The sequence below is a fragment of the Lactuca virosa genome, chromosome 8 (genome assembly GCF_052849685.1).
Source record: "Lactuca virosa cultivar CGN04683 chromosome 8, Lactuca_virosa_CGN04683_v6, whole genome shotgun sequence".
Lineage (NCBI taxonomy): Eukaryota > Viridiplantae > Streptophyta > Magnoliopsida > Asterales > Asteraceae > Lactuca > Lactuca virosa.
This window is the reverse complement of record NC_136433.1, coordinates 223,795,107-223,867,195: the sequence shown is the minus strand read 5'-3', so window position 1 is coordinate 223,867,195 and position 72,089 is coordinate 223,795,107. Positions and strand designations below refer to the sequence as shown.

Sequence of the window (72,089 nt, the reverse complement as noted above, 5' to 3'; positions counted from 1 at the left end):
GGACCAATAATTCATGCATGGGTGATCTATAACCTTCAAGCTCCGATTTTTATGACTTAATAATCTCAAAAATTGCTGAAAAATGATGCTCAAGGGTTGTGGAGTAGTTCATACTCACAAGCTCCAAAGGCATGGGACCAAAACATATGCCAAATCTAGATCTAAACTAAGGAGCCATAAAGTTTAGAGCTTTATACCTCCAAGAGATGCTAGATGAAAAAACAAGTCTAGATCCACAAGCTCCAAGCTTCCCAACACCTATCCTATGGAATCCTTCTTATTTAATATGCACCAAAACACACAACGAATCACTCTAAGAGCCAAGAACCTCACAAGGTGGCTAGGGTTTCGAATGACTGGAAAAGGGAGAGTGGAGGTTGGTTATGAAGAGGCCTTAAGGGTCTTAAGGTGTTTAAATAGGGTCCAAACCCTAAAAATTAGGGTTTGGGACCTGCATGAGTACGACCTGCGTACCTATCATGTATGCCCTGCTTACTCGAAGGAATCCATGATCCACATTAAATGACATATGCCCGACGTACTCATCAAGTACTCCCCGCTTAGGGACTAATTTTCCAAATAAAAAATGTAATTTAAGCCTTTATGAAAATATACCTGGAACACGAGCGTTATAATTCTCCCCCACTTGAATCAGACTTTGTCCTCGAAGTCCGCCGCCACAAACAACTCAGGGTAATGCTCCCGCATCTCCTCTTCAGGCTCCCACGTCCACTCAGAGCCCTTCCGGTGCGGCCACTGCACCTTTACCAAACCCACTTCCTTGTTTCTCATAGTCTTTGTCTTCTTATCTAGGATCATAACTGGTCTCTCTATGTAGTTCAAATTCTCGTCCACCTGAAAATCTTCCAATGGAACCACTGTGGAATCATCAACCCAATACTTCCGTAACTGAGAGATGTGAAAAGTTCTATGAATCTGACTGAGCTCATCGGGTAAATCTAAACGATAAGAAACCTTTTTCACCCGGGAAATAACCCTAATAGGACCAATATATCTGGGGCCCAGCTTGCCCCGCTTCCTAAACCGGATGATATACCTTTCCAAGGTGACACCTTCTAGAGTGCCATGTCCCCAAACTGAAACTCCAAATTTGATCGGTGCCTATCAGTATAACTCTTCTTCCAGCTCAACGGGGTCTGCAACATCCACTCACCTGCTGGATAAACTCGGTAGTCCGGAGCACCACCTTCGTGCTACCCATGACCTGCTGACCGACCTCGCCCTAGTAAATTCGGATCTGACACTTCCTCCCGTAGAGCATCTTAAAAGGAGGTCGATCAATACTAGCATGGTAGCTGTTGTTGTAAGAAAACTTAGCCAATGGGAGATACGTATCCCAGCTACTACCAAAATCCAACACACATACCTGAATCATATCCTCCAAGGTCTGAATAATCCACTCACTATCTTCGTCAGTCTGCAGATGAAAAGTCGTGCTGAAAAGTGGATGAGTACCCAAATCCTCATGGAATCTCTTACAGAACCTGGAAGTAAACCGAAAATCCTGATCCGAAACCACCAACACTGGAACCTCATGCCGTGTCACAACCTCTGGAATATAAACATCCTCCAACTTCTCTGCAGAGATGCGCTCTTGAATAGGAATTAAATGCGCGCTCTTGGTCAATCGATCCCTGATGACCCAAATCAAATCCACCCCTCGCGCAGTCCGCAGTATCTTCATGATAAAGTCCATCGTAATCTCTTCCCATTTCCAAATGGGAACACCCAACAGTTCCATCTTGTCTTGAGGTCGCTGATGCTCGGCCATGACTTTCCTACAAGTTAAGCGCCTCTCCACATACCAGGCCATATGCCGCTTCATGTAGGGCTACCAATAATCAAGACAGAGGTCTCTATATGTCTTCGTCGCATCCGTATGAATAGAAAACTTCGACTTATGTGCCTCCTCCATCACAATCTGTTGCGTACCCCCGGAACATGGAACCCAAATTCTCCGATGAAGGGTCAATAATACCCGATTATCATAACAAAAAGAGGACACCTGACCCATTATATACTCACTCTTCCGGTGTTCCTCTTTCATAGCCTCAACCTGAGCCTCTCGGATCTGCTCCAAGAGTGGAGTAATCATTGTCATCCTCAAACATACATCCCTGTTAGGAGTGCTTGCCGCCTTGCGGCTAAGAGCATCAACCACCATGTTGTCCTTCATAGGGTGATAAAGAATCTCACAATCATAATCCTTGACCACATCGAGCCACCTACGTGCCTCATATTTAGATTTGGCTGATCCATCAAATACCTCAAATTCTTGTGGTCCATATAGATGATATAATGAACCCTATATATGATTCAAATCTACCTTATCCTTATGTAGAGATATCTCACAACCGTCTATATGAAGCTCTCTAGGAGCTTTTGCAATATTCCAATTAATCTCATTAATTATCTAATATTCAAGCCATTTAATTAATTAAAACTTTTTAATTAATTCCCAAAATAACTTGTAATTAATTTATTAATTTCTTAATAAATTAACAACTTATTTATCTCCATTTTCTTATGCTATTTGGCTCATGAGACTAACCTAAAATAACCCTGTTATTATCAGAAATATTATCAAAATAATTTCTAATTAATTAATATACACATACATTTTGTTAAAGGGCCTTAGGGATATATACAACAAATACAAAATATGAATGGGAACATATATATATATATATATATATATATATATATATATATATATATATATATATGTGCCCATTCATATTTTGTATTTGTTGTATATATCCCTGAGAACATTTAGGGGTTTGCGAACAATTGAGAACAAATATCAGTGATAGGAAAACAAACACATTACTTTTAATGAAGCAAGTATGTATATGTAATTTTCTTATAGTTATTACATTTCTATAACAAGCCACATAGAGGAGATAACGTACAGAAGCAACTATGCATCAAATTGAAGATGTCGATCTTCACCACTTCTCCAATCGCCATATCTACGATTTCCAATGCTACCTGAATTTCACGAAACTCCGGTACATTGATTCATCCGCCACCAGTCAAGTCTTTAATTCTGCAAACTTACTGCTCAAAAACTCTTCATATTGAGCTTGTTGGAGATGGAGTTAGAGTTGTTGCTTTGTTTTTTCATTCACCGGGAGAATGTCGATGAAGGAGCAAATATATGCATTGAGCTTGATAGAGAATACTGAAGAAGGAGCTTCCGTCAGCACCCTCATCCCTACCCAAACCCTATCTCTTCGTCGATCTTTTATAGAAATAAACTTATATATCATCAAATTAGAGTCAGATCAACACCACATGCCCTGGCAATCCAGCTGTTGTTTTGATGCCAATCAGTCGTCGGGGTACTTTATTGGTAAATCGTTGCATTTTTAGGGCCATCTTGCCATAATTGATCAGTATGCTTCCTTATCCTTATCCCCTGTAATTCCATTTCTAATTTTTTGTATTTGTTATCAGATTAATGGTTCTAAAACACAATTTTAGAATAAATTCATTTACAAATCTTTCATATTATAATTTAGTATTACCAATATGGTACATCTATTTGAAATTGTATTTATGGAGGAATTTGATGGAGGACAATAACCTATTTAGTTTCCATTTCCATCTTCCATGGTAAGTTAGTTGTTTTCTATAGCTATGTAATTTCACATTTTGGAACTATTATCTTCTATTTGTTCATGTTGGGAGCCTGACATTGGCTTTGGAATCAAGAAATCATCAAGCAGAAGTGGAATCTCTGAGGTTGCTTCTTGATTAATTTGTTTCATGTGATCTAGTTTTGTTAGCAATAGTAAAAAAAACGTTTTAAATTTTGAGTATATGTTATGGTGCAGAATCAAGAAAGATTAAATGGTAATTTTTACTAGAGAGTTTTGTTGCAGGGTGATATTAGTGGCCTGGTATCATAGTTACAAGAGTTGCAGAAAAGAATGTGGAACTGGATAAAGAGAACAGGAAAACTGAGCTTACAGGTTTATAACTATTTTCTTCATACATCCTAGTTCTTGAATTCTTTCTTTACTTTGCGATTAATGATGCTAACTCAACTTTTGATATTTGTGATTCAGCTTTGTTCTTATGAAGTGGAAAATGACATGCTTCAGAAGCGTGTGAATGACCTTGTATGCTTCAGAAAAAGAATACATTGTCGCGCCCAAACAATTTTAGTCCTTCCTTAAACCCATAAAAGCTATAAGCCCTATTTGATCTAACACTTTTTATTAATTAAAACTAACTCTGTTATTAAGTAAACAACAATCTTTGTTATGAAGCTTGATTGGCTTCTTTTTTTATTTGCATTTAGAAAACATGTGTACTTGTAGGGAATAAAGAATAGCTTGAGGAAGTACAGAATTTGTAAAAAAAATTATAAGGGTTGTCTACAAAAAACATGCAACATTTTTTTACCATTTAATGTGATGGCATTTTTTACCATGATATATAATGTTATTTAAAATGGTAAATATGGTAAGTTTGTTATATTTAAATGGTTAAATTTTTCATAATATCATAGAAAATTGTAATATGTTAAATTAAATGGTCAACAAATTATGGTGTGTAAGTTAGTAAAAAATGGAAGTGTTGTTTTAATAGCATGTGATTAACAATTTAAAAAAAAAACATATATCTCAATAGTTGGATTTGTCCAAATTAATCATACGTGATTAAATACATATAATCACACGTGCTTAAATACATATAATCACATATGATTTATGTGGATAAGATTCATTTTCGTTTTTCTTGTGTATTTAATCAAATATGATTATATAAATATAATCACATATGACTTATATGGACAAAAAACGAATTTTGTCGATATAAATCATATGTGATTAAATATATATATAATCACATGTGATTAAATACGCGAGACCAACTATTATATCAAACACAGCAAAATGAATATTATCCACATTAATCATATTCGATTAAATACATATAATCACATGTGATTATATGTATTTGATGACAAATGATTATGTGGACAATATTCATTTTCACATTTTTGATTAATACTTTTTTTCATGTATCCAATGACATGATTTATATAGACAAAAAAGAATATTCTCCATATAAATCATATGTGATTAGATACATATAATTACATATGATTATATATAAAGGAGCAACTATTGAATCAAGAACGCAAAATTGAATATTTTCTACATAAATCATATGTGTTTAAATACATATAATCACATGTGATTAAATACATGAGAACAACTATTGAGTCGAAAATGCGAAAATAAATATTGTACATATAAATCATATGTGATTAAATACATATAATCACATGTTATTCTATGTATCTAATCACATATGATTTGTGAGGACAATATTCATTTTCGCTTTCTCAATGCAATAGTTGTTCTCATTATTTAATCACACATGATTAGATTATATATATATATATATATATATATATATATATATATATATATATATATATATATATATATATATATATATATATATATAATCGCATATGATTTATATGGACGATATTCGTTTTATGTTTTCGATTCAATATTTGTTCTCGTGTATTTAATCATATGTGATTATATGTATCAAACCACATATGATTTATGATCGCAAGATTTGTTTTTGCATTCTTGATTAAAAAGTTGTTATTTGTCCATATTAACCATATGTGATTAAATACATATAATAACATGTGATTAAATACATGAGAAAATTATTGAATCGAAAATTAGAAAAAAAAATATTGTCTATTTAAATAAAATGTGATTATATATACTTGATCACATATGATTTATGTAGTTATATGTATTTAAATACACGAGAATAACTATCGAATTACATATGATTTATGTCGAGAAGATTCATTATCACACTCTCGATTAAATAATTGTTCTTTGTCATCTTTAATTATATGTGATTAAATACATATAATCACATGTGATTAAATACACAACTATTGTATCAAAAACGCGAAAACACAACTTCAGCCACAAAAATCATATGTGATTAAATACATACAATCAAATGTGATTATGTACACAAAAATGACTTTTGAACCAAAATCGTGAAAATAAATACTGTCCACATAAATCATATGTGATTAAATATATATAATCGCATGTGATTAAACACACGAGACCATTTATTGAATTATTAAAAGTGAAAATGAATATTGTCAATATAAATCATATAAGATTAAATACATATAATCACATGTGCTTATATGTATCTAATCACATATGATTTATGTGGACAAGATTCAATTTTACGTTCTCGATTCGATAATTGTTCTTCGTCATCTTTATTTATATGTGATTAAATATATCTAATCACATGTGATTATATTTATCTAATCACATATGATTTATATGGACAAAAAAGAATATTGTCTATATAAATCATGTGATTGGATACATATAATCATATGTGATTATATACAAGAGAACAACCATTGAATAAAAAACACGAAAACAAATCTTTGTTCATATTAATCATAAGTGATTAAATAAATATAATCAGATATGATTAATTACATCAGAAAAATTATTAAATGGAAACCTTGAAAACGAATCTTGTTTATATAAATCACATGTGATTATGTATTAATCACATGTGATTTATGTGATTAAATACATATAATCACACACAATTTATGTTATTATATACATTTAATCACATATAGTGTTGGTGGTTGTAGGTAGTTGGTGGTGGAGATGGGTAATGGTGTGTGGTAGGTTGTGGTGGTGATGGAGGTGGGGGAGGGTGGTAGGTAGTAGTGACGGGTGGTGGCGGTGGGTGGTGAGTGATGGGGGTCATGGGTGATAGTTGGTTTGTGGTGGTTATGAGTGGTGGTGGGTGGTAGTTGTGGTGGTGATAAGTGGTGGGTGGTGGTGGTGGTGAAGGGTAGTATGTGGGGGTGGGAGTGTTGGTTATGATGGGTAGTGGATGGGTTGGTGGTGGTGATGTTGATGGGTGGGTGATAGCCGGTGGTGGTGGAGATGGTAGTAGCGGGTGGTGATGGTGCTGAGGGTGGTGGTGGTGATAGTTGGTGGAGGCGGGTAGTGGTGTTGGGTGGTGGTGGTGTTGGGTGGATAGGTGGTGGTTGGTGTGTGGTGGATGGTGGATGGTGGTGGTGGTAATGGTGGTGGGGGTGATGGTGGCGGGTAGTGGTGGTGAGTAGTAGTGATGGATGGTAGTGGTGAGTGGTGGAGGTGGGTGGTGGTGATGCGTGGTGGTTGGTGGGTGGGTGATGATGGGTGGGTGATGATGGGTGGGTGGTGGTGGTGGTTTTGGTGGGTGACGGGTGGTGGCGGTGGTAGCGAGTGGCATTGTTCTAAAAATTGTCGAGTTGGCCGATTGCTCGACCGGGTACTCCCTACTCGGCCCTTACCGAGACAAGTTACAGAATCTGAATACTCCTTGATGAGCCCCTTACAGAAGCGAGCATTGTTGTAAAACTTGGCCAACTCGCGATTAATATGTATAATATACTTAATGATGTATTATTTAACACACACACATGTGACTATTACTATATATATATATATATATATATATATATATATATATATATATATATATATATATATATATCTCAAATTTTCAGTAATTATTCACGAAGTGAGACCATTGTGTTTTTTTAGCTTCTGTTTATTCACATGTATCTAATTTTATTATATATTTTAATCAACTTATGATTTTGACATATATAATTTCACTAAAAATATTTCTACATGAATTACCGAATCCGAGTACTCCTCGAGTTCTCCCGAGTACTCGCTGCTCAGCAGTCGGTCGAATAGATTCCGCGTAGCGAGTTCTACAACCTTGGCGAGTGGTGGTGGAGGTGGATGGTGGTGATGGATGGTAGTGGGTGAGTGGTGGTTGGTGGTAATAACGAGTGTTGGTAATGGTGGTAGAGGTTGGTGGTTGGTGGTGAGGGTAGTGGTGGCGGGTGGTAGTGATGGTGGTGGGTGGGTGGGTGGTGGTGGTTTTGGTAGGTGATGGGTGGGGTGGTGGTGGCGGGTGGTGGAGGCATATCGTGGAGATGGGTGGTGGTAGTGATTGGTGGGTGGTGGTGACGGTGTGTGATGGTGTTGTGCGTGGTTGTAGTGAGTTGTTGGTTGTGGTGATGGGTTGTTGGTAGTGGTGGGTGGTTGGTGGGTTATAGGTGGTGGTTGGTGGGTGGTAGGTAGTGGTCGTGGGTGGTGTTAGTTGGGTGATGAGTGATGTAGGTTAGTGAGCTTTTTAATTGTATTAACTATTTTTGATTTATATGAATATTATTTTATAGTTTTCTGATTTAATTATATATATATATATATATATATATATATATATATATATATATATATATATATATATATATTTGTTAATGGGCCTTGGGCCTATAAACAACAAATACAAAATATATATGTGGCTACATATATAATATAAGATACTAACTTCGATCTCAAAAATCCGTCATATTTATCTAACGTTATCTCTAACTTGTCGTAGGTAACTTTGTTTGTCCATTTGATTGTTGGATATATACACTAAAATCCCAATATTTTCACCGATTTGACAAGAAAATCTTAAACTTTATTTTTTTTACAGTAAAATCCTAACTACCGGCATTTTTTTGACACTTTTAACATTTTTTTTTCCGGTTAGCCGGTAATTAGGACTTTTTTTTGTCAAAATAATAAAGTTTAAGATTTTCTTGTCAAATCGTGAATTAGGACTTTACTATAAAAAAATAAAGTTTAGGACTTTTTTGTCAAATCGTTGAAAATATTTGGACTTTAGTGTATTTTCATAGCCCAAGAACTTTTAATTGTGATTTTTGTCACAACATCACTGTTTTTCTTACCATCCATCTTTACCCTGATACAATCACGATCAGGGAAACAGATGCAAAAGAGACAGCGAGAAAGGGTGAAAATACTTGTAAACTTTCTTCTTGATTCGCCGCAAAATGTTGAACTAAAAAGTGGGAAAAAATTATACAAACACAAACAAAACATACCTCGTAAAAAGGGTGTGAATCTGGAGAAGGGCTAAGAAGGACAATTTTGTTTTTTCTTGTTTCTTAGTTCTCCATTTTTAGGATTGCAAAAAGCCAACACAACCCTGGTTCTTTCTTTCTTTCATGATTATCTCCATTTTTTTCAATACCGGTTTGTTGAGATTAAAAAAACTATTTAACAAGAAACAAACATTAAGGATTTCAATAGGATCTAGCTGACTAGAGTAGATTTCAATAACTCTTATGCGTAAAGACTATCATACCATTAAATTTCTAACAAAAAAAAAGGATATATACACTAAAGTCCCAATATTTTCAACGATTTGACAAAAAGTCCTAAACTTTATTTTTTTGACAGTAAAGTCATAATTCACGATTTGACAAAAAAGTCCTAAACTTTATTATTTTGACAAAAAAGTCCTAATTACCGGCTAACCGGAAAAAAATGGTAAAAGTGTCAAAAACTGCCGGTAGTTAGAACTTTACTGTCAAAAAAATAAAGTTTAGGACATTCTTGTCAAATCGATGAAAATATTAGGATTTTAATGTATATATCCCTTTGTTCGTCCAAATCAACCTTTTACATCCTTTATTGAACATTGACAAATTTTAATTTTAGGCTAACATTACATTAGTTCGGGTATAATCATCATTATAATGGAATTAAACAAATGTCAAATCTTTAAATATTATTAAAAGAGAAACCTTATGACATCATCTAAAACAATCAGGGCCGTTGATTGTGTTTTCTTTAGATGTTGTACACCCTTAGATCAATTTGCTTATGACACCTTGATCCAACAAGAAGTCAACCCCTTTGTTTTGAAGCCTTACACGATGATTTTAATGTTTCCAAAATCAGATTCCGTTACCAATATTAATTTTCATCCGTTATATTAGGAAATTAAATGAATGAATTGAATGAGAATGATACTTGAATTCTTTCCAAACTTACAACTACAAAATTGGTTCCTTATTAATGTAAACCTTAAATTTAGGCTCTATTTTCATTCAAAAATGCTTTCTAAATATATTACATGTTGAAATCTCGGAAACTATTAATTTCAAATTTCAAAAATTCCGAATATTATTATGAACCAATACATTTTCGAGCATGATATATTATATTTTAAGTTTAATGGGATTTCAATTGATTACCTACTAATTTTCATCATATTGACTTATATATATATATATATATATATATATATATATATATATATATATATATATATATATATATATATATATACTAGTTTATAACCCGTGGTAACCACGGTTACAAATGTAATTAAACTTTTATAGTAAAAACTCAAAATTATTAATCACTTATTTTAAATAAACTATTAATTAAGAGATTTTTTTAGTTATATAAAATTATAATCATTGATTTAAATAAATATGTAAAATTATATCACTTTATAATTTGTATTAATTTTATTTTAATATTTATTCTAATGTTATTAATTTAATATAATTAGAGTGGAAAATTTAAATTTTGAAAATTAAAATGGAGAATCAATAGGTTCACAAGTAGAATATATTAATTAGGAGACATAATAGCGTGACACATGACAAAAGAAGAATAAAATATGCGTTAATTAGGAGGTCTAATATAATGACACATGTCAAAAGGAGAATAAAACTATTCTTTTATTACAATAGGGATATATATATATATATATATATATATATATATATATATATATATATATATATATATATATATATATTTCAATTCTTTTTTATAATCGATTTACACAAACATTCTCTCATAATTCATCCGCAGAAAACAAAAGCAAAAAAAACTTCAACCTTCCCATCAGTCTAATTAGTCGAATAAGTGTAAGTACTTCTCCTTAAATCCTTTTAATATGTAAGTCTGATACTGTTTTTGAATTTATATGTTTTTACTGATTCGTATGGTTTTTTGTTGAATACTTATAATTTGGATGTATAGTGTTGTTTTTGAATTTATATTTTTCTTTTCATGTTGTGTTCGTTTCTTGGTTTCATCTTTTTAATCTGTAATTATGATCCTATTTTCGAAAACAGTAAACTCAATGTTAAACTTGGATGTTATATGTAATAGAATTATGATGTTACATGTGTGTGTATACCTTTGTAAAAAATCAATAGACAAGACAAGATAGGACATGACTGTCACAACTAGGAATTCTGATACGTTGTAGGCACTTAACAAAGAATGACATTGTACCTAAAGCTAGAAAACATGTATTGTGTTAAATCAATGACAACAAAATTCCTATACAAGCATTCAAATAGTCAACAAAGATTGGAAACCCTAGAAATCCCGATTTAAGTCAATTATGGACTAGGATTTCCTTATTGGGCCTAAGGGACCAATAAGTTTTCAATTGGACTATTTTGGGCTTAGGACCCTTAAATGGACCCTAATTGGACCCACTTTCTTTTATTTTAACATTTTGGGCCATAATGGGCCTAGAATGAAATAAAATACCCTAATGAGCCATAACAAATCTAAATAGCCCTAATGGGCCATAAAACTCATTCCTTGATTTATTTTGGGCCGTGAGCCATCTCCAAAGACCAATTGGGCCGAAAATCATCTAAATGGCCCATAATATGGGCTTATGCACAAAAAGGCCCAAATTCTTTTCTTTCTTCCCTCTCTCTCGGCCCAACTACAAAAAAGAGGGGGAAAGAGTTGACTTGATGATGCCACCTCACAATTATACATGGGGTATCCATGCACTCTTCTCATATTTCCATGCATGTCAACTCAATTATCTCTCTTCTCCCTCTCCTTTCTATCCTCGGCCGAAGACACCCAACACACACACACACATTTCATCCATCTTTTTCAAACAAAACTCTCTCTAGAAAGGTTCCTTCTTCTCCACAAATTTTCGAAGATCTAAGGTAGATCAAGGAGATTTCCACCAAAAACTCACTCCTTCCTTGGTAAGTCCTTACACATCTAAGTTGTATAACTTCATCCTTGTGTTAAGATCATTCATTCTAAGCATTTTTGTGATCATACTCTTAGAAAACCTCCATAAGTTCGAAAGCAACCCTAGAAAGCTTTCTAGGGCCGAGAATAGCGTCAAACTTCTTCCATTTCTTCCTCAAATATAAAACAACAAGCAAATGTGAGTTCATACCCCTCTGTTTTTGGTTTTTACAAGTTTTATGAGGGAGAATACAAGTAAAATGTGTAGATCTATGTGTATGTGTATGCTATGTATGATTTCATGTATGTATGTGTGATTTTATGTGCTTATGTGTTGAATATGTAAACAAAAAGGAAAGAAATCTCAAGATCTATGGCATAAGAAGGAAAACAAACATGATCTAAGGTATATTACACTAAACAAGTCAAGAAAATTACCCTCTAAGATTAAAATCAACATATTGCAACATAAAACCAATTTTTGGGCTTAATTTGTCAAATAAACAAAAGTTGGGTTAAAATTGCCATTCACGGTTTTCTTAAGGATCAAAGAGTCAAAACAGTTAAAATAAATGTTTTTATGAATATTATACTCTTCAAAGGACTAGAAATGTAATTTGTAGCTTAATGGGCCAATTTTTGGGCTTTTCGGCCCATTGAGCCCAAAATTGCGAAAAATCAAATTTTCAAGGGGTTGAATGATAAATTTCACAAAACCGGAGGTAACAAGTGTAAACAAAACCAGTTCAGGGGTTAAAATGCTTTTCTTTTCCAAAAAGGATCAAAAATGTAAAGTTTTTGGAAATTGGGCCAAAGATGTAAAAGTTGCGATAAGATTGGGTTTTAACTGAAAATTTTGTATTGGAAGGGCTGAAACTGCCAAAGAGTAAATTTTGAGCTAAAAACCTTTATTTAAACAAGTCTATGGTAAAAAATGTCAAGAAAATGAGTTAAGGGCCTAAAATGTCTTTTCTTTATGTAAGGGACTAAAATTGTCATTTTTATTAAAGAAAGGGTTGAATGGGTCAAATCAATATTTTGAGTCAATTATTTTGGTTTTAAGACATTTGGGTTAAAGAGAATACCACATTACAACTTATGAAAATAGAAGGAAAAATATACATATATTCTCAGTTATCGTTATAAACAACCGACAAGTTTCGTGCTGTTGAGATTTTAACAATTTTTCAATCAAACTTCCGACCATTATATTATACCTAAAACACGTAAATACTCAAATAGTTGGACTTGAAAGATCTTAATCATGCTTAATGGGCCTTTGTGACCCATTAACGTGACTTTTGGGTTCGACGATAATAACACATGTCTATTGGGCCTCTTGTGACCTAATTACATGTTTAAGGGACCCTCAATGGCTTATATATGCTATTGGGCCTTGGTGGCCCGTTAGCATTGCTAGTAAGGTCCAAATTTAATCAAATATGAAATGGGCCAATGTGTCCTTCGTATAACCAACAGCCTTAAATAACACGCGTAATTAGCAGGACCTTGTATTCCTCTTCTCCGTGTCTGTTAGACTTATTTGAAATCAAAGTAAACAAATCCCGGTCGTTAATCAACAGTAATCAATTTTTTTGGATTAAGTGAGTAATAACGGGCGACACCTCTAAGGGTCGTTCGTAGTCTGTAGTTATAATCAAAGTCTCCTGGAAGGAGAGCGAGAGTTTGTGTATAGATCTATACGGGGGTGACTCCCCCACACCTCAGCTGTTCGCTACAGTTAGACTCGGCCAGTCTAGGGTGACAAAATCTTAAGATCAATCCCGGCATACATTAGGATGCCAAGACAGACGAACTAGTCATTATTATGCATGGTTATAACGACTCACATAATTAAATAAATCTAATACCATTCGAGTAATCAAGGAAGAGTAATCAAAAATCATTCGTTGCGGCGGTATATCAATTTGAAAACAATTATATTTTATGTTATCGGAAAACATCGGGTTTTTCGAGGAAATCAGCACCACTCGCTTGTACTTTTCTATAACTATAATACAAAACTTCCCATTTATACACGTTTTGAAATCATTCATGCATCAACTTATGGATCTTCACATTTTGGTAAACAATTGTCTTTTCAGAAAATATCGGATTTTCTGGGTTTTATAAACTACACAAATCATTTTTATCACAACCCTGCTTATGAACTCACCAACATTTCATATGTTGACGTTTTTTCAAAATAACTTGTATTCTCAGGTAACAGGTAGGGTGCAGGGTAATATCAAGTATGTTAGGAAGCTATGTTTTGAAAACTCTTAAACAATTTATGTTATGGATGTGTAATATTTAAAACAATGTACTGGATGTGAACAATATCAGTTGTAATGTATTGATTCATGGTGATGTTTATGTTATGATTCATTTATATCCATTGTGATGATATTCAATTTAAGTCACGCGAGCCCTCGGACGTTTCCGTCGTCTGGTTCGGGGGTGTGACAGGTTGGTATCAGCGCTCTGTTTATAGTGAACTGGCATATCTAACCACACATTGATATGCAACTATAAACTAAAGAGGGACTAAAACAACTCTGAACAAAACAAATAAAACACAACGACAAAACATCTTTACTTGTACGATATAGGAAAAAGAACATAATACCAAATCAAATAAGATAATACTGACATCTTGGTTAAGTCGGGACTGTTCTTAGTTGTATTAAGGGGTGGATGTAGCCTGATCAACTACATTTTTTCCGAAGTACAACTATTACATACCCCGGTGAAAACCTCGATGGACGGTAAACCTAAGAACGTACCCCTTTGTTACCAAGAAAAGAACATCAACTCAATTTGCATAATAATTAAAACATCTTAGGAATAATATTAGTACATTTATATACTCACGCAGACAGTATGGCCGACTTCCATCACCCCGGAGATCCGTATTTCCCTAATCAAGGAAATAACGGATGGCTGGAAGAGGAACCTGAAGAAGACCCTGAGGAAGGGTCTGAAGAGGAACCTGAGGCGGAAGTCGAGGGCGGACCTGCCGAGCCCGTGGAGGTCCTGGAAGAAGAAGAAGCCGAAAAGGACTTCGAGGAGGAACCTAGCGATGATAGTGATTCGGACACAGAGTCTGAAGTCATCAACCCCCCTTACCCGACTAGGGTGCCCGCTCACCGGATGGGCCCGACTGGCCCTACACCCCCCTGGGGTATCGATCTTTGGAGGTGGAGCACACAGCATGGACAGTGACCTCTGTCTGGCATGGCACGCGATATCTACGACTTGAGGGAGGGAGGACCAGCTGATCGCGCGCTTCCGGTCATGGTGAGACGACTGCGGAACACTGGCGACCTAGCTCAGAGCACCACTGATCAGATGCACCAGATGCGGACTAGAGTCGAGCGTGCAGAACAGGAGATGCGAGAGGTTATCCGAGAGTTCCACATGAGGCAGGTGAGATGGGAGACTCGCCTCCGAGACACGGAACGACAGGTGGCTCGCCTTCAGGGAGCGTCCACTTCTTCAGCACCACCCCCTGGCGCATCCCACCATGACTAAGGCTAGTCATATCTATCGTTAGTATTATGCTTATATGATCTATGCTATGTACCATCGACTCTATGTTTAAGTGATTACACTACTCATAGAGCCGTTACGCTGCCGAACTTGCACCACTTATGTATGCTCTTACGAGCAAATTTTCATGTATCAAAGTACGAATATTATTAATGGAAGATTTTATGTGTTTTATTGTGAAGTTGTGATCTGCTATGTGTTATGTATCCATGATTGTATGCTAATTTGTGAAACTACTTAAGTTCATGCAATACACTTAGTTTATAGGACCACAATCTCACAAAAATCATAGGCACTCAACATCTTTCCGTTCCATGACAGAAAGATGCCCCAACGACCAACCCGTGGAAACCCTGGACCAACCCCACCCGAAGTCAACTCAGCTGCATTCCAAGCAGCTGTATCTGCTGCGGTTACTGCAGCCATGGCGTAAATCCACCAAGGGAACAATGGTGGAGGCAATGGACAAGGGGCTGGAAGTTCGAACAACGGAACAAATCAAGGACCTACCAAGACATGCTCCTACAAGGATTTCACCAACGCCAAATCACGAACCTTTAATGGCACGGGTGGAATGATAACCCTAAAGCGATGGATGGAAAAAATGGAATCGGTATTTGAGATATGTGAATGCCCCAAAAAGGTGAAAATGAAGTTCGCCGCATGCACATTCGTTGACCAAGCTCTCACTTGGTGGAATGGACATGTAGAGGCCATGACTCTCCCCGTAGCCAATGCTATGTCGTGGGAGGAGTTGAAAGAAATGTCGATGGCCGAGTACTGCCCGCGAGGCGAAATTCAGAAAATGGAGCAAGAGTTATGGAATCTCACCGTCCGAAACTCTGACATTGATGCATACATATCAAGGTTTAGCAAACTGTCACTGTTGTGCCCTGGCATGATTACTTCAGAGGGAAAGAAAACCAAACGATTCATCTGGGGATTAACCTCCCCAATTCAAGGAAATGTGATAGCTGCAAACCCCGAAACCTTCGACAGTGCCAAGAGGTTGGCCAAGAAACAATACGATCACAACAACAAGAAGGGCGAGAAGCCAGTGGAAACTGAAGGCAAGAAGGAGAGTGACAACAAGAAAGGAAAGAACAACAAGAGAAAAGGGCGACAAGGCTCAAAGTCGTCAAAGAAGCAACAAACAGTGACAGTCAATGCTGCAACCACCCAAGTACCCTCCACACCACATGCTCCAGCTTCAGCTAATCCAAGTGCCCCTAGGCAGTATTCTGGGAATCTCCCAAAGTGCAACAAGTGCAGTCTCCATCATAATGGTGAATGCAGGGAGATGCATTGTACCAGTTGCAATCAGAAGGGTCACACGTTAAAATATTGCAGGACCTATCCTCCCCAGAACCAGCAACAAGGAAACAACAACAACCGCAACAACAACAACAACAACAACAACAACAACACCTACAATAGCGGCAATAATGCAGGATCAAGCCCCACCTGCTATGGATGTGGAAAGACTGGACATATCCGTCGAAACTGCCCCAACATCAACAACCTTGGGAATGGAGGAACAGGAAGAGTGCTAACTATGGGTCAGGGAGAAGCGGTTCAGGATCCCGCTGTTGTTACCGGTACGTTTCTCCTAAACCACACTTATATGCATCCTATTTGATACCGGGGCAGAACGAAGTTTTGTGAGTAATAAATTCAGACACTTGTTAAAACAACAACCCCAGAAGCTTAATGAAACCTTTACGGTGGAAATGGCTAATGGGAAAACAGAATCCACTGGGGAAATCTACATCGGATGTACCCTGACCTTAAATCATCACGTCTTTCAAATAAACTTAATGCCTGTTTCCATTAGGAGTTTTGATGTGATTATCGGCATGGACTGGTTAAGCCCCCACCATGCTGAAATTATGTGTCACGAGAAGGCCGTTCGCCTTCACCTCCCAAATCACAAAACCCTAATTATATACTGAGACAAACCCAACACGAACCTTCGTCTTATCTCGTGCATTAAGGCAGAAGTATCTACGAAAGAAGGACTTGACGTTTCTAGCTCATATAGTGGATAAGTCCAAAGAAGAGATCAATATTAGAAACATCCCTGTGGCTTGCGATTTCCCGGATGTCTTTCCTGAAGACCTTCCGGGGATACCCCCAGAAAGACAAGTCAAGTTCCGAATTGACCTCGTGCCAGGAGCTACACCCATCGCTAAATCACCCTACAGATTGGCTCCTGTGGAAATGCAAGAGTTGTCCAGTCAACTCAACGAGCTTTTGGACAAAGGATTCATCCGACCCAGTTTCTCACCTTGGGGAGCTCCGGTTCTCTTTGTTAAGAAGAAAGACGGTACCTTTAGGATGTGTATTAACTATAGGGAACTTAATAAGCTCACTATCAAAAATCGCTATCCACTTTCGAGAATCGACGATCTATTTGACCAACTCCAAGGAGCAAGTTACTTCTCTAAGATAGACCTGCGATCCGGATACCACCAACTCAAAGTCCGGGAGGAGGATATACCCAAAACCGCCTTCCGAACTCGTTATGGACATTATGAATTTGTCGTAATGCCCTTCGGTCTAACGAATGCCCCTGCCGCATTCATGGACCTAATGAATCGAATCTGCCGACCATTCCTTGACAAATTTGTCATCGTTTTCATCGACGATATCCTCGTCTATTCTCGAAGTGAAGAAGAATACGGACGACATCTCCGACAAATCCTGGAAACCCTGCGAACCGAAAAGTTATACGCAAAACTCTCTAAGTGCGAGTTTTGGCTCCGTAGTGTGAACTTTTTGGGTCATGTTGTGAGTCAGGAAGGGATACATGTGGATCCCTCTAAGGTCAAAGCCGTTGAAGGATGGGCGATCCGAACAACACCCACCGAAATTCGTCAATTCTTAGGTCTCGCAGGCTACTACAGGAAGTTCATTCAGAACTTCTCCAAAACAGCCAAGCCACTTACCTTGCTTACGCAAAAGGGCGTACCCTTTGAATGGACGGATAAGCACGAAGCTGCATTCCGGACTCTGAAGCAAGCACTCTGCAATGCACCGGTACTATCACTACCGGAAGGAACAGAGGACTTTGTAGTTTACTGTGATGCGTCGAATCAAGGTTTAGGTTGTGTACTCATGTAGCGTAGAAAGGTGATAGCTTATGCGTCCCGGCAACTAAAGACACATGAGGTGAATTATACCACCCATGATCTTGAATTAGGAGCTGTGGTCTTCGCCCTGAAAATTTGGAGGCACTACCTTTATGGTACCAAGTGTACCATTTTCACTGACCACAAGAGTCTCCAACACATTTTAAATCAAAAGGAGTTAAACATGAGGCAACGAAGATGGGTTGAACTGCTGAACGATTACGAGTGCGAAATCAAGTACCACCCAGGTAAAGCTAATGTAGTAGCTGATGCCTTGAGTCGAAAGGATTACTCGAATCATCGTTTGAAGACTCTCTCGATAACCATCCAATCCCACCTGACCTCGCAAATTAGAGCAGCCCAGTTGGATGCCATGAAGGCAGAAAACAAAACAAGCGAAGCGTTACGTGGGATGGAAAAGAATTTCAAAGTGAAGGAGGATGGAACATATTATTTCATGAACCGCATTTGGGTCCCTAAACTTGGAGGATTCAGAGAAGTAGTCATGAATGAAGCCCACAAGACGCGATACTCCATCCATCCGGGTTCAGATAAAATGTACCTGGATGTCAAGCAGCATTATTGGTGGCCTAACATGAAGGCAGAGATTGCCACTTACGTTAGCAAATGCCTCACATGTGCTAAAGTAAAGGTGGAATATCAGAAGCCCTCGGGATTACTACAGCAACCAGTAATTCCCGAGTGAAAATGGGAAAGGATTACTATGGAATTTGTGACCAAACTACCCAAGACGACTGATGGTTTGGATACCATATGGGTAATAGTTGATAGGTTGACAAAATCCGCTCATTTCCTGCCAATAAAAGAATCATACAAGTGTTGGATTAATGTCTAAGTCCATAACTATATTTGGTATGTACTTGACCCGACCCGGCATGGTCCATTTGGGTTGCACTTCACCGGCACAATTTATATGGATAGTCTTTTGAGAATAGTATATTTATGATTTATATTAATATATTATAAGTTCTAATATATTAATATGGAATCATATTATTTAATTAGTATTGATCAAGAATTAATTTTGAATTAATTAAGTGATGAAAAAGAACTAATTAAATATGGACTCTTATATATATGGAATGGGCCAAGTTCATTTAGGTTGGGCTAAGCTTTCATGGATGGTCCATGGAGCTTTTAACCCATGGATCCTATGTAAATGAAAGGTCATGGGTATTAGGGCTTACATGGATGTAACCCTAATCCTCCATAATATATAAAGGGGTCCTTGGCTCACAAAATTGGCACAAGTGTGTGAAAATAAGAGTGGGCCGATTTTAGTGTGCATACATATTCTCTCAAGTTCTTCCAAGGTGTTTTGGTGATTTGTGATTCCATTTGAGGCTTCCACACTATTGGGGCTAAGCTCTTAAAGCTTGAAGACATCAAGCTACATCAAAAGGTATGTCATCTAACTAGAACTTTGTAATATAGGTGCTTCATAATATGCTAGTTAGGATGAAACCTTTGAATAGTTAATATTTGCATGTATAATAGAGAAAACAGAGATCCAAGGTTTATAGGGTTACATGTACACCATAAGAGTGTTAGAATGCTCAAAACCCAACAGTGGTATCAGAGCCATGGGTTGTTTTCTGTTATATTGATGCAAATGTTTTATTTTCAAGTTGGAAAAAAAATGAAAAAAAACATGACGTTTGTCAAATTTTAAGATAATTACTTGTTTTGTGAAAAACGAATTATTTGTAAAATTTGAATCATTTGTTATATGAGTTGAATTAGGTCAAATTTAGTAAAAGATAAAATGATATGATTATTTTATTAGTTTTAAAAGTTTGATCTAAATGTTTTAAGGAGTTACAAATTTTCTCAAAAAATTTTGGAGCTCAAAAGTTTTTTTTAAAGTTGTGATCATAAGGGTTTTTGAAACTTCCATAAGTTATGGATATGAAAGTTTTTTTTAAAAAAAAAAATTTTGATTCAAAGTTTTTATGGAGTTACAAAATTTGGTGTTAATGTTTTAAAGAATTCCATAACTTGTTCTTAAGTTATGGAACATGGAAAGTTTCATCATAAAACACCATTAATTCCATAAGTTATGGAATCAAAAGGTTTTCAAGAATTACAAAACTTGCCCTCAAGTTTTGGAATTTGAGAAAAGTTTTTTATGAAAAAAAGAATTGAATTCTAAAACTCTTGGGGTTCATAACTTAAACAATTAATTAAATGGTTTTAATTTTGAGTTTAATAATTGGAATTATGATGTTTTGTTGAATAGTTCAAATTAACTCTTATGGACTTTATTAATAGTTAATTAAAGCGTTTAATTAAAAGAGTATTATTAAATCCATAAATATATGGTTTGAGTTTAATTAAATTAAAAGTCTAGTTTAATTAATAGATTAAACCATCAAGTATTTTAAATGTCTAAAATACACTCTTATACTATTAATATATTATATGTATAAGAGCAAGTCGTCTTACCATTAGTAGACCTCATTCACGAAGCCGGTCTATAAGGGGGGTATAAGGTTGTTGCCTATAAAATGACAGCTTAATGGGTGTCCACTCTCACCCACCGCTTCCTTGACTGGTGGAGGGTCGTTAGCCGAACAGGTAGGACAAGGACTATAATTCTCCCTTCATTAAAAGTATTAATGATAAATACTAAGTAACTAAACCTTTTATTAATTCCCAATCTTAGTTACTTAGGAAAATGTGAATAAGGTGCTAATCCATGAAATTACACTTTGCACTTTGTTTAAACCGTTAGTGGAGCGTGTGTGGTTAACCGACACACTAACCTGGATTTAACAAAGTAGGCAAAGGGTAACTTAATATTTATCATAGTATCAGTGGAGCTCGTGTGGTTAACCGGCACATCGATTGAGGGGTAAATATTAAGAGTACCAAGTATATTTGCATGGTTACTTCACACCTTGTTTTGTGATCCTCGGCATCCCAGTCACAAAACCTGAAGGGCACACTCGAGATTGAAACATGACATTGAAAAGTTCAATGAATCTCAAAAGATCTAGGAGTTTCAAATCCAAGTAAAAACCTAATTAAATCATTTCGTTTATCTTGGTGGAAATTGGTGAATCGTCATTCACCTACCTTCAAATATTTTATAGCTTGGATTACGGCATCCCTCTTCCAAGTTATAAAATAGTTTGTTGGGTCCTAGCCTTAATGTATCATATTGGGTGTTATATTAAGGACTTAAATCAACTTTACGTGAATTTCTCCCATTGTTGATGTCTGGTTTAGACAACAATGATCTTCCCAAACCAAGCTTTCCTAATGAATATGAATTCCCGAGTTTGGCTCATGGAAGTCATACTTCTCTTCCTCCACCTCCTCCAATTATTCTCCCTAACCCACAAGTTCAAGGTCACTCAAGCCCTAACGGCAAGCAAGGTCTATGTGTGATCACATCTTAGAGATGACGTCACATATTGACAAGCCGGGAGAGTTGGGTGTCAAAGTCTTGAGAAAGGTGGATGTTCAATCACTTTCTAAGTCACATAGTGAGTTCCTTTGGGACTACTATGAAACAGACTATGACATGAACCTTAATGATCATATCTATTTGCTTGGTGCTGCTGAATCAGCAATGATTTGGAACGATAGTAAAGCAAATTTGATTAGAAGATCAACTTCCCAAAAACTTTATGGACAGTGACAATGGTGACACTGGAAATCCAGAAAAAGCATTCTCTTCCCAATGGAAAGGGATTGGCCATAGTCAACCTGGTTGACCAAATGGTAAAGAGAAAGGCTAAGTCTGAGATAGTCCCATTACCAAAGGGTCCATATGCTTATTTTGCCAAAGGAAGGGGCATTGATTGCAAAGCTGCCAAATTTACCTAAGGATGTTAAAGTCAATAAGTTTGACTCTACATCAGGTAGAGCCCATTATCTAACTCTGTTAAGTTCTATTCTGAGATCCTCATTACATGATGTGACTGGGTCACATGTTGATGTTTTAAGAATCAAAGAATAGAGAGAAATCTTAAAGGAAGTATATGATGATTCTGATCGCGAAGGTGGATTTCGATCGCATCAGAATTTTGAACAGTTGCTTAAGAAGTTATGATATATTGCTAAGGAATAGATAACAACAATTTTCCATGTGGATTGTAAGGATAAGTTTTTCCGCAAAGTTTTAAAATAAAAGAAAATTGTTTAATTTTATTTATTTGAAGTATCCTTACAATGACATTTGTGGTAAATTGTTGCTTATATGATTCCACTGACAGCAATATTGGAATATGGATTTGATTCTTTCATTTGTGGTAGTGTCTAAATTTACCAAATCAGGAAAGTTCCTCATCACCCAAGTTTTAATTGGACCGAAACTTGGAATCATGCAAGTTGAATAGTATGATGAATGAGAATTTTCAAGCATTGGAAAATCAAGACTGATTACTTGTTCATATGGATGTGTGAGTCAAGTGAAGGACTAAAGGGATCGAGTACACATTCTTGTGCACTGGTCATGTCCACCACAAAGCTCGTTAAGACTATTTGATTTACTAAAGTTTAGTAAATAGGGTTATACTTATAAGTTTAAGTATTATTCTGAAACATTGGAAAAGTCTCAATGTATGGCAGAACGAATGGGAAGAATCAAATTAGGCAGAAAGATAAAAGTTTCTCAAATCTGAAAAGATGGGAGAGTACTTTAGTATCATGTTTGTGATCATCTTAATGATTTAGAAATCATATCACAATTAGTCCTCTAAAGGTCATCTTAGTGCATTATTATGACTAAGAAGAGGAGTCATGAATTGTTGAAATGGTTAGATCAGGAAGATGAGTCATACTTCGTTCCAAAACAATTCTTAGAGTCATACTCCAAGATTGTAACTTGAGTGACATATCTTAAAGAAAGTTTTAAAACACTTGTCAAATGTAAGAGTAAAAGTGTCCTACTCTTGTACATTTGAAATTGGTAAGTTGTGATGTTTTGGATAAAACAAAGACCAACTAAGGCCAATTGTGTGAAGTGTTTGTCTTGATAAAGAATCCGCACTATCTCTTGAATATTTGGCAAGATAGTCTTATATGTCAAGAGGATAGTAGGAGTCTTAAAGATCCTAAAAAGAATTTCAAGAACTAATCAAGAATAAAACCTGAGGTTCTTCACTAGCACACGACTTGAGGTTTATAACCTATCGTGTTGACATATTCTGTGCCCATTCCAGTTAAAGTTAGCTTTGCATAGGAGTTATGAAAGTTCTCAATTGGTTGCATAACAACTTGGAAGCAATGGCAGGCCCTGTACTGCCAGGTGGCAAGAAGTTAAGATTGCATAAGTTCAGTCCATATGAGTTTGGATTTGTCATTATCCTTGTCTTGTGACTATGGTTTTGACGATTCACATGGATAAGAACACATACACCATAAAATCTAAGGGTCATAAGGTTTCTCTCCGATTCATGAAAATGATGGTGAGGAAACACTTCCACCAAGTAGATTTGAAGCAGATGGCAAAAGGTCTAAACAATTGAGACTATGATTACGGCATCCCTTTTCATAGTTCTGAAATTGTTTAGACACACATGCATGCTATCTAAGGAAAGGTGTATGATTTTGATAAAGTTTTATCAAAGCATGTCGTATCAGAAATCTGAACTTTGGTAAGAAAGTCAGTAAAGTATTGATTTCTAGAAGTCCATCTGATTTCTGAGTACATGTCAAAGCTAGTGGGAGCATAAGTGTTATGCTAATAATCATCATGTTAGTGGGAGCATGATAATTATTGTTAGTGTTGCAAGTTAGCAATGTTAATTATAGAAAACAAAAGTTTCAATTCGTGAGGCTGCAGGGATTGAAAAAGTTGTTTTGCTATAATTAAGGGAGAGGATATACTTCATTTCAGTTCTAAAGGCTTAGATTGAGACCTTAATCATCTTTAGTCAAGAATATATATATGAATTTCATGTTGTATTGGTTCAACTTAAGGAAATTCTATATATTGCGTTCTCAAAATTCGATTATGATTACGACATCCCTCTTCATAGTCAGATTTTGAAAACATGGAAAATAAAAATATTGTAGCAAAAGACTGGTCTAGAATCATGTCTTTATGTGAGACATCATGAATCGTGTACCATTTGCTTTGGGTACAGGATCGATTGCATGTGCTATAATATTTGTCATTTCTAAATTTTTCCAAATGCCCAGAGGCATTAAGAAGGGAAAAGGTCTAGAATTGGATATGACTAAAATGATTAAGCAATTGTCGAGGACAATTTGAGGTTTACCAAAGATTGGTTGCTCGGGGACAGTTGGAAGTATAGTGCTAATTTTGGAAGGACCATATTGACATATTCTGAAAAGGGGCATCTCTTGTTCAGAAGTGATAGTCAAAATGAGAATATGGAGTTGTCTCCATAGGTGGAAGTTATCTGTGTAAGATTAGAAAACTTAATGCAAGAAGCATGTCCAAAGCAATGTACTTTGAATATGAGACTTAGTTTCCATGGAGTTGATCTCCATTGGAATACCTTATAATGACTGTTGACAAGTCTTTGTGACTTTGTACATATTCATTACAGGAGGGTCAGTGCATATAAGTTTAAAATCTAAATAGATTTCGATAAATGATAGGAATTTGAAATTCTCACATTTTTCGATAAGGATTTGGGAGTGTGAAATTAGAATCATTGAAATTATGTTCAATTGGTTTATTTCACAAAGTAAGGATCATAGACAAACATAGAGTGCATACTTGGTGTATGGCAAAGCTATTGTTTAAGAAAAACATAGTGTACATGCTTGGAGCGTGGGACAACTAGTGTTTTTAATTCAAGTATAAAGTTGATAAAACCGAAACAATGAATAATGAGTAATCGGTATGGTGATAAATAAAAGTGTTTATTTATATTCATAGGGTTTGATACCATATTTGATTCATTTATTCTTGTGTTTCACTTTGCATGTTTTGACTTCCAGAATAACTAAGTTGCTCTTCCTGAATGATTAAGTTATTCAAACCATCCACATTTGGTCATATGTTGGAAGTAGATATGAATCAAGACTGTCATGGGTTGGTTTGTAGAGGTCCAAGTTGGTGGACAAAGTGGTGCTACAACACTCATGAATGCTCATAAGTTCTGAGTATTGGATTCAACCCACGCTCATTTGAATCACTTCATGGATTTTATCATGAGTGATCATGAGACGATAATATCTTATATTCTTAAAACCTAGAGATATGAGTTGTTACTATGAGTTGGTTATACATTGATTGCACGAAAACGCATTGGTAACTCGATGTTATAAAACGTGCCTTTGTGTATGATTCAACAAGTAGTAGAACAAGCCATATGAGTCGAAGTTTATCCATTCCTTTTACCTTCGGGATAAAAGCGATATATGTGGGCCCCTCGATGATTTAGCGATGACACATGTGAGTGCTTGGCCAAGCCAGGACTGATTTGATTTGTTCAATCAGTTAGTCATCATAAATTGAAAATCGGGAAACAACAAATGGACAGAGAGAATGATTATAATCCATGTCTCAGTCCATATGATATCTAGAATGGAGGAATATATGATCCCTTATCTAATGGACAAGTCATTGACAAGGTCAGAGTTCGACAGCGGCTTTAAGAGCTACGATTGCCAGTTAGGTTTTGAAGTCATACTCAATAATAGTTTTAGACTTATCCAAGTGGGATACTGTTGGATTAATGTCTAAGTCCATAACTATATTTGGTATGTACTTGACCCAACCCGGCATGGTCCATTTGGGTTGCACTTCACCGGCACAATTTATATGGATAGTCTTTTGAGAATAGTATATTTATGATTTATATTAATATATTATAAGTTCTAATATATTAATATGGAATCATATTATTTAATTAGTATTGATCAAGAATTAATTTTGAATTAATTAAGTGATGAAAAAGAACTAATTAAATATGGACTCTTATATATATGGAATGGGCCAAGTTCATTTAGGTTGGGCTAAGCTTTCATGGATGGTCCATGGAGCTTTTAACCCATGGATCCTATGTAAATGAAAGGTCATGGGTATTAGGGTTTACATGGATGTAACCCTAATCCTCCATAATATATAAAGGGGTCCTTGGCTCACAAAATTGGCACAAGTGTGTGAAAATAAGAGTGGGCCGATTTTAGTGTGCATACATATTCTCTCAAGTTCTTCCAAGGTATTTTGGTGATTTGTGATTCCATTTGAGGCTTCCACACTATTGGGGCTAAGCTCTTAAAGCTTGAAGACATCAAGCTACATCAAAAGGTATGTAATCTAACTAGAACTTTGTAGTATAGGTGCTTCATAATATGCTAGTTAGGATGAAACCTTGGAATAGTTAATATTTGCATGTATAATAGAGAAAACAGAGATCGAAGGTTTATAGGGTTGCATGTACACCATAAGAGTGTTAGAATGCTCAAAACCCAACAACAAGATGGAACGTTTGACAAGGATCTATATCAAGGAAATCGTGAGACTCCACGGAGTGCCCATATCTATCATCTCAGATAGAGATAGTAGGTTTACTTCACGCTTTTGGCAATCAATTCAGAAAGCTATGGGAACACGGCTCGACATGAGCACTGCCTACCACCCGCAAACGGATGGCCAAAGCGAGCGAACCATTCAAACGCTAGAAGACATGCTTCGCGCATGTGTGATAGACTTTGGAAGGTCATGGGATACCCACTTGCCTTTGATCGAATTCTCATACAACAATAGTTATCACTAAAGCATCAAAGTCGCTCCTTTCGAGGCATTGTACGGGCCTAAATGTAGATCACCGTTGTGTTGGGCTGAGGTAGGAGACACTCAGCTAGCAAGAGGACAAACACCAGACAATGCATTAACAGGACCGGAAATCATACGCGAAACGACCGAGAAGATAATTCAGATCAGGGCCCGACTGCAATCATCACGAGACAGACAAAAGAGCTACGCCGATAAGCGGCGAAAGCCCTTGGAATTTGAAGTCGGGGATCGGGTGTTATTAAAGGTCTCTCCTTGGAAAGGGGTGATTCGTTTTGGGAAATGGGGAAAACTAAACCCTCGATACATTGGACCCTTCGAGATTCTTGCCCGAATAGGTCCAACGGCTTATAGACTGCAGTTACCCGCTGAACTCAGCAGTGTACACCCCGTGTTCCATGTTTCCAATTTGAAAAAGTGTTTATCCGACGAAACCCTCGTCATTCCACTTAAAGAAATTGAAATCAACGAGAATCCCCTGTTCATCGAGGAACCATTCGAAATCATGGACAGGGAGGTGAAACGTACTAAGCAAAGTCGCATTCCGATTGTGAAAGTTCGATGGAACGCGAGACGTGGACCAGAATTCACATGGGAACGCGAAGACCAAATGAAGCAGAAGTACCTTCATCTATTCTCACGTTCTCAAATCTAGCTTTCAAAAGAATTTCGGGACAAAATTCCCTCTAACGGGGGGATGATGTCACAACTAGGAATTTTGATACGTTGTAGGCACTTAACAAAGAATGACATTGTACCTAAAGCTAGAAAACATGTATTGTGTTAAATCATTGACAACAAAATTCCTATACAAGCATTCAAATAGTCAACAAAGATTGGAAACCCTAGAAATCCCGGTTTAAGTCCATTATGGACTAGGATTTCCTTATTGGGCCTAATGGACCAATAAGCTTTCAATTGGACTATTTTGGGCTTAGGACCCTTAAATGGACCCTAATTGGACCCACTTTCTTTTATTTTAACATTTTGGGCCATAATGGGCCTAGAATGAAATAAAATACCCTAATGAGCCATAACAAATCTAAATAGCCCTAATGGGCCATAAAACTCATTCCTTGATTTATTTTGTGCCGTGAGCCATCTCCAAAGACCAATTGGGCCGAAAATCATCTAAATGGCCCATAATATGGGCTTACGCACAAAAAGGCCCAAATTCTTTTCTTTCTTCCCTCTCTCTCGGCCAAAAAAGGGGGGGAAAGAGTTGACTTGATGATGCCACCTCACAATTATACATGGGGTATCCATGCACTCTTCTCATATTTCCATGCATGTCAACTCAATTATCTCTCTTCTCCCTCTCCTTTCTATCCTCGGCCGAAGACACCCAACACACACACATTTCATCCATCTTTTTCAAACAAAACTCTCTCTAGAAAGGTTCCTTCTTCTCCACAAATTTTCGAAGATCTAAGGTAGATCAAGGAGATTTCTACCAAAAACTCACTCCTTCCTTGGTAAGTCCTTACACATCTAAGTTGTATAACTTCATCCTTGTGTTAAGATCATTCATTCTAAGCATTTTTGTGATCATACTCTTAGAAAACCTCCATAAGTTCGAAAGCAACCCAAGAAAGCTTTCTAGGGCCGAGAATAGCATCAAACTTCTTCCATTTCTTCCTCAAATCGAAAACAACAAGCAAAGGTGAGTTCATACCCCTCTATTTTCGGTTTTTACAAGTTTTATGAGGGAGAATACAAGTAAAATGTGTAGATCTATGTGTATGTGTATGCTATGTATGATTTCATGTATGTATGTGTGATTTTATGTGCTTATGTGTTGAATATGTAAACAAAAAGGAAAGAAATCTCGAGATCTATGGCATAAGAAGGAAAACAAACATGATCTAAGGTATATTACACTAAACAAGTCAATAAAATTACCCTCTAAGATTAAAATCAACATATTGCAACATAAAACCAATTTTTGGGCTTAATTTGTCAAATAAACAAAAGTTGGGTTAAAATTGCCATTCACAGTTTTCTTAAGGATCAAAAGAGTCAAAACAGTTAAAATAAATGTTTTTATGAATATTATACTCTTCAAAGGACTAGAAATGTAATTTGTAGCTTAATGGGCCAATTTTTGGGCTTTTCGGCCCATTGAGCCCAAAATTGCGAAAAATCAAATTTTCAAGGGGTTGAATGATAAATTTCACAAAACAGGAGGTAAAAAGTGTAAACAAAACAAATTCAAGGGTTAAAATGCTTTTCTTTTCCAAAAAGGATCAAAAATGTAAAGTTTTTGGAAATTGGGCCAAAAATGTAAAAATTGCGAAAAGATTGGGTTTTAACTGAAAATTTTGTATTGGAAGGGCTGAAACTGCCAAAGAGTAAATTTTGAGCTAAAAACCTTTATTTAAACAAGTCTATGGTAAAAAATGTCAAGAAAATGAGTTAAGGGCCTAAAATGTCTTTTCTTTATGTAAGGGACTAAAATTGTCATTTTTATTAAAGAAAGGGTTGAATGGGTCAAATCAATATTTTGAGTCAATTATTTTGGTTTTAAGACATTTGGGTTAAAGAGAATACCACATTACAACTTATGAAAATAGAAGGAAAAATATACATATATTCTCAATTATCGTTATAAACAACCGACAAGTTTCGTGCTGTTGAGATTTTAACAATTTTTCAATCAAACTTCCGACCATTATATTATACCTAAAACACGTAAATATTCAAATAGTTGGACTTGAAAGATCTTAATCATGCTTAATGGGCCTTTGTGACCCATTAACGTGACTTTTGGGTTCGACGATAATAACACATGTCTATTGGGCTTCTTGTGACCCAATTACATGTTTAAGGGACCCTCAATGGCTTATATATGCTATTGGGCCTTGGTGGCCCGTTAGCATTGCTAGTAAGGTCCAAATTTAATCAAATATGAAATGGGCCAATGTGTCCTTCGTATAACCAATAGCCTTAAAGAACACGCGTAATTAGCAGGACCTTGTATTCCTCTTCTCCGTGTCTGTTAGGCTTATTTGAAATCAAAGTAAACAAATCCCGGTCGTTAATCAACAGTAATCAATTTTTTTTGGATTAAGTGAGTAATAACGGGCGACACCTCTAAGGGTCGTTCGTAGTCTGTAGTTATAATCAAAGTCTCCTGGAAGGAGAGCGAGAGTTTCTGTATAGATATATATGGGGGTGACTCCCCCACACCTCAGCTGTTCACTACAGTTAGACTCGGCCAGTCTAGGGTGACAAAATCTTAAGATCAATCCTGACATACATTAGGATGCCAAGACAGACGAACTAGTCATTATTATGCATGGTTATAACGACTCACATAATTAAATAAATCTAATACCATCCGAGTAATCAAGGAAGAGTAATCAAAAATCATTCGTTGCGGCGGTATATCAATTTGAAAACAATTATATTTTATGTTATCGGAAAACATCGGGTTTTTCGAGGAAATCAGCACCACTCGCTTGTACTTTTCTATAACTATAATATAAAACTTCCCATTTATACACGTTTTGAAATCATTCATGCATCAACTTATGGATCTTCACATTTTGGTAAACAATTGTCTTTTCAGAAAATATCGGATTTTCTGGGTTTTATAAACTACACAAATCATTTTTATCACAACCCTGCTTATGAACTCACCAATATTTCATATGTTGACGTTTTTTCAAAATAACTTATATTCTCAGGTAACAGGTAGGGTGCAGGGTAATATCAAGTATGTTAGGAAGCTATGTTTTGAAAACTCTTAAACAATTTATGTTATGGATGTGTAATATTTAAAACAATGTACTGGATGTGAACAATATCAGTTGTAATGTATTGATGCATGGTGATGTTTATGTTATGATTCATTTATATCCATTGTGATGATATTCAATTTAAGTCACGCGAGCCCTCGGACGTTTCCGCCGTCTGGTTCGGGGGTGTGACAATGACATACTATAAAAAACGGGTTGTACAAAAGACATGAACGCCCTCATTAGAAAACTTCTATCTTTGTAAATGAATATTTTTTTTACAAATATATGATTACTTTGATTCATTATTAAACAAAGTATGTTGCTATTACGAGTCTCACACCTAACAGACATTGTAGTTCTGCCATTTGTTTGATTCATTTTTTTATGTGACATTTGTGAATATTTCACACATATTACCTCCTATTTTACTTATTGCTTGTCAATTCGACTTATCAGAGCACTTCAATTCGTATGTGCTAGATGGAGTACACTTCAACCAAGAAAAATAATGTTGCACAAGATCACCCATCCATCGTCCATTACTAAATTTTATTTACTTCATTAGTATTGTTATACAAAGGTTTGTGATGAATATGTTACATATTTTATTTTATATAGTTTCTTGTCTATATATATATTTTTTAAAAATGTTAAATCTTGATTTAATGAATGCAAGTCAGCAGGTTGTAAAGGTGCAAGAAGAGAAAACTAATAAATATGGGATGATCATGGCTATGTCAAGCCAAAATAAAATTCTAAAGTAACAAATGCTAAATAAAATTTTATTTACTCCATTAACCTTTTATGATCGTTTGGTGTTATATTCAAGTATCTTCTCAGTAGGTGATTTCCATCTTAAATTGTTTAATAGATCCCCTATTCATCCAATTGTAGGTTATCGACACCTCCATCTTTTTAACATTCTCATCAATTCGACCCCATTTTATTAATCTCTATTTGAAAATTTTAAGTTTTTGGATATGTTTAGGGTTATCCATTGAACCCATTGAGCCGGTGATGAAGGAATTCAAGCTTTTAACTGCATGCCCTGGTATGTCTCTACCTTATCACATGTTTAAGAAATAGAACCTCAATTTACCAATTTCCGTAATGGTTTTGTCCCTACTTTAATTACGGTTGGCTACTTTTGTACTAAATAGGTATATAATGAAAATCAAGTTTTTTTTTGTTCTTTTATCTGTTTAGCATCGAAGCAACAATGAAATTTGTTTTTTTAATTCATCTTGAATAACCATTTGATAACTATATGTAAAAGATACGAATACTCAGCAGTTAAGACCACAAACCTTACTCAAACGTCCGCAGATGTCTTGAAGTAAACATTCATTTTTCCATTATTTTATCATTATCATAAAATAAAAAAGACATCCACATGTGTTTAAATTATTTAATACGTCTCTTAATAACAAGTATGTTGTGTGCCAATTCTATCTTTTGACATTTTCAATGAGTCACGGGCAATATCTAAATCGAGCAAACATAAATGTTTTTATATTTATTGGTTAGAGTTTCTTTATATTTAATATTGTGGGGGTTTTATGTGGTTCATTTTGAAGGAACATAAATAAGTTGTTATTTTTTGAAATAAACAGTTCTATTTCGCAATATAACCATAAAATAATATTGTATTTTGAAAGTACATTGTCAGATGTTGGATTATACTTGCGTAGACCCATTTTTACGCATGGTCGACTATATGTAGTTGTTTCCCGTGTCACGAGTAACAAATGTTTGAAGGTACTCATATGTGACGAAGAAAGTCATTCAACTAATAAAACAAAAAATATTGTCTATAAAGAGGTCCTTCAACGACTATATATATTTACCGATTTCAATGTATTTTCTACACATTTCAATAATACCAACAACCCTGTTTTTTTATAATTATTCTACAATATCTATATAAATTTGTATTTTATTTATGTGTTCCCCACGTTTAACGCGGGTCATAATCTAGTAGTAGACTATAAGACTACATTTACAATACTTGGATCAGTAATTCAGTATCCTCGAATTATATATATATATATATATATATATATATATATATATATATATATATATATATATATATATATATATATATAAGTCACCAATGTCACATAAAAACGCCAAAACTCTTCATGTTCTTCAATTACAATTGATGATACACCATGCATAGAGATCTATCACGAATAATTAACCATGTCAAGCAAAAATATTTACACAATAGTGATTCGTATACAACACTTTTTCTCTGTATATAATAATTTAAGATTTATAGAGTTATACAATACAACATTTTAAAATATAAATTGGTGTGTATGCATAAAAAATATTGTGTATGAATCAACTCTCATTCATTAACCATAGACATGCATAATCACGTACACAAATGGTTACAACATTGCTTAGAACATTTCATAGAAATGCCAAACCCCAGGTCATTTTCATATAGTGCATTCATATAATTTTTAACTTAAGATGTAGATAATCGACTCTTTGTTTTGTGCCTCTCAAATAGATCTTTAAGTGCTTCCACATACCACATGTATACTTCTGAAACCTTTAATCAATGATTATTAAAGGAGAAAGTGCGGTAAATTCATCCCATGTGGTATGTGTCATCATGTTTTTTGAGGGTTACTTGTGGTGTTACCGTACATGTATAGTGCCACATGGCGCTAACCGTACCATACGTTTTGTCCACATCCTCAAACCTTAGATAATATGAATCTATTTTTTCTCTTTTATTTTTAGTTTTGTACACTGCTATTTTTATATAATATTTTTTACTTCATTATTTATTTAGAAAGTTACTTTTTATAGTTTTCCCTTTTTAACTTTATTTAACCCAATTTTCATTTTTTATTGAATGAAATTAAAAAAAATGATGTTTAATTTATAACAAAATGATGTGTCAAATTAAAAAAAATGATAACATAGTGTAAAAATTGGAAAAATAAATGAAAACTTAATTATCTTTTGTGACAGTTTTTTTTTTATTATTCTTTTTTCAACCCAAACAATATCAAGTAAACATGTTGCATCAACGTCTCATTCTACGTTAGCAGTGACAACCAGATAATGGAGATAATGATCAAGATTGTAAAAATTGAAAAATGCAATCTCTTAAGTGCAATAAAAAAAAAGCAATGTTGAAATCCAAATATATATATATATATATATATATATATATATATATATATATATATATATATATATATATATATATATATATATATATATATATATATATATATATATATATATATACCTTTTGTGTAATTTACCTTAATAAATATGTATGAATTATCTTTGGCCCTGATGTCTAGTCTACATACAACTAACTGTTTGCCATTAAACCAAGCGGGACAATAAATAGGAAATACAAATATGGATATATGAAGTTCAATATAAGAGGTTTAAATGTTGATATGTCCAAAGTATTTCCAGTAATTGTTTAGAATATAGAGTTTATTATTTTCCATGGTGATATAAAAACATAAAAATATACTTGGAATGCACTTATATAAATTCTATTATAATTCTTTCTAACTTATTCCTTTAAGGGCGTGTTCGGCACGGAGCGTTTGAGAGCTTCTAACTTCTAGCGTTTGACAAAACGTTCCGTTTTGAACAGAAAACTTTGTTTGGCACTACAAGCTTCTAGCGTTTAGTTTAAACAAAACTCTCCAAATCCAAAAGCTACTTCATGTAGCGTTTAACAAAACACTACAAGCTACAAGCTACCCGCTACAAGCTATCAGTAAGTTTGCCGAACACGCCCAAAATCTAAGAAGCTTTTTGTTTAATTACTTTATTAATATTGGTAATTAAATCCTTCTTATATTTAAACTTACCATTATCAAATCATCTCATGAATTGTCTAATATTTTATAAATTCAAAGACTAATATTCTACATTTCTTATATCAAACAAGAAATTTAAATAAATACGTTGGGTGGATTGCTTTAAAAAATAGTTTTTATCATTTTTGACGATAAAAGTGATCAGGAAGTTCTATTACGATTATTTCTAACGTTAATACGCTGTGTCATGTGTGGATCGCTGGATTGGCTTCAAGAGAGAGTCTTCGTCCATGTTGAAGATAAAAAGGATTTAGCTGTAAGCGTTAAAAATAAAATTCAAATGTTCCTGCCCGGGATCGAACCGGAGACCTTTAGCGTGTAAAGCTAACGTGATAACCACTACACCACAAGAACTTTGTTATTGAATCTGTAAACTATGGATATATAACTACAGTGAAATAAATGACATACTTTCCAAAACTGTGAATTTCATCAATCAGTTGTCATTCGGAATTGGTTTATGACATATTCACATCAGCGGTGAATTGCATTTAATTCCCAAAAGGATATTGTTCGTTGCTGTATATTTTGAAAGCCTCCTTTCAAGGGAAGCAATGAAGAAATCTTAGATTGGTTTTATATTATTTTTTTATTTGGATAATTTGGAAGGCTCGTAATGTTTTGGTGTTCAATGGAAAGAGATGCTCTCTTTTTAAAGCGGCGATGATGTTAGGTTGGTGGCATACAAATAAATCAAACATAAATCGTTCAATTTTATTAATTGGTTTGACCAGTGTATCCCTCTGTTTAATGTAAGTAATTTGTAATTCTGTACTTTGTTTTTGTTTTTTTTCTAGCGTCTCGTTAGTTTGTTTAATGCAACCGCCGTTAAAAAAATCAGTATCACATAATTTACGCCAAACTTTTCATGTTCTACAATTATCACCGAGGATACACCATGCATAGAGATCTATCACGACTAACCCAGTCAAACCAAACATTTACACAAAATATTCGACGCTGTTTGTTTTTTCTAAAAAAATCACTTCCATATATTGTTGCGTCGCGTTGCACACGCGCAACACTTGACCCTTCGCAGCTGTTTGTTTTTCAGAAGACTTCTAACTTAAAAACTGTTGCGCGTGTGCTGCGTGGTGCAACACTTGACCCTCTGCTTCAAACCTCTTCACACCTTATTTTAACTTATTGCAGCAGTATGTAGAGGTTAAAAAACAAACAAACTTTTTATTACATGCTGCAGCCGTTTGGTCCCCCTCTTCTGCTACAGAGGGTTGCAGAGGTGGTCCGCAGACTTCAGACATTTTCTCTTCGAAAAAACAAACGACACCTTACTCATTAACCATAACTATTGAAATTTTACTCATGATGTATCTACATAACCACGTACACAAATGGTTATATCGAGTACAAATGGTCTTAACCTACCTAAGGATACATGCACAAATCTACTCTTACCACAACATTGCTTATAACTTTTCATAACAATGGCAAACCCTGTGTCACTTTCATATACTGCATTCAGATAATTCTTAACTTAAGATGAGGATAACCGGCTCTCATTTTGTGCCTCTCAAATAGATCTTTAAGTGCTTCCACATACTGCATGTGTACTTCTGAAACCTGCAATAGCCTTTCATAATCAGATTCAAGATACGAAAAATATAGCAACCTTAGAGATCCATAGCTTGAACATGTAACCACTATGACTTTTCTCCATATTGAAACCCACATATGGTCTGATTTCAGAGCGAAGGGACTAGCATGTTTCATGATATTAAGAAAAAGGAAACAAAATTATTCTTATTTGTCAAGTTTTCAGCTTTAGTGATCATCAATAATGAACTAATGGTATAGTTTCCAAATGAAGGTTTATGAAGAAATATGAGTTAGTTGTATATTTTCAAAAGGAAAACTTCATAAAGCCCACCCAAACTTGACCATCTAGCTAGGTCCTGTTTGTATTAGAACAACACAAGACTATGTTTATGGAACAAAAATTGCAAGGTGGGATAATGACACTCTATCAACCTCTCATTTTTCAAAAGACATAAATGTTTTTCTTATCCTCATCATCCAAATAGCGCTAGGAAGGTTGTTTAGTCCACCCTTATCACGTGCAAAAAAAAAAAAACAGTCATGCCCATAACAATGAAAAAGAAAGCATTCAAAACAGGTAATTGAATGTAATACCTCTTCCATGGTAGGTGTAGTGCTTTTCTTGAAATGTATAGGTCTGCCAACCACCACATGTATTGGTTGACGGAAGGGTAAAGGAGACCTGAAACAAAATAACCATTAATTATGATGATTACGTGGTTTTTGAACTTAACAAATAATGAAATCATATGAACTTAACACACCCTAAGATACCCCAGAAAACGACCGGTGTGAACCTTATAGCCCTTGAGAATTTCAGGAACAATTCCCCACGTGGCTTCCACCACTTGTAAGCATACGACTGCAGCATGCATGGCATTTGGTTCAACAGAGTCAACAAAACAAGAAAAGAAATGCATACAAACAGCAATTGAATATAAGAATAGGTCTAATATAACAAGAAAGGTGTTGCACTATCCTTCAAAGGTGTACCCAGTTATAAGAATGAAAATTGTGATGAATTTGGATGATAGTTCTATAATTGGTAGGTTTTACATAATACAATGTTGTAATAGGAAGAAATGTAATAGCGCAGCATCAAAATTAGAAGAATTATACCTGACCGAAAGCAAAAACAGGAACCAAGGGGCAATTATTCTCCATTGCAATTCGTACAAATCCTTTCCTTGTTTTCAAAAAGACGGTCTATACAAATTACTATGTTAGACCATTCTCAAAGTTCAATGAAACCACCACATAAGAAAATACGTAAAAGATGATATTAGATGAAAATTAGAAAGAAACGATTTTGAGAGCTTATTTTGAAAAGAACAAAAAAATTCTGAACCTCGGAATCATGCTCCATGTAAAATGTCTCCTGCGTGCCACCTGGTACTATTACACAGCTATAACCAGCTTTTAGAAGAGAGGAGAAATTTGTCCTTGAAGCTTCCGTTAGCCCAAGCCATGTACATATATGCCTCATGAATGGTGTACAGAAAACCTATGTCACGACGCCATATCTGATATATAATATGTGATAGCAGAGCAACATCATAATATTTGGAACTCTTAGGCCCAGTTTATTACAAAGGACATGTACAGAACATGACAGCCTAACTAGGACTATAGAACATGACAGCCTAAGTAGGACCAAACCGATGCCAATGAGAGAATATTTCCAAATTTATTGTCTCAATAAAAAAAAAGTGAAACATGAACTCATTTGGTAGTTTAGGTTGGGGTTGTTACATGAGAATATACATGACTATAAATGCTTTTTATGGCTTATTTATTATGAGTATATTCATATCTTTTGCACAAACAAGATAACCAAAGTCGGTCTGTGTCCCACCTTATTTTAGTTTTTCTTTTGCTTGAGACGAAAGCTGTGATTTTTTGTCCCATTAACATCACGCGTAGTCCAATACACACTAAACACAGTACAACACATGTTCTGATCCGTCTAATTTTCCTATGTTACAAATGGGCTTAAAGAAGGTGGAGTAGCAAATCTTACAGCTGTACTTGCAAGGACCTTTGCTTTGGAAAGAGGCATAAAACTTGTAAGATCTGTCAGTGTGACAACTCCGATTGGCCAAACGGAATGGGGCTCATACCCAAAAACTACATGGAGCAAGGCATATAAGTTATATTAAAAACAACAGCATACGGTAATACAATAAAAGTAGAGGGGTTAAGTGCAATAGAATAGGAAAATACGATTCATTAATTTATATATTATAGCATTAAAACTTCAATTACTTCCTTTTAGAAAATTGCGCTTTTCAAAATTTACCCAATTAGGGCAATGCAATTAAATAAATGTTTGTCGTGAGAGAACCATGGCACTCAATCTTGATTGGTCTTTGGATGAAAACTATTAGTTGCCGAGATTTCAAAGCAGTTAGAAAGGTAAAAACAGTTAGCCACCAACAAATCACCGTTATCAGCAGCCGGATAAATTTTGTTTCAAGAGTTGTAATTGATTTTTATATTTCTCTCATGCAGATAAGTTTTCTAATAAACTTGACATGTATGCATCATGCATGTATGTGTGTATGTATGTATGTTTATGTTTGTGTGTGTTCACAGAAAGAGATAGTGGTGGTCAACATAGAAGGAAAAGGGAAGGCGAAAGGTGGGTTATAGGAAGCGAGGGACATGGGGGGGCATGCAGCGGTTGTGTGGTCCTAAACTTTTTTACAAAACGGCAAGATTGACTCGTGTCATATTCAAAAAACTTTAGATAGGGTCTAAAAAATTTCAAACTTGTATAAAAGGTTCAAAATCAAGATTTTCATGTGATTTTGGTCTGACAAAGTTGAAAAGACTATTATGTCCTTTTTTTAAAGAGACCAAAGACTATTATGTCCTTTTAATATCTCTTATGTAATTTTTTTTATATTTAGTCTATGCTTTATTAATTCAAAAATAAAAAAATAAAAGAGCGGGCCTCTCTCTCTCTCTCTCTCTCTCTCTCTCTCTCTCTCTCTCTCTCTCTCTCTCTCTCTCTCTCTCTCTCCTATGTATCTGATCTTGTTCTCTCCAAAACATAAATCGACTTTAAGCCACCTCTGAAATTGCACTAGGAGATCAAAAACACCACCTCTAAAATTCCTTGCATCTTCGATCCTATACCATTCCATTGTCTCAGTGATGTTTCTATTTGGGTTTAGACCCAACTTCACCTTCTTCTTCTTTTGTCCCGTTTCTTGCTACACCGGTGTAAATTTGGTTTCTTCATTGTGGGTTGGAGGATTCTACCGCCAATGTGTTTATAGGGATGAACACACACACACACATAACAAAGGGTTTATGTGGATAAACACAAAAACATCGATTTCAGATTCGATGGAGAAAAGAATGTGGGTTTGCAGGGATGAACGTACACATAAAAATCCTTTTTTTAGAAATCGTTTTCTTGAAATCATATTTCAGATGGGAGAGCTTGAGTGTTTTTCAGAGATGATGATTTATAGATGATGTCGTTGCCTCCATGTGTTGGTGTTGCCTATAGGTGTTACTTCTACCCCTCACCCTCTTTAATTTGCTTCACGTGGTTGCAAAAGAAACCAAATTTAAATTGATTTTTTTTTCTTTTGGAATCGATCAGACTAGGAACAAAAAGACAGAAAATGGTGGTGTAAGATCTATTGGAGTATATAGCTTTAGAAAAATTGAAAAATACACACTCACACAGTTAAAAAATAGAAATGGTGGTGTAGACCCAGTTGAAATTAATATCGTATTCAAAGAAGATGGAAAAATCAATGGAAACGGAGATCAAAGAAGGAGAATTCATTTAGTCTTGAATTGTCCGAGATGGAGAAATCATATTTAGGGTTAGCAAATTTGGGTTATTTTCACTGTGTGTGTTTAATTTTCCTTTTGTGTATGAAGAATTTTATGAGTGTGTATTCTTGAAGAGATGAGTTTTGAAGGTATAGAGAGAATGTTAAGTTCTTTGATGAAAATACATGATGTGTGTGTGTGTGTGTGAGAGAGAGAGAGAGAGAAAAAAAAATAGGGGGACCGGTGGAGAGGGTTGGGGTGGGGTAGGGTGAGATTTTGTTTTAATTATTTAAATACTAAAAGAAGCAAAAGAAAATAGAAAAAAGAAATGAAAATGATATAATTGACCTTTCAAATGCATCAAGGTAGGGATGAGCATTTGGACCGGGGAATCGGCCGGTAACCGGTACCGGAACCGGAACCAGAACCGTTACAATCATCTCAACCCGATGGAACCGGTCGGGCCGGGACCGGGACGATATTCTTGTGGATTTTTGGAACCGGGAATCGGTAGGAACCGAAACCGGTAGAACCGGCAAAAACCGGAACTGTATGTTACTATTTCTCGATGACCGGTTCTAACATTGAAAACACGGCAAGAACCGGGACCAGTAGAACCGGTGGTCCGGTTCGGTTCTTAATTTTGGCCGACTTCGGTTCCCGGGTCGGGTCCGGTTCGGGCCGGTTCTAGCCGGGTCGGTTCCTTTGCTCATCCCTACATCAAGGTCAACAAACAAGGAAAAACTTTGATTTTGGACCTTCTATGCAAGTGTGAAAGTTTTGGATTCCATCTAAAGTTTTTTGAATACCATAGGGACCGATCTTGCAGTTTTGTCTAAATTTTTCTAAATAATATAAATAAATAAATTTAATGAATTAAAATTGAATAAATAATTATTTAAGAGGTAAATTAATCACAAAGACCAAATTCATTAAAAACACTCTTTTGGCTGTTCAATGCAAAAAGTAATTTAATTGAAGTTTTGGAGCTTTTCTAAACATTGCTATTAGTGAATATATATATATATATATATATATATATATATATATATATATATATATATATATATATATATATATTCTTTCATTAAGATTTAAAACAAAAAAAAAAAAACACCCCTCCCTTTAAAATGAAAATTAGTCTAGGAAAAAGAATAACATTTTAAAAGGTATGAGCCATTCTATTTCTATATGAAAAACAAACTAAATTCAATTTTAAGAAACGAAAGTAGTACCGAATGAATAATTATCCAATTTATATTGTTGTAGAAGTTTCAAACTATGTCAATTCACAAACGTACCAAATTGATCAAGAACATAATGGATTAACGGGCTCACTTACCATAAGCTTGATCAGGATTGAAGGATTTATAATCCGCTACATGTAGTGTGACTGGAAAAAAGCCCATTGCATGCTTGCATATATACCTGAAATTGACAATGAGACACAAAAATATCTAGTGATTATTGTGACATAACAACATAACATTTTTCACTGTTTGACAAAAATAATTATGATTCTGATTTTAATTATTTATTACTAAAATAATTATATACTCTCCGCAATAGGATAAGGTTTACCTTTTAAAAAAAAATCATATTTAAAAAATAAGTAATCAAGTCGGATAATCACTTTCAAAATCACTTCGAGACACCCATATATATGTCATAACACAGTATCTTAATGTATCTTAATATCTTATGGTACTGAAGTTTACGAAATTATAATATTAACGGATTAACCTGCCTAAAGCTCTGCCCCATCTGCTATTCTCGTTAATCGGGATTACCATTAAGATCGCAAGCATTCCCAGAACACTGAAAAGAAAGAATTTAAATGAAAAGACGAAAAAATAAATGGAATAATAGTGACTTTTGTTTGTAAACAACAAATTCGAGAAGACTCATATTGCGTAGTGACTTACAGAAAGAATTTGTGAAGAGGAAGAAAGAAGAAAGAAGCAAGAACGATGAAAGTGTTGAGATGTACAGAGCCAAGCCAAATCATCATTGCAAATACCGTAGGAATGAGTGGTTGTCTTTTTCCGGTGAACTCCGCTGGTGTGAGTTCAGGCATGGGCGGCAGCCGGATTTCATTCGTATCCTCAGTCGTCGACATGGAGAAACAGTTTTACTAAATGCTTTGGCAGTTGTAAAAAGCGTAAGCTGAAGAGTCTAGAATGATCTTTATGTCTTATGTTCTTTCTAAATAGATATAACTATAGAAATATCTAAAAGAGACTAGGTTTCTTGATCAACACATCAAGTGTTTCAGACGTTGTCACCAAATATCATATATGAATATATAGTCCTTCTTTGTTTCATCTTGACAGAGTATAATTACTAGGGCCAACAAACTCATGACAAACAATTAATTAAAACATTTTATTTTAGTTTGTGTCACCGGTCATTTAATATAATTGGCATAAACTGATAAACACATGCAAAAGAGGAGATCTAATGCAAATTTGATGGTACAGAATGCATATTTGCATATAAGGCAAGTTTGATTTTGGACACAACTAATTGTTGGGTGTGAAGGGCACACGTCCGTTTACGGGGTACATAATTCTTTATTAGTAGATGTATTATAGATGTCACAAAAATACATAATTCTTTATTAGTAGCTCTATTAGAGATGTCATGAAATTCATATAATTCTTTATTAGTCATATAAGTCTTTATTATAGATATCATAAAAGTCACATAAGTCTTTATTAGTAGCTCTATTATATATGTTACAAAAGTAAATAATTATTTATTGGTAACTCTATTATAGATGTTACAAAATTCGTATAATTCTTTATTAGCAGCTCTATTATAGATATCAAAAAAGTCAATGACACTTTATTAGTAACTCTATTATAGATGTCACAAAAGAATGTATGCTATGAAACATTGTTGGAGCCGGGATCAAAGTAAAGAAGAGTAAAGGGTATCCCCAAATTAAAATTTTCCGAAAAAAATTACACTGCTAAAAAAATTCGAAAAAATTAACTATTAAATTTTTTTTGAAGGGCATCCGGGGCTACCTAGGAACCAACTAGCTCCGCCAATGCTAAGGACTATCTACTCTAATAAATAAATGTTTTTTTGCCACATGTCACACTCTCATTCAATTTGTCAAATGTCATTTTATGGTTATTTTGAATTAATTTCTTTTCCACATGTAAGTTTATGGGGTTTTTTTTTTCTATTTTAATAAATTTCACATAATATTTTAACGTAATAATTACAATAAATATAGTAATAAATGAATATCAATTTAATTAATGGACTTAGCTTCTTATTTCAAAATTCTCAAATTAAAGTTTATTACATTATTTAGTTTATTTATTTAAATTTAAAAGATTAAAAAAATCGATTTTAATAATTCATTATTTTTCTTATATTTTTTATAAATCAAAAGTTCTTAAATATTTAGACTTTTATATTTATTTATTTTTTAATTAACCCATGTAATACATGGGTCTTACACTACTAAACCATAATCTCAAAACTCTAAAATGACCAATCTTTTCAAATAATGAAATGATAGATTAGTTATATTTCGTTTCGATGATTATAGCAAAAGAACGCAAACCAATATAATGTCTACATACCAAACAATAATGCCTTCAATGCTCACCAAAGTGAAGATTATTGTGTGGGGGAATTAAATGGAGTAAATGTGGCTATACAGCATTTAATAACCTATAGATAAACTTCAAGTCGCATACCATGCAACTTGCCCAATTGTGGGATGTGTTTGGTAAGAGCTTGTTCACTAAAATAGTAAAAATTAATGGTTCAACACTTCAACTGTAGGATGTGTTTGGTAGGTGTGGTAAAGTTACGGACGTGTATATTGCTTCGAATAAGAACAAGAAGAGGAAGGAATTTGGTTTTATCCGTTATCTTCACGTTTAATAGATGAATTTGCAAAGACTCTTATTCTCTTAATGATATTAATTTAGATTTGTTCGTTTCATTTGTTTGTTTCTTTGGCCAGATTATAATGTCATTCTAAAATTCCAATAAGAAGGGATAGAAAAATCTAATGTGGGTCTGTTAAAGGAGAAAAATACAATCCTCATGTGGGAATTGGGCTGCATCTAACTTGTGTTAGAAGGTAAATTCTTAGTAAAGTTGTGTTTCTTTGTTGTGAGTCATTAGACCATCTATAATGCAGTGAATTCATATGAGTTTTAATAGATTGTTACGTCAAAATTTCATTTACTATATAATTTTAATTATTAAACTCAAGGCCGGTGAAGAGCAGGTGCAATATGGGCATACGCACTGGGCCCTTTTTTTGTTTATACTATGAGGCCCAACAAATGAATCCATGCTAGGTTTGTCCAAGTCCACTCGACAATTTAAGCAGATACGTGACTGGGAACGCAACACAGAAGCCAAGCCAGAAGCGATTGTAATTGTATTATGTCGATTACCGATCATTCAGCGAATCAGCAAATTGTTAATCGATGAAGCCCAACAAATTACTCTCTTTTAATCGATTAGACGATTACTAATCAGGTAAGCATTCAGTCATTCAATTTCATTCAACATTCAATCATCCATGTATCTTGTTTGCTTTTTGTTTTAGAATTCAGAATTCTTTTTGTTCCAAAATGCAAAATTCATAAATTGACTAATTTATGTTATTACAAATTGAATCTTATCACTTATCAAAAATTAAATGTATAATGTCTTTTAAGTTATTAGAAATTCTGAAATTGAATGTTGAATTTGAATAGTTTGCTTTTATGCTTGAATGAATAGATTATCAAAATCACTTTATCATATTATAGTTATTATTAGTTAGTGTTGAAATTCTGAAATCTGAATGAATGTTGAATGTTGAAAGTTGAAACTAATGAACTTGTAGTGATGAAGTCTAAATAACCATCCGGTAGTCGAAAACCTAAAAAACGAAAACTAGATGAAGAAAAGAGAAAGGTTGACATCGGTGCTCTAGATAAGTTTATCTATAAAGTTTATTGTCATTTGAAAAAAAAATAGTTTATGTAATTTAATTTGTTGCACGTTAATGCCTAATGGTCCTTTGTTTCCGCCTCGTCCTGAGCATTTGAATCCTCAGGACCAGCCCTGATTAAACTCTATGTTCCATGAAACTCAAAATAGTTCAAAATAGTTCTATGTAAAAAATAGTTCCGTCAAATCGTCTTACTGACTCGCCAAGTCCATGCAGAAACCCACAACAATCAATCTTCATCCGACTCGTCGAGTCGACCATGCAACTCGTCGAGTCTCTTCAGTCCATTTCTTATTTAGACGATTTTAAGGTATCCCAAAGAGCCAAATTGCAGATCTAACCTCCTAGGGAATGGTTTCCACGTAAAGTTGCAAACTTTACGTACATGCATGATCCTAAATGTCAAAACCAAGCTAAGGGAAAGGTTTAAACCAAGAAGAAGAACCCAAACTTCCTAAATCTGATAACTTTATGACTATAGGGACTTAGAGAAGTCCAGATCTGAAGTTACAACTTCAGATAATGCCCAATACCCGAAATAACCCACAACCAACTAGAATATGGCCCTAAACCTTTACATGAAGAGATCTAGCTAAAGATAAGTCAAGGTAATGACTTGTTACCTTCAAAATGATGCCAAGATGAAGTAGAGTCAGAACAAGCTTCTTTTTGCTCCAAGCTCCTTAGACTTCAGGCCTTCTTCACAAAATGCACCAAAAGCACTCTTTAAATCTCAAACATATTCAAGAATAAGGTCTAGACTAATTAGGGTTTCTACTGGCCATCAAGAGGTGGTAAGGGGGCTGGAGGAAAGGAATTAAGGTCCTTTAAATAGGGTGCAAACCCTAAAATTTAGGGTTTCCATGCACAGACTCTACTCGTCGAGTCGGGGTCCTCCGACTCGACGAGTAGGAATCCTAAACCGCGCGGGCCAAATAGGTTCGACACGACGAGTTGGGGCCTCCAACTCGTTGAGTTCCCTCAGCAAAATGAATATAAAGCTTTTGAAAATTATACCTGGGAGTCGGGGTGTTACACTTTTATTGTCTAGACACGTCGTGTTGGTGCCTCCAACACGCCGTGTCTAAACCCCAAGCTTGCAACCAACAAATCAATTATCATGACATGAAAGAATTAGAAGTACCTGAACGTTGGGATGTTACAATTCTCCCCCACTTGAACTAGACTTCGTACTCGAAGTCTGTTGCGACAAACAAATCCAGATAGTACTCCATCTCAGCCTCCGGCTCCCAGGTCCACTTGGAGCCCCTCCGATGCTGCCATCGTACCTTTACCAAAGGTACTTCCTTGCTACGCAAAATCTTTACCTTCCTCTCCAGAATAGCTATGGTCCTCTTGTTTGGTGGTCAAACCAACAAATAATGGGATAAAATAATAACAATAAAATGCAAATCACTGCTACTACTTACACTAAAGATAGTATAGAGTAAGCAGGGTCGGTCCATAGGAATACGAGACTTTTTATTTAGCCATATTTTCACACATCATAAAATCAATGTTAAAGTGGGGGTTATATTTGAGTTCAAATTTAACTTCATAAACAAACAAGATTAATAATAAAATTCAATAAAAGAAATACATTTCCGATTCTGATTCCTATACATGTTTTTGTGTTGTAAGGTGTAGTATGACTATGATTCATGTTCAATCTAGGTTGCTAATTTAGATATTAATAAACTCTAATATCCAAGTTGACAAAAGTGTTTCATTCAAAACATGTTCTTCAAATAAAACTTTATTTAATTGATTCAATTCAAATAAGCTCTTACGTCAAATCATTAAATGACATTAAATTCTTGCAACAATTACCAACAATGTCCAACATTCCTCATAAGTTCGGTAATATGAACATCTAATCTTTGATTACACTAATTTTGATCTAATTACAACCAATCAAGTGCATGTTACTACATGAAATCATAAAACATGTACGAATTTCAGAATTTGATTAACTAGATTGATAAGAACCATAGTTCATTGATCAAGTGTAAAGAGAACTAATCAAACACATAATTAAGATCAAATCAAAGATTACTAGATGATAAACATAAATTCAAGTGCAAATTACAATCTAACAACAAACACTTAGAAATCTAGAATCGAAAATGATAGAAAAATCAGCCACACATGTCTAAATCAAACTACTAATTCAACAAGTTTTTGATCTTCAAATTAACTTACAAAAAGCAAATTAAAGTGTTTCCAAGATGCTAGATGATGATATGATCTCCCAAAATCGCCTCTTTGAAGTTCCAAGTCGAAGTTCAGTATAAATGTGCCATGAACCATAGATAAATCGGAAATTAGAGATTCAAAATCCAATCAGATCACGTTACATGGCCGGTGTAACGTATGCCTTATCATTACACGGCCGTGTATGACTCTAATCTGCTGAAATGCTTCCAGAAGCATGGCCGTGTAACGCATTCCTTTCCAAAGCGCGGGCCGTGTAATACAGTACATAATAGTCATTTTCTGATTTTCTTCATTTCTTCATTTAGCTCCGAAAGTTCCTAAATTCACCAAGAGCTTCCCTTGACCATCCTAAGCACGCTCCAATCTTCAAATCACCCTGAAACATCCACAAAAAATGGTGAAATATTGATAGATCCTCGATAATGTCCCTAAATGCAAAATGTTAGAAAATTATACTAAAAATGCAATGCAATGCTATAAATAAACATGAAATTAACTTATGAAAAGGTGTAATTTATGTACCTAACACCTCTCCACATAGTTCAGGCGCTCATCGACTTGAACATCATCCAGGGATACAACTGCATCCTCGTCCAATACGCACTTCCGCAGCTGCAAAACATGGAAAGTGTTGCGAATCTGACTGATCTCCTTAGGAAGATCCAATCTGTAAATGACTTTGCCAACCCTGGCAGTAACTCGGAATGGCCCAATATATCGGGGACCCAATTTCCCCCTCTTCTTGGAGCGAATCACACATTTCCAAGGTGAGACCTTCAGTAACACCATGTCACCGACCTGAAACTCCAACTCGGATCAGCGCCGGTCGGCATAGCTCTTTTGCCGACTCTGAGCAGTATGCAATCTCTGCCTGATCTGTTGAATCATCTCCGTAGTCTGAAGAACCACCTCGGCCTGACCCATACCTCTGTGTCCAACCTCGCCCCAACAGACTGGGGTATGACATCTTCGCCCATACAAGAGCTCAAAGGCAGAGCACCAATGCTTGAGTAAAAACTTTTGTTGTAGGAGAACTCCGCAAGAGGTAGGTAGGAGTCCCAACTCCCACCAAAATCAATGAAATAGGATCGCAACATATCCTCAAGATTTTATATCATCCGCTCACTCTGGCCATCGGTTTGCGGATGATAAGTTGTGCTGAAGTGCAACCTTGTGCCCATTTCTTCATGGAACGTTTGCCAAAAAGAGGAGGTGAACCGAACATCACTGTCTGAAACGATTGAGACTGGAACCCCATGACGAGCAACGATCTCGCGAATATACACATCGGCCAACTTCTCGGCCGTAGAACTCTCCCGAATCGCCAGGAAGTGGGCATTCTTGGTCAATCGATCCACGATGACCCAAATCACATCAAAACCTGTTGCCGTCTTCGGAAACTTAGTGATGAAGTCCATCGAAATCTGCTCCCATTTCCACATGGGAACCTCCATGGGCTGCAGCTTGCCATGCGGCCTCTGATGCTCGGCCTTGACCATCCTGCAGGTCAATCACCTCTCCACGTACCAGGCAATCTCCCTCTTCATACATGGCCACCAGTAGCTCAATCTCAAATCCTGATACATCTTGGTGTCCCCCAGATGGATAAAAAAGCGAGACTTAAGAGCCTCCTCTAGCACAATCTGTCTGAACCCACCAGACATAGGAACCTATACCCAACCGTAACGGGTCAATAGACCGCGACTATCCGGAACAAATCTGGTGATCTCGCCCCTGATCCTCTTAATCTTCAAATTCTCTTCCCGAACACCCTCGGTCTGAGCCTCCCTAATCAATCCCACAAGCGGAGAAGAATCCACTGATATCCTCATACATGACACCCCATCAGAAGGTTCAACCGAATTACGGCTCAAGGCATCCGCCACCACATTCGCTTTACCCAGGTGGTAAAGGATCTCGCAGTCATAATCCTTGACTACGTCCAGCTACCTGCGCTACCTCATGTTCAGGTTCGGCTGATCCATAATGTGTCTCAAACTCTTATGATTCATATAGATAGTACAACAGACCCCATAAAGATAATGCCTCCAAATCTTGAGGGCAAAAACCACCAGCCCGAACTCAAGATCATGCGTGGGATATCTCATCTCATGCGACTTCAACTGCCGCGAAGCATAAGCTATCACTCGTCCTATCTGCATGAAGACCACTCCCAACCCAGTGATGGATGCATCACAGAAAACCACAAAATCCTCAATTCCCTCCGAGAGGGTCAAAACTGGGGCCTCGCATAATCTCTACCGAAGGGTCTCAAATGATGACTGCTGCTCAGGGCCCCACCGGAAATCCACCCCCCTTCCTCGTCAGACGAGTGAGGGGTACTGCAATCTTGGAGAAATCTTGAACTAATCTTCGGTAGTACCCTGCCAACCCCAAGAAACTCCTGATATTCGAGGGAGATTTCGGAACCTCCCACTGCATCACAGCCTCGATCTTGGCCGGATCGACCAATATCCCCTCCTGGTTAATGAGTGTCCAAGGAACTGAACCTCTCGCAACCAAAACTCACACTTCGAGAACTTAGCATAAAGCCATTCTCACTTCAAAGTCCCCATAAGCTCATGAAGATGCTCCTCATGCTGCTCTCTAGTCTTGGAATATACCAAAATATCATCAATAAACGCAATAACCGAACGATCGAGCATCGGCCTGCATACCCGATTCATCAAATCCATAAATACCGCAGGCACATTGGTGAGCCCGAATGGCATCACCACGAACTTGTAATGCCCATAACGAGTCCGGAACGCGGTATTCTCCATGTCATCCTCTCTCAATCTGACCTGATGATACCCGGACCTCAAATCTATCTTTGAGAGACAAGATGCACCCTGGAACTGATCAAAGAGATCATTAATCCGTGGAATAGGATAACGGTTCTTCATTGTTAGCTTGTTCAACTCCCAGTAATCAATATACATCTGGTGCGAACCGTCCTTCTTCTTGACAAATAAAATCGTCGCTCCCCACGGAGAACTACTCAGGTCTGATGAACTGCTTGCCTAGCAGCTCCTGCAACTGAGATGAAAACTCTTGCATCTTGGGCGGTGCCAAATGGTACGACGCCTTGGCAATTGGGGCCGCACCTAGCATGAGATCAATCATGAACTCGACCTGCCTCTCAGGAGGCACATTGGGTAACTCCTTCGAAAATACATCAGCAAACTCCCTGACCACCAGGATCTCTGAAACTGAAACATGATCCCTAACACACGTATCCATCACGTAAGCCAAATAACCCGCACACTTGTGCTGAATATACTATCGAGCTCGTGCTGCAGAACAAAATCCTACACCCATCCTGGTGCCTTCTCCATAGATAACTAGTTCTCCCCCACTTGGGGTTCGAACTACCACGCGCTGACCCTCACAATCAATCATAGCACCAAAACGGCTCAACCAATCCATGCCCACAATAACGCAGACATCCCTCATGGGGATAGGGATCAAATCAATCGGATATGGCACCTCGAAGATCTCCATAATACGACCCTGATATACCAAATCCGTAGAAACCCCGTGTTTGTTCGAGATAGAGACTCGCAACGGACACTCTAACTCCCCAATGTGCATATCAAACTCCCTACTGAACGATCGAGATACAAAATACCAACTCGCACCCGAGTTAAACAACACTAGAGCAGGCAAAGAGTTCACTAGGAACGTACCTAATAGAGGTACAAACATAAGCATAACACAAAACATAATAAGCATGATAAGGGATAGAAACATATCAGTCACAACATCTGGCGCTGCTCTGGCTCCTCAGCGGTAAGCTGGAACGCACGACCTCAAGCCCTCGGGGGCTCCGTCCTGCCCTGACTCCCGTCAGTGATCCTCAAAGTAGTCGGTGTTGGAACCTGCGTCGGCCTAACGGCAAGAAATGGGCAGTTGGCCTTCACATGGCCAACATGGTCGCAAATGATAAACAATCCTGGAACTGAGTGTTGGAGCCTGTTGGTGGCAATCCCTCGCTGTGTGGCCCTGCCGGCCATAATTGTGGCACCCAGATGATGATCGACAAGCACCCTCATGCGCCTTGCCGCAATTCCCACAAGTGTGGCCCTTCCAGCCCCCAGATCTGACATCATCAATCTTAAAAATCTTTGGCACAGGCTGCGACTATGTCGGGGCCGACCTCTGCTCCCTCGTCTGCTGATCAATCTCAATCTCGCGCGGCCTGGTGGCCTCCTGCATCTCTAACAATGTACCATAGCGTTGAGTAGAACCAAACTGCCTGATCTCCGTCGTGAGCATGCTCAAGTAACGGTCATCTGAGCCTGCTCAGATGCAGCAAACTCAGGGCAAAACATAGCCCTCTCCGTGAATATCTTGGTGATCTTCGTCACTGTCTCAGTACCCTGCCTAAAGTCCAAATACTCTTGGGCCAACCTCTCTCGCTCCACCAGCGGAACATATTATGAGCGGAACATCTCAGAAAACTACTCCCAAGTCATAGCAACTCTCTGCTCAGCAGTATAGGAACTGGTAGCGAGCCTCCACCAATCCTTTGCTCCGGTCCTCAGAAGGTTCAAAGCACATCTGACCTTCTGGTCAGCATGGCACAAGCAAGTGAAGAAACATCCCTCCACGTCAGATAGCCACCTCATGGAGATGATCGGGTCCTACACCCCATCGAAAGTCGGGGGCTTTGTATTGTCGAAGTCCCGTTACTGAAAAACCCGAACCGGTCCAACACCCGTAGCAGCCACGACTGCAGAGGCTGTAGCAGCAGTAGTCTCAGCAATGGCTGCGTATCTGTCATCAAAGAACTCGATCATCGTGGTCTTAATAGACCCAAATAGCTCCGGTATCTGATCCCGGACAATGACCACAACCTCCTCATGGAGAATCCTCCTAATCCTGGCATCCAACTCATCTGATCCAATCTTCCTGTCAGCTCCTGATCCCGATCCGGATCCGGTCTCAACTTGTCTCATAGTCACCATACTGAAAAATACACCAGGAAGATATCAGATAATACATATATCATAACGGGGAACCAACTCCCAACGAAGCCCTAAGGGCTGCAACTTCTCCGTCACGCGTACGGGTCATGTGCTTTCAGTAGTACGGGCCCATACTACCTTCCACACCTACCCGTAGTTGTCTCAGAGAGTCATCACAACACCCTAAAAATACTTACTAGCATACTCATACGCTCAATCCTCACACCCTAGAGGAATGCTATATATATCTCAAAGCTGGTCGGCTGACCCCACACGACTCATCCATGAAACTTCCACCAACCCTGCAGCACTCATGTATGCTAGCCATACATAACGCTGGACCATATAGACATTCGAATATCTGATCCTACCCTATGCCCTTCATCAAACAAGAGCAGGAAATAAGGTCAAACCAAACATTCTCAGGCTATAAGATCTTAGTTATGTATAACCATGATGCCTACACTAAGCAACTATAGTAATGATGTCAATTCCATTAGGGAAGAACCCTAGGATATCAGGCATCATATAATCAGGCAACTCTATCATGCAAAACCTGGAGATCCCTAGCCTATCACTAGCATGTTGTTCTAACATATCACAATATCAAATAACAGTATGGTATTTTGGGGTCTACTTACTGGCACCGGCTGATCGTACACATCGCATCCTCCTTGATTATTTTGAAAACCATTTGAAAATCTTTTTGACAATCTTTTTCCTTAGTTTGAGACTGGATTCACACGATTGTTCCTCCAATTCACTCAAACCAAGGCTCTGATACCAACTTGTAACACTCGTAAAAATTCATAAAAATTATAAAAATTTTCAACCAACCAAAAATCATAATTGTTTTCATTGTAGTTTTCAAAATCTTTTAGACATCAGAGTTTTTCCCAAAATCATAAAACATAATATGAGGAGGTGCATGATCACGCCTTCGCCTTCCTACGATCCTCTGAGGTACCTGAAACATAATCCAAAACTGTAAGCCAAAAGCTTAGTGAGTTCCACCAAAATACCGATACATAACAAATAGCACAAATATAATAACAACATGCAATGGGTCCACATCTAATATACTGGATTTCCCCCTAAGCCCAAAACATAAGTCTGGCTTGCCCATGGGCCCACAGCTTATGTATGACTTGCTCCCCGGCCTGATCAGTCCTTGGGCTGAATACCACTAAGCCCTCAATATGAGTCTGGCATGCCCTTCCGGGCCCTCAGATCGTATCTGGAATGCTCATGAGCCCTCAATATGAGTCTGGCATGCCCTCCACGACCCTCATCTCATATCTGGCTTACTCTAGGGTTTGTTGGCTACAGCACGGAGCAGTATAACCTCAACCCATAATATGTCAACATATAACAGATAATGCCATATACAGATAAACAGACAATATCATACGTAGTCCTACACATTTACCAGACTAGCATATAAAAACTAGCATGCAAGACTAACATATCAAGACTAGCATGCATATCAATTACGTACTCGACATGTCAACAATATCAAGCTGTCAAACCAAAGGGTTGGCTTTGGTGCCTTCGAACCGAAAGTACAGTGAGGAAAACTCACATCACAAGCGGCGCAGAACTGATAAGGCCTGACCCTGAATCTCAGCTCACAACTCAAATGCCTACAACCATCAAATGACCAATCCCATCAAAACTCAGATTACCCAAAATACCCTCAAGGTCAACTTAGTCAAATTCAAAGTCAAAGTCAAGGTCAAAGGCATGGGTTGACCCAACACGCCGTGTTCCATGAACAGTTCCTCAGACGGGAAATATTAAGCCAACATGCCGTGTTGGCTTGCCAACACGCCGTGTTCGCTAGATTCCCAACAACTTAAGATATTCAGCTGCCTTTATGAACCCAAGAGTACCAAGGCTCATATCTGGACTAGAAATGCGATTAGGAAGAATAAAGTTTCTAACTTTATCCCTTGAGACCGCAAGAAGGTCCAAAAATCCAAACTACAAGCTAAACCATGCAAGGGCTCAACCATAAAGTCCTCAATCCTTAAGATCCAAAGTCCCCTCCTTCCAGAAGTGGTTTAACAAAGTAAGCCATTCCAAATATTCATGCTTTATAAGACATGCATGCCAAATGCATGTCTTGAACCCATATTAGGTCAAAAAGGTAATTTATGACCTACTTTCTATGCATGGCATCAAAACTTTGGTTGGAACCAGATCCAAGCCACTACAAGTTCTCCTTGACATGGAGACTCATAAAGTTGAAAACTTTATGATATCCCTCCATGCGTCAACCCATAACAAATAGAAAAAGGGACATAACTCAAGATCTAGTGACTAGGAATGGAAAAAATTGAGACTTGAACACTTACAATGGTCCAGGAGAGTGCTACACTGAAGTATGATTCTTGTTAGCTGCAACCTTGCTTCCTTCTTTCACTTTCTTTGTAACATACCGTTTATTAAATAAATAAATAGACAAATTAATAAATGGATAGTAGCCCTAAAATCAATAATAATACAGCAAGGTGTTGGTCTCGAGGAGTTAATTGTCACAATTTTAGAAGTTGGGGTTAAAAGTATAAGTTCTGGAGTGGTTTGTAAATATTTATGAAGGTAGGGACCGCTTGGTAAATTATTGGGACTTAATTTGAAGAGATTTTGGAGGCTAAGGGGCTGAATGGTAAAATATGGACTTCAGTTGAAAATAATTTGTAGAGGAGGGGCTGTTTGGTTAGTTTGGGAGCTACATTGAAAAGATCTTGTGAGGAGGGATGAATCTTGGAAAAATGACCAAATGTTTGAATGAAGGCACGGGATTTAGACCCGGCACTCCTTCCTCTTGTGTAGTTGGTATCAACCCTAAACCTAATATGATGCAGCAGCCGCCACCACCATATGAACCCTCTTCAGCCGCCGCCACCGTACCGCCTGTTGCCTCGCAGGTGACCGCCACCCTTCCATCTGTTGCGTCGTCATCGAAATGTCACCACCACACCTTGCTGCCGGATGTTGTGGGTAACCGGAGAACCATCGAGGGAGTTCGAAGCCATGTTTGTTATGCGTGGGTCATGAGCAACTAGGAAGCCATCGGTAAGGTTAACCGCCACTCTCTTCTCCTCTCCATCGTCGCTCTCGCTGTATGACGTCGCAAACGTCATTGCGCCGCTAGTGGCTCTTGGGCTGTTGTGTTCGTCAATTACGGCGACGACATCTGTATAGGAGGTGGCCGAATGTTTATGCGTTCGAGTATATATGTTGTTGTTAGGTGCATTTTGTGCACCTTTTTGGACAACTTTTAGTCCCTTTTGTGCATGTATTTAACTTAGTTATAATTCATTATTATCATATTCATGTTAGTCTCTAGAACGACCTTATTTGCACACTTTCATGTCTCTTTCAGGTAAACCGGAGGTTGGAGCGCGCTTTTGGAGGTGCCGGGGAGCATTGGTGAAGATTGCGGGATGATCGGGCGTAGAACGGAAGAATTGAGAAAATCAAATTTGGATCAGCACACAGAGAGCAACACGGGGCATGTTGGATTACACTACATGTCACAACTACCATTCTAGCTAGGAAATTCTGTACTCTTGTAAACATTATCTACTATAAACTCATAACCCTAATTTATGTTATGCTTGAAGTTCAGCCTATGGAAACAAATTCAAACCTAGATTCGTCAAGTAAAGTTGAAAACCCTAAAAATCCCGGTTTAAGCTTATTATGGACTAGAATTTTCTTATTGGGCCTAATGGGCCAATAAGCTTCCAACTTGACTATCTTGGGCTTATAACTCTTAAATGGGCTCTCATTGGACCCACTCTCATGAGACTTAACCTTTTTGGGCCTTATAAGCCTAAAATGGACTAGTTTATCTTTAATGGGCCTTATTGGGCCATAACAAATCCAATGAGCCTAATGGGCCATAAATCAATTCTTTTATACAAAAATTGGGCCGTGAGCTACCCTAAGAGCCCAATGGGCCATAAGTTTTCCTTATGGGCCTCATGAACTCGAGCCAAGGCAAGAATGGGCCAAAGTGATTCCTTTCTCCTTCCTTAGCCCATTTCGGCCCAAGCATAAAACAAAAAAAAACAATAAAAACAATAAAAGAAGAGATTAAGGGGAGAGTTGACTTGGAGTGCCACCTCCACATTATCCCCCATGTAACCATGCAAATATCACATACGTCCATGCACCTATCACCTCACACTCTCTCTTCTCCCTCCTCTCTTCTTGTTTCGGCCGAAGACATACTACACACACAATACACAAAAAAATTCTCTCCATTTCTCTCTAAGGCCATCTCATTCCTTCCTTCAAGGAATTCTCAAAAATTTGGCTTGGATTCAAGAGTCTTCATCAAGTATTGTCAATCTTTGGTAAGTCTTTACACATTCAAGCTTCATAACTTCACTCTCTTGTTAGATCACTCCTTTAAACAAAGTTTTTGGTGTTTATACTCTTAGAAATCTTCTTGAGTTCGAGATCTACTCAAGGAAGTTGCTAGGGCCAAAAATCACTTCATCTTTCCATCTCTCTCTTCAAAACCGAACCCACAAACCCAAGGTGAGTTCATACCCCTTTATTTTCGGTTTTCATATGATTTATGGGGGAGAATACAAGTAAAATGTGAAGATCTATGTGTATTTGTATGTTATGTGTGATTTCTTGTGTTTATGTGGTAAATATGTGCTAAAAATGAAAGATATTTCGAGATCTATAGTTCAAGAAGGAAAAATATGTGATCTAGGATATATTTCACTTAACATGTCAAGATAAACTACCATACAAAGTTTATAATAAACATACTACAACATAAAATTTGTTATTGGTCTATTTTTGATAAATAAACAAAAGATGGGGAAAAAGATGTCATTCACGGTTTCTACAAGGATCAAAAGGTCAAACCAGCTAAAATAAGAGTTTTTATAAATATTAGGCTTTTTAAAGGACTAAAAATGTAAATTTTAGCCTAATGGGCTAAAATTTGGGCTTTTCGGCTATTTAGGCCCAAAAATGCGAAAAATCAAATTTAAGGGGGCTGAATTGGAAAATTTTCTCAAAACAGGGGCTATAAACTTAAATAAACCTATTTCAGGGGTCAAAATGGCCTTATTTATCAAAAGGGACTAAAAATGCAAAGATTTTGGATTTTGGGTAAAAATTGTAAAAATTGTGAAAAGTGTTGATTTAAATGCAAATCTTTTAACTAAGGGGCTGAAACTATCCAAAATAAAATTTTGGGCTTAAAACATTATTTAATTAAGTGTTTAGGCCAAAAATGTCAAGAAAAATAGTTCAAGGACCTAATATGTCATTTTTCATAAAAAGGGCTAAAAATTGCCAACTTTACCAAAATAAGGGGGCTGAAGAGGTCAAACTAATATTTTTGGTCAATTATGTTAATAATAAAATAATTGGGTCAAAATATACAAAACTTTATAACTTATGGGTTTAAATAGAAAATATCTATTTTTATAAATCTATGAATCGCTATAAAACATTTTGGTGATTATTACGACATATCGATTATACAACTTCACAACACTAATACTATACAAAACAAGTAAACATTCTAACTGTTGGGCTTGAAAGATTCTAATAATGCTTATTGGGCCTTCGTGACCCATTAACATGACTTTTGGGCCTAACATAAATAATACATGTTATTGGGCCTCTTGTGACACGATTACATGCTTAAGGGACCCTCAATGGCTTTTACATGCTATTGGGCCTTGGTGGCCCATTAGCATTGCTAGTAAGGTCCAAATAAATCATATGCGAAATGGGCCAACGCGTCTTTCGTATACTCGACAGCCTTAAATAGCATACGTAATTAGTAGGGCCTAGTAGTCCTCTTCTCCTCGTCTGTTAGGCTTACCTTCTATTCAAGTAAACAAAATCAGGTCGTTAATCAAGGTTAATCAAATTCATTTGGATTGAGTGAGTAATAACGGGCGACACCAATAAGTGTCGGTCGTAGTCTGTAGTTATAATCAAAGTCTCCTGGAGGGAGAGCGAGAGTTTGTGTATAGATCTATACGGGGGTGACTCCCCCACACCTAAGCTGTTCGCTACAGTTAGACTCGGCCAGTCTAGGGTGACAAAATCTTAAGATCAATTTTGGCGTTCACTAGAATGCCAAGACAGACGAACTAGTCATTATCATGCATGGTTATAACGACTCACATAGAGATCCAATACCATCTAAGTAATCATGGGAAATCATATTCATTCGCTGTGACGATACAATAATACAAAACAATCATACTATTTTATCGGAAAACATCGGGTTTTCCGGGGAAACCAATCTTATTCACTTGTACTTTCAATAACTATAATGCAAAACTTCTCAGTTATACACGTTTTGAAATCATTCACGCATATACTTACAGGATCATCACAGCATTTTCGTGAAAAGTCTTATTACAGGAAATATCGGATTTTTTGGGTTTTACAAACGACATAAACTATTTTACATCAAAGATACTTATGAACTCACCAACATTATATATGTTGACCGTTTTTAAAATAACTTGTATTCTCAGGTAACCGTTAGAACGGGGAAGCATCCAGTGTGTTGAAAGTTTCTTTTGTAGTTGCTAATCATCAAACACTTTATGTTTTGGGATCATGTAATGTAAACCATGTACTTGATGTAAACAATGCCAGTTGTACTATGTAATGATTGGTGATGAATGTGTTATGTTTCATGTATATTCATTGTGATGATATTTCAATTTAAGTCACGCGAGCCCTCGGACGTTTCCGCCGTCTGGTTCGGGGGTGTGACACTACAAAGCCAACACGGGTCGTGTTTGACCAGATCAAGACGTGTTGACTTCACTGAACACGGCCCGTGTCACTTTTGCCTATTTGGGCACGGGGCGTGTTCGGCCAGCTTTGCACTTTTGAGCATCGTACTTTAGAGCTGGAATCGAGGATTGATGGATATGTTTTCAATCAACACGACCCGTGTTGATTTACTCTATTTTAACACGGGCCGTGTTCGACTTAAAAACTGCCTTTTGGCAGTTTTTTTCCATTTTTCATATGTCAGGAATTGGTTCATTTTGGGAGGAGGAGAGCATAGCAGGGCAAATTTTGAGAGGGGATTTCGAAGACTTTTGCAAGGGTTTAATCGTTAATCATTTGGAAACGTTATTTCTAGTATTTGTAAGTTGTAATTGCACTTAATTTCATCTTTTAGACTTTGTGATCTTGTTCTAGCCATGTGTGGCTAGAATTTTAGTTTCTCCAATTTCATGTTTTGACTTCTTGGCAGTGATTTCAATCATATGACATAATGTTTGTTTTCAATTTCTATCTAATGAATTTGATTTTATTTCAATCGAATGTTTGATTCTAATTGTGATTCTCATTGGCCATTTGAATTAGGGTTAGGTCATTCAAGTTATCTCTTTTACAAAATCCGTAATTGTTTTGTGAAATTGAACAAGTAACAAGCACTAAATTGAATTCCTTTGAATAAATCTAGTGTAAATCTTATTCATACACTTTTACACTCCCGAGCTTGTGAGGAGCATTGGGTGTTGTTGGGAACTTTCACATAGAGCTTAATGCAATCTTGTAATCTAATTCTAAGAGCTTGTTTAGATTAGATTAGTAAGGTTAGGATTAATCAAAGAGCTTGTTTTGGTTAATTAATGTGGTGAAAGGGAAGTGTTAGAGCTTGTTGACACTTTCAAGTACCAACTTAGATAAAAATGAACAAATACTGTGTCATCTTTGAATCACATTGCTAAGTTGTCATTCATGAAGTTGGAGTCTTTACCAAGTCTGAAATTAATTCATTAGTTTAGTTGCTTATTTGTGCTTTCAATTTGTTTGTTTAATCATTGCACTAAAAACTCCCCCTTTTTGTGACCAAAGTACCTTGTGCAAAAAAAGGTATAGACTTTTATTCCGTGTCTCTGTGGATCGACCCTACTTGCCTTGTACTACTTTTTAGTGCATTAAAGTAGTGTATTTGGAGTCTATTGTACCCCTTTATTTGTTGGGTTTGACACGCCTAACAAATTGGTGTCGTTGCCGGGGACACGGTGTTACTAATTGTTTATGCCAAGATCTTTCCGTACATGTACACCTTTGCCAATTGACTCGGAGATAGAGAAGACTACAAAGAAGTTAAGGAAGGAAGCCAAGCTTCGTAAGAGGCAACCGGGCTCCGGGACTTCTTCATCTTCTAACCCTCCAGTAATCAACATTTAGGAGGACATACCTCTCTCAAGTGTGTCCGCATCCGAAACAGAAAGCCTATCACTCTCATCTCAACCATCCTCACCCAAAAATACCACTCCACCATCTTCACCTACTTATGATATCCCAAACACTACACCCACAGAAACTTCAACCACTACTCACACCATGGGAGATAACCATGGAGGAAATCCACCTCCAAACCCACCACCCGAGCAAACCCTTCGTCAATGGTCGAGACAAGAGGTTACACAACAACCTCTTTGCATCACATATCCAGCTGCCACAAACTTGGAATTAAAATTCGGGCTTATCCACTTACTCCCTACCTTTAGAGCCTTGGAGAATGAAGATCCTCACAAGTTTCTCACAGAGTTTCACGTTGTGTGTGTGGGCATGAAACCACACAATGTCACGGAGGATCAAATCAAGCTTAGGGCATTCCCCTTCGCAGTGCAAGATGCAGCTAAAGACTGGCTCTATGACCTCCCACCGGGGACGGTAACTACTTTGGTAGATCTTGCGAGGTTGTTTTTGGATAAATACTTTCCCGAGATGAAAGCTTCAGCCCTATGGAGGGAAATCATTGGAATTAAGCAACACAAGAGAGAAGCTTTCCACACATATTGGGAAAGATTCAAGAAACTTTGTGCCCGATGTCCAAAGTGATGGGTTTTATGCATAAGAAACAATCCTATGTGCTCATACAAACCCTAATGCTTGGATCTAGGTTTCTCTATTGTACATGTTTTGAATCCAAGTCTTGCAAACCCTAATCTAGCATACATATTATCAAAATAACAAACAACATCAGATCTAGATGTTTACCTCTTCAAATAGCTTGAATCTTCTTTGCTTGAGCTTAGAATCACAATTGTAATTCCTCTAATGGATCACAAACACCAAGTAGCAAGAAGGCAATAAAAGAGAGGAGGGAGGATGCTAGAAATCGGCCTAGGGTTTCTCTTGGAATAATGTCTAGCCGATTTCCATAGCCTAGGGGTCATATTTATACTTGCAGGCTACTAGGGTTTCAGTCTAAACCCTAATGGACAGCTTAGCCACCAAGCAGCCCAAGGAACCTTCTGGAATAGGGCCTTAGACGAAATATGATGATCCTTTCATCATATTTTCGTTCCCCCTCTTGTCCATTAGGTTTCCTAGCCCAAAATCCAACTATCACACATTTGACAGTTTATACCCCTTTATTTAATTAATCTCTTTTAGTCACCAAATTAATTCCTAATTAATTTATGACTAATACTAATTAAATAAATATGATTTCTCCTTTAATATATTATTCTTATAATATAATAATAAACCATAATATCCTCTCTCTCATATCAAATTACCTTGTCAAGTTGCTTTGGTGAAGGCAACCCAGAAGGACCATGCACAACCGGGTCAAGTACATACCAAATATAGTTACGGGCTTAGACACTAATCCAACAGTCTCCCACTTGAATAAGTTTAGTAACTATATCTCACATACGTCTTCAGAATCCGATTAGCAATCGTAGCTCTTATATGCTTCTGTCACTCTGATCAAAATCCTGTCCTTCAGATAAGGGATCCTATAATCCTCTGTTCTAGATATCATGTAGACAATACTTATTGTCTAGCATTCTGTTTCTCGATCTCTGATTCGTTCGACATAGAATTCAGTTGAACACATCAACATTATCCTGACCGGGCCCGACACATAAGTCAAACCAAATCATCGAGTGGCCAAGATATCGCTTTTATCCTCTTAGAATAAAAGGAACAGATAAACTTTGACTTATATGCTCTTATTATCTACTAGCTAAGTTACACACAATAATACGTTTTATAACATCAAGTTACTGATGTGTTTTCGTATTATCAATATATAATCAACTAGCAAACAACAACCATATCTCTAGGTTTTAAGATTATATGATATTATCATCTTGCGATCACTTATGATAACATTCAAGAAGTGATACTAGCAAGTGCGGGTTTATTCTAATGCTCAAAACATATTTCATAAGCACTCATAAACTTTGCAGCAAACCTTTGCTATGTCTAAAACCTTTTAGACAATCTACAAACTAATTTATGACAATCTTCTTTCATATCTACTTCCAACATATGATCGATTGTGGACTGTTTGAATAATCTTATTATTCAGGAAGTCAAAACATGCAAAATTTGAAACAATAGATAAATAATCAACATAGGATAGTAACTTTCTTATAAATAAAACACCTTTATTTAATCATCAAATGTTGAATATAAAATTATCTATTACAAGTTTCCTACCTATCTAATCTAAACTAATATCGTCCTTTAGCCCAATGCTCCTAGCGTGCTTCAAATGCTTGACCCTACCCAGTCCCTTCGTAAGGGGATCTGCTGAGTTATCTTCTGACGATACCCTCTTCACAACGAGGAGTCCCTCTTCTACCCGATGTCTAATAAAATGATATTTTCTGTCGATATGTCGAGATCTGCCATGATCCCTTGGTTCCTTGGTCAAGGCAACCGCTCCTTCATTATCACAGAAAATTTCCATGGGCTCCTTTATGGTTGGCACAACTCCAAGGTCTCCTATGAAGTTCTTTAACCATATAGCCTCCTTTGACGCTTCGCTTGCCGCAATGTACTCTGATTCGCACGTTGAATCAGCTACGGTCTCTTGCTTGGAACTCTTCCAAGTCACTGCTCCTCCATTCAGGGTAAAGACCCAGCCCGACTGTGATCGGTAATTATCCCGATCCGTCTGGAAACTAGCGTCACTGTACCCTCGCACCCTTAAGTCATCACTCCCACCGAGGACTAGAAACCATTCCTTGGTCCTTCGTAGGTACTTAAGAATATTCTTGACAGCAATCCAATGTGCTCTACCAGGGTTCCCTTGATATCTGCTGACCATGCTCAAAGCGAAGGCCACATCAGGGCGAGTACAGGTCATAGCGTACATAATCGAGCCAACTGCGGAAGCGTAAGGTACTCGGCTCATATCTGCTATCTCTGCCTCTGTACTTGGGCTCTGAGTCTTACTCAGTTTGGTATTGCATTGGATAGGTAACTCCCCTTTCTTGGAATTTTCCATACTAAAATGTTTTAGTACCTTTTCCAAATATGTATCCTGACTGAGTCCTATCAGTATCTTACTTCTGTCTCTCACTATCCTTATTCCCAGAATATATGCAGCTTCTCCGAGGTCCTTCATAGCGAAACACTTCCCAAGCCAGGACTTTACCTCCTGCAAGGTTGGGATGTCGTTTCCTATGAGTAGTATGTCATCGACATACAATACGAGGAAGCTCACTATACTCCCACTGGCCTTGACATATACACATGACTCATCCTCGTTTCGCAGAAAACCAAACTCTTTGACTTTCTCGTCAAAACAAAGATTCCATCTGCGAGATGCTTGCTTTAATCCATAAATGGATTTCTCAAGCTTGCACACTCTATTTGGATGCTTCGCATCGACGAAGCCCTCTGGCTGATTCATGTAAACATCCTCAGCTAACTTCCCATTTAGGAAAGCGGTTTTTACGTCCATCTGCCAGATTTCATAATCATGAAACGCAGCTATTGCAAGCATTACCCTAATAGACTTTATTTTGGCAACTAGCGAAAAGGTCTCATCATAGTCAACTCCAGGAGTTTGAGTAAAGCCCTTTGCGACCAATCGCGCTTTGTAAGTGTGCACTTTCCCATCCATGTCTGTCTTCTTCTTGAAGATCCACTTGCACCCGACCGTCTTACGACCTGGTACATTATCAACCAAATTCCAAACTTGGTTGTCATACATGGACTGAATCTCGCTGTCCATTGCCTCTTTCCATTTATCAGACTCTGGGCCTGCCATGGCTTCCTTGTAGCTGTTAGGTTCGTCCAGATTTACTAGTGTACTATCACTAATAAATGTATCCCCGTCAATAGTAATATGGAAACCATAAAACTGGGGTGGAACAATAACTCTACTTGAACGTCTAAGAGGTAAGGACTGGTCAATTGGTTCTACCGGAGTTTCCTCCTCAGGTTGCATGCCAGTGTCAGAGGTTCCTTCATCTCCTGACTCTTGAAGCTCTTCAAGGTCAATCTGACTCCCACTGTCTCTTTGACTTATGAGTTCTCTCTCTCTGAAAACCCCTCTCCTAGCAACAAAGACAACATTGTCACTTGGTCTATAGAAGAGATAGCCAAAAGACTTCTGTGGGTAGCCGATGAAATAACACTTCTCACTACGAGGTTCTAGCTTGTCGTGAGTCTCTCGTCTTACGAAAGCTTCACAACCCCAAACCTTGATATGTGCTAACGAGGGAGCTTTCCCTGTCCACATCTCGTGAGGTGTCTTGGTAACCTTCTTGGTGGGAACTAAGTTAAGGATATGGGCGGCAGTCTCTAAGGCATACCCCCAGAATGAGATTGGTAACGAAGCACGACTCATCATAGAGCGAACCATGTCCAACAAGGTTCGATTACGTCTCTCAGCCACACCATTCAATTGTGGCGTTCTAGGAGGCGTCAATTGTGAAACTATTCCGCACTCTTTTAGATAGTCGTGAAACTCAAGACTTAGGTACTCTCCTCCTCGATCAGATCGAAGCATCTTGACTTTCCTGCCCAGCTGATTTTCCACTTCATTCTTAAACTCTTTGAATTTCTCAAAGGTTTCTGACTTTTGCTTAATCAAGTAGATATATCCATATCTGCTATAATCGTCTGTAAAAGTCACGTAGAAGCGACAAGCGTCCCTTGTGGTGGATCTAAAGGGTCCACATACATCTGTATGTATGAGATCCAATACACCCTCACCCCTTTCACATATGCCAGTAATGGGTGACTTGGTCATCTTCCCAAGTAAACAAGACTCACACACGTCATCGTCCCTTAGGTCGAATGGCTCCAAGACTCCATCCTTTTGGAGTTGGGCTATGCGTTTCTTGTTAACATGGCCAAGGCGACAATGCCACAAACATGCTTTGTCCAAACTTATGGACGAATCAATATTCAAAACATCATTTCCTAAATTATCAATAACTAACACAGATTCATAAATCCCATTACAAGGTAATGCATTGAAATAAAAGACACCATTCAAATAAGCATTAATAGAACCATTACTATTATCAAACGAATATCTGAAACCTTGTCTAAACAATCCATGAAAAGAAATGATGTTCCTTGCCATATCTGGCGAATAGCAACAATTACTCAAATCTAGTCCTAACCCATTACTCAACACTAAGGAATAAACTCCGATCTTGGTTACTGGTGAAGACTTCTTGTTTCCCATGATCAAGCTTATTCTTCCATGCTCCACTTCCCTACCTTTTCTTAGCCCCTGCAAATCAGAACAAATGTGGTAACCACATCCTGTATCAAGGACCCATGAAGTAGCAAGTGATGAGTTATTAGATTTAATTAAATACATACCTGCGAAGGTGGGCTTTATCTTCCCATCCTTGATATCCTGTAGATACTTGGGGCAGCTTCGTTTCCAGTGGCCCTTCTGGTGGCAGTAGAAGCACTCTGCTTCCTTTGGTTCAGAAGAGGGTTTAATAGAACCTGCTTTGGTCCCACTAGAAGAGGAACCATCTTGGGTCTTACCCTTATGGTGGCTCTTGGAAGGAGCCTTCCTCTTCTTACCCTTTCCTTGGCCAATTGCCAACACAGGAGCAGCTACAGTAGAGGATGATGCAATAGATTTGTCCTTGAGGTTGCTCTCAGCTGTCCTCAGGAGCCCTTGGAGTTTACTCAGGGTGACCTCTTCCTTGTTCATGTGGTAGGTCATCCTGACTTGGTTGTAGCAAGGAGGCAAGGAGTGGAGGATGATGTCGATAGCCAAATCCTCATCAAACTTAACATTAAGTTTGAGAAGACGATCAACATACCTTTGCATTCTTTGCAAATGAGATGTTAGGGATTCTCCACTTCCCATCTTAGCGGTGATCATGTTGGTGATGATCTCATAGCGCTCTTGCCTCGCGCTCTGGTGGTACCTGTCCAGCAAATCTTGATGCATTTCATATGGATACATGTCCTCATAGGACTTCTGGAGTTCGAGGTTCATGGTGGCCAATATGATGCAATGAACTTTCGTTGCATCACGCTCGTGGGCCTCAAAGGCAGCCAGCTCTTCAGGAGTAGCTTCTTCTGGGTTAATCTTCTCTAGCTTCTCGTCGAGGACATATTCTTTGTCCTCGTAGCGAGTTATCATGCGAATGTATCTCATCCACTCATTGAAGTTCGAGCCATCAAATGTCACCTTTTGACACAGGTTCATCACGAGAATGACCCAGAAGTGTTGTTGTTTGCGTTTGCGTTAGACATCTGAAATAGAAAGGAACAAGGTTTGATTAGAAATGAATCCCCAATTAAACACCCAAATGAGAAATTAGGGCTAGGATCCAACAACATTATTTACAACTTAGAAAAGGAATGCCGTAATCTAAAAGTAAATAATTTGAAGGTAAGTGAATGACGATTCACTAATTTTCACCATAAAAACGAAAGGAAATTAAGTTTTAGATGTGTTTGAAAATTCCTAGATTTCTTTTGAGATTCATTGAACAATTCAATGACATGTTTAAATCTCGATATGCACTTCAAATTTGCGACTGGGATGCCGAGGATCGCAAACAAGTTTGTGACTAACCATGCGAATCAACATGGTGCACTCAATGTCTTCACCACCTAATCAATGTGCTGGTTATCCACGCACGCTCCATTGATCTATGATAAAACATCGAGCCACCCTTTGTCACCAATGTCAATCCCAAATTAGTGTGTCGGTTAACCACGCACGCTCCACTAACGTTTGACAGGGGTACAAAGTGTAATTCCATGGAATAGCATCATTTTCACATTTTACCCTAAAGTAACTAAGATTGAGAATTTATAAAACAATGTAGTTACTTTAATATTTCCATTATACTTATAATGAGGAATTAAACGCCCTATCCTATCCGTTCGGCTAACGACCCTCCACCAGTCAAGCAAGCGGTAGGTGTGAGTGTACACCCATTAAGCGCCATTTTATAGGCAGCAACCTTATACCCACCTTATAGACTGGCTTCGTGAATGAGGCCTACTAGCGATAAGACTAGCTTATGCTTATACATATATATTAATTAATCTTGTAATAATATAATAGCATAGGGTTGAATTTTAAACTTGTAAAATTCTAAGGGTTTGAAATTTAAATCATTCAAATTAAACTTTTAATCACAAAATTCAAATTTCAAAACTTGAGGGCAAGTTTTGAACTTTTCAAAACATAAGGAATCAAATAACACATAATTTAAATTAAACAATTAATTTCATAATTATCTATATTTGATCTAACTTTATTTAGTCATTAGATAATTACCAAATAATTTTAAATAATCCATATTTATCATATAAACAACCAATATTCAAAAGATTTGAAATTATCTATTGTTTTGGCAAGGATAATCATTTAATTAAGATAAAATTTGGATTTTAACTTCAAAAAACGATTTAGGCATTGTATCCAAGTCAAAACAGCAACTAAATCCCGAAATATCCTCTGTCTGACGCTCGAACTCGCCGAGTCAGCTCTGAACTCGCCGAGTAGGGGCCAACTCACCGAGTCCAGATACTGACTCGCCGAGTTGAGTCGGGCAGAGGCAAAAAACTCGATTTTCAGCAAGCAAAACAGTTAAGAATCACATACAATTGAAACCAATCAAGGCTCTGATACCACTGATGGGTTTTATGCATAAGAAACAATCCTATGTGCTCATACAAACCCTAATGCTTGGATCTAGGTTTCTCTATTGTACATGCTTTGAATCCAAGTCTTGCAAACCCTAATCTAGCATACATATTATCAAAATAACAAACAACATCAGATCTAGATGTTTACCTCTTCAAATAGCTTGAATCTTCTTTGCTTGAGCTTAGAATCACAATTGTAATTCCTCTAATGGATCACAAACACCAAGTAGCAAGAAGGCAACAAGAGAGAGGAGGGAGGATGCTAGAAATCGGCCTAGGGTTTCTCTTGGAATAATGTCTAGCCGATTTCCATAGCCTAGGGGTCATATTTATACTTGCAGGCTACTAGGGTTTCAGTCTAAACCCTAATGGACAACTTAGCCACTAAGCAGCCCAAGGAACCTTCTGGAATAGGGCCTTGGACGAAATATGATGATCCTTTCATCATATTTTCGTTCCCCCTCTTGTCCATTAGGTTTCCTAGCCCAAAATCCAACTATCACACATTTGACAGTTTATACCCCTTTATTTAATTAATCTCTTTTAGTCACCAAATTAATTCCTAATTAATTTATGACTAATACTAATTAAATAAATATGATTTCTCCTTTAATATATTATTCTTATAATATACTAATAAACCATAATATCCTCTCTCTCATATCAAATTACCTTGTCAAGTTGCTTTGGTGAAGGCAACCTAGAAGGACCATGCACAACCGGGTCAAGTACATACCAAATATAGTTACGGGCTTAGACACTAATCCAACACAAAGCATGGAATTACTAAATACCAGCTCCTGCAATATTTCATTGAAGGAATGACTCCAATGGAAAGAAGGCTTCTTAATGCTTCGCATGACGGATCTTTACCCGACAAGACTCCAACTGAAATCCGCAACTTAATCAAGAATATGGCTTAAGATTCTAAACATTCAAGCCATGATGAAGAATGGTACACGGATGCACCCCGAGGTGTAAAGGAAGTCCAAACTCCTCACATTGAAGCTCAATTTTCCGAGCTTACAAAAGTTGCAATGATGTTGGCTAAAGACAAGGGTGTGCAGCCCACACCCCGCCCTTCCGGTATTTGTACTCAAGTAGGGCACCCAACTGACATGTGCCCTTAACTTCAAGATGAGGATTATGAAGAAGCAAAAACCATGGGAGGCTATTCCGGATCAAATCAAAGAGGATACGATCAGCCACGGGGCGACCAAAGATGGAATATCAATCAAGGTTGGGGAGGAAATCAACAGGGAAGTTATCAACCAAGTCAACCAAATCAATACCAACAAAGACCACCTTTTCCACCACAGAACTTTTAGCCAAGGCAGCAACAACACCCTCCTCAACAAGCGGGTTCATCAAGTATGTCCGTAGAGGACATAGTGAAGAGTTTGGCCACTAGCACCCAAACTTTCCAACAAGAGACAAAATCAAGTATAAAGAACTTAGAGCAACAAGTTTCACAGCTTGCTACTTCCGTAAGCAAACTAGAATCTCATGGAAAGTTGCCCGCCCAAACTGAAAAAGAATCCAAGGAACAATGTGTGTGCCATCACTTTGAGAGGCGGAAAGAGCTACGATGGTCCAAAAGTGTCGGTTGATCAAGAAAAAGAAGAAATAGTGATCGAAGAGGCAACCAAAGAAGAGAAGAAGGAAGATAAAATAACCGCAAATAAGCCCTTCGTCACTGAGCCTAAAGCCACACCTGCTCCATTCCCCGAACGATTAAAGAGAATGAAGAAAGAAAGGGAGGAGAGTGAGATTATTCAAATGTTCCATAAAGTTCACATTAACATCCCACTCCTCGAGGCCATCAAGCAGGTACCTAGATATGCAAGGTTCCTTAAGGATCTTTGTGTATCTAAAAAGAAATTGAAAGGAAACCAAATTGTAAAAGTTGGGAAAAATGTATCCGTGGTTTTGCAAAAGAGGATGCCCCCAAAGTGCAATGATCCCGGTGTCTTTACCGTGCCATGCAAATTGGGGAATCTTTATGTACCTCGAGCCATGCTCGATCTAGGTGCATCCATAAATGTCCTACCATATTCTATTTTTAAATCAATTGGTGTAGGAACATTGAGCAAAACCGGTGTGATGATCCAACTTGCCGACCAGTCTTTGGTACATCCAAAAGGTGTATTGGAGGACGTGTTAGTGCAAGTTGATGAATTTGTTTTCCCGGCTGATTTTTATGTCTTAGATATGGGAGATGATGACTCTCCAAGTTCAAGTTCCATACTTTTGGGTAGACCTTTCCTTAAAACTTCTAAAACAAAAATTGATGTCTACAACAGAACTTTAAGTATGGAATTTGATGGTGAAGTTATCAACTTCAATGTTCATGAAGCAAAAAAGGTTCCTTCCGATGTTCAATCTGTCAATCTTGTGAATTTGATCCAGCCCTCAACTAAAAAGGGTTTAAACTTGTCTAACAATGAATTTCTAGAGTTCGTTTTGTCACGAAAATTAGACAGGAACAAAGCCAAAGAGATTGCAAAGGAGTTTGATATGAACGAGGAGGTGCTAGAGATTTTGAAGTTCAAGGATGATAAGCACATGCGGATTGAAGGAAGAGAAGTAGAATTACCTACTAACAAGGCCAAATTTCTTCCACCGGTGGAACAAGCACAAGATTCGGGAGCAAAAACTCCACCGGAACCTTTAAATAATATACATGTCAAGAAGGAGAGCACTCAACCAGTCATCAACTCAAATAAACTATCGAAGAAGGAAGAGAATGAGTTGATAACCCTGCTGAACAAATACCAAAAAAGTACTGAGTGGACAATCTCCGATATTAAGGGTTTAAGTCCTTTTTGGTTTGTGCGTAAAAAGAAAGCCAAAGGAAGGTTGAATGTTCCATTGAAGGAGGTGGCGAGAAGGTTGATGTGTTGTAGAGGCCCACGTACAAAGATTGAAGCACAATCGGGGGAAAAGTCGAGCCAACGACTTAAAACAAGGGCAGCTAACCGGGAGGCAACCCGGGGGTATTTTTGTCATTTTCTTTAAAAACATTTCTATTTCTTTGAAGTTTTTGGTTTTTAATGTTCCAAATGCATTTAAACACGATTTCAAATCACCAAACGGACCTCGGGATGCAAAAACACTTCATTTGAATGAGTGGGGAATTTTTAAGTTTCAAAAGTGAGGAATGGCATTCAGAGACGAACACGGGTCGTGTTCAACTTTAGCTTACATTGAACACGGGTCGTGTTCATGAAAAAACACCATGTCGCATTCAGAGAGCAACACGGGCCGTGTTCCATTTTGGCTTACACGGAACACGGGTCGTGTTCGGGCATCACTCAACATTTTTGCCCCCAACACGGGGCGTGTTGGTTTGGCCTGTGGCAACACGGGTCGTGTTCACGCAACAGACTTGGTGATTTTTAAGGATTAAAATCTGGATTTAGCCTCATTTACACACACATTCATTCCATAACAGCCCCTCTCTTCCAAGAAAACCCCAAGGTCCGATTTTCACTCAACTCCCTTTAATTTTTACAAGATTTTGGCTTAAATCTTCAAAGAGGTTTGACTTTCATCTTCTCCACTTCATCTCCTACATCTAATACACCATTTTCTTGTATTTTCATGGTGGAATTGGGGGTTTTGACAAGCCCTAGGTCTGA

General features: G+C 37.1%; 1 protein-coding gene and 1 non-coding gene across 2 annotated transcripts; both read right to left on the bottom strand.

The window, feature by feature from the left end:
- Nucleotides 1-35,282: 35,282 nt before the first annotated feature.
- Nucleotides 35,283-35,355, bottom strand: TRNAV-UAC (transfer RNA valine (anticodon UAC)). Its single transcript has one exon. It is a non-coding gene; the product is annotated as a tRNA-Val (tRNA).
- A 942-nt stretch (nt 35,356-36,297) lies between these two features.
- LOC145131003 (diacylglycerol O-acyltransferase 2-like) lies at nt 36,298-42,624 on the bottom strand. The gene is made up of 9 exons (XM_079065742.1): nt 42,279-42,624; nt 42,097-42,171; nt 41,696-41,781; nt 38,579-38,685; nt 37,907-38,062; nt 37,678-37,764; nt 37,323-37,420; nt 37,153-37,240; nt 36,298-36,582 (listed from the first exon to the last, which is right to left on the bottom strand). The coding sequence occupies exons 1-9, from the start codon at nt 42,470-42,472 to the stop codon at nt 36,481-36,483; spliced, it is 993 nt and encodes a 330-aa protein (XP_078921868.1). The 5' UTR covers nt 42,473-42,624; the 3' UTR covers nt 36,298-36,480.
- Nucleotides 42,625-72,089: the final 29,465 nt, after the last annotated feature.

What these genes read in the sequence shown, in the direction of transcription:
- LOC145131003 (XM_079065742.1), bottom strand. Translation starts at nt 42,472, where the DNA reads ATGTCGACGACTGAGGATACGAATGAAATCCGGCTGCCGCCCATGCCT. An exon ending in ACATGGAGCATGATTCCGAG is followed by an intron (nt 37,765 to 37,906) that starts GTTCAGAATTTT and finishes TAATTTGTATAG; the next exon opens with ACCGTCTTTTTGAAAACAAG. An exon ending in CTGTTTTTGCTTTCGGTCAG is followed by an intron (nt 37,421 to 37,677) that starts GTATAATTCTTC and finishes TGCATGCTGCAG; the next exon opens with TCGTATGCTTACAAGTGGTG.